This window comes from Crinia signifera, chromosome 2, assembly GCF_055691185.1.
Source record: "Crinia signifera chromosome 2, ASM5569118v1, whole genome shotgun sequence".
Taxonomy (NCBI): domain Eukaryota; kingdom Metazoa; phylum Chordata; class Amphibia; order Anura; family Myobatrachidae; genus Crinia; species Crinia signifera.
Genome location: NC_139218.1, coordinates 342,003,635 through 342,075,723, shown reverse-complemented (window position 1 = coordinate 342,075,723; position 72,089 = coordinate 342,003,635). Strand labels below are relative to the sequence as shown.

Here is a 72,089-nt window from a genome sequence, read left to right as displayed (position 1 = left end):
TCGCCAGCAGCATGCTGCTGGCGGTTCGCCAGCAAAGATAAAACCGGCCCCATCTGTATATCACCGTTTTTTTAAATCACATTTTTGCCGCGAATTTGCATATTTAATGAGGTGTGTATTCCGGCATGAAAAGTGCGAGAGTGCGATATAGGGCGATTTTCGGGATGAAAAGTGTGATTTTTTTTTTTGTCATGAAAAGGTGCGGGGCTGTCACCGGCGTCCCTGGCCATTGGATGCCGGCCTGATAGTGTTAAATTCACATTCCTAACATTGCTTAATACAGGAGAACTACAAGTGCCAGCAGACCTCCCCCGTATGCTGGGACTTGGAGAACCACAAGTCCCAGCATGCGGGGCATTAATGGGCCCGCTGGGACTTGTAGTCCACCTGTAAAAAGAATGTTAAAATAAAGCACACACACAGAAAAGTAAAACTTTATTACATACACACACACATCTCACTTTTACAACAATATACTCACCAATCCAGGATCCAGCACTGGTCTCTCTGCAGCAGAGCCGGTCAGCCCGCACTATCAGCAGGCTGAACCAGCTTTCTCCGATGCAGCTAACAGCTTCTGTCGCGTTGTCCCAGCGCAACAGAGGCTGAGAGCGTCTCCGGCTTATGTGTCTCCATGGAGACGCATAGCTCAGCCAATCAGGGCTGAGCTATGCGTCTCCATGGACACGCATCACCCAATCACGCTCTCAGCCTCTGTTGCGCTGGGACAACGCGACAGAAGCTGTTAGCTGCATCGGATAAAGCCAGTTGTCCCCGCTGTCAGTGCGGGGGTAGCCGCCTCTGCTGCAGAAGGGAGACCAGCGCTGGAACCTGGATCGGTATGTATAGTGGTGTAAAATTGAGATGTGTGTGTGTGTGTATGTAATAAAGTTTTACTTTTCTGTGTGTGCTTTATTTTAACATTCTTTTTACATGTGGACTACAAGTCCCAGCGGACCCATTAATGCCCCGCATGCTGGGACTTGTGGTTCTCCAAGTCCCAGCATGCGGGGGAGGTCTGCTGGCACTTGTAGTTATGTATTAAGCAATGTTAGGAATGTGAATTTAACACTATCAGGCCGGCGTCCAATGGCCAGGGACGCCGGTGACAGCCTGGGGGGGGGACCCCTTTATTGGGGGGGTCCCCACTCCTCCAGGTTCCCCGTCCAAGGCTGACCAGCCACGGTGCTCATGGAACGGCCGGGGGACCTTGTGTAAAAAGTGTCCCCCGGCTGTGGCATGACACTGCGGGCTGTTGGAGCCCGGTGCTGGTTTCAAAATACGGGGGACCCCCAGATTTTTTGTCCCCCTATTTTTGGAACCAGGACCGGTCCAAGAGTCCGGGGCTGGTTTCAGAAATACGGGGGACCCCTACGCTTTTTGTCCCCCGTATTTTTTTTGAGCCCGGGGCTGGTTATGTACAGGAGGGGGGACCCCACGCCGTTTGTTTTTTTTTGCACATATTTTACCAAAGAACCATACACAGATCACAATGATCTGTGCATGGTTCAGTCAAAATCGCCAGTCAGGATCAGGTCTATTTTTTTTTTTTGATGTTTAGATCATTTTTTTTTGGCGATTTCCAAATTTGCATCTCATTAAATATGCGAATTGTATATTTTTCAATGGGGAAAACATCTGGATGCGAATTCCGGAGTAAAAAAAAAAATCGCACTTTCAGAATGTGCGATTTCGCGGCAAATCACGCATTTTTTGCCGATTTTCACATCTCATTAATTATGCGAATTCGGAAAAAAGTGCGAAAACGGACGTTTTTGCGATAAAAATTGCCAAAAACACAACTTCGATCTCTATTGAATGTCACCCTCTGTTTCTCTTCCTCAGGATCCTAATTCAGTGTGTGTATGAGGACTGCTTTTATGTGTACTGAGGTCCAACCCTCATACTTCCGATTCCCTTTTTTATCCACTATTAAAGTCCTGTATATTATTATTATTATTATTATTATTATCATTTTATTTATAAGGTGCCACAAGTGTTTCACAGCATCGTACAAAGGAACAGTACAGGGAGACAAAACTTGGCATAACATTGAATAAATAACAAAAATAGAGTACAAATAAAGAGCGCCACAGTTCAATACACATTACAGGTTAACTATAAGTAGTGAGGACTCAATTAACATACAACTAGAGGCTTGAGGCCAATGATGGAGATGGGTATGCGCACGAAGATGGTCACTGAGTGTTTGAGTATAGGAGAGCTGTGAGTGAAATGTGAAGAGAAGAGGGCTTTGACAACAGGGAAGAGGGCCCTGCTCGGAGGAGCTTACAATCTATTAGGAAAGGGAGACAGACAGATTACAAGAGGTGCAAGCAAGTGGGTGGTGGCTATATCGCAGGATGTTAACAGGCAAGGGGTCGGAGAACCAGCTAGTTTATGCAGGACTAGTTTATGCAGTGGAAGGGTACGCTTTGATGAATAGGTGAGTTTTCAGTTCCCGTTTGAAGCTTCGCAAGGTCGGGGATAGTCTAATGGAGCAAGGGAGTGTGTTCCACTGAAGTGGTGCAGCACGGGCAAAGTCCTGTACTCTAGCGTGGGAAGCAGTGATCAGGGTGGAGGAGAGACGACAGGGGGTGTATACTTTGAAAAAAACTTCACAATATATCGTGAATACAGGTACACCATCCATTTCTTTACGAAGATACCATGATGTTTGCTCATACCATCACTCATGTGAGTCTGGTACGCATTCTGCAGATCTACAGTAGCTATAAGGAAATACTGTGAAAAAGCCAAATTCACCCATTGCATGTATGCCCATGTGTTTTTTTTCACATATTCATTATGGATCATTTTGAGGATTTTTGACCCACACAAGAAGCCAACATCCATAGGGGAGTATTTATATTGCCATTATACTGCGTGATGTTGTGGGTCATGCACATGGTCCTCCATGCATCTCTCGGAGCACAGTAGATAAAAGATACCCCACCATGCCCCCACTGCCGCTGCATCATGTAGTGTGTATGGGCCCTAAGAGTCTTTGCTGTCCCTATGTAGGTCCATCTTTCCAATATATCACGGGAACAGTATCTGGTTGATAGTTCTAAAGTGCCTAGGTTGAAAGTCAGTAGGTTGAGGTAGCTGAACAAGGCACCATGCACAAAGCATGGCGCACGAAGTTAGCATTATGTGAGTATGCGCTACACTACAGGTGTTGTTATTGACACAAAAACCACAAAACAAAATCATGTTGACCATTTCATGCGTCTAAGTAAGTTGTTTGTGGCCCCCTTGGACAGGGCACACCCTTCACCCATGATAGAAGTACCACTGTAGCAGCCACTGTGCTGATGTATGGGTGAGAGTGTTACGTGTAACGCCTAAACAAGAGTGATGTTAGAGTAGAGAAAGGATCTCACATTAGGTGTGCTGGTTGCTGCAATCTTGGTGACTGAGGGCCTGATTCAGCAAGGGAGCCCTGAAACGCCACCCGGCCGAACACCAGTCCCCCCCCCCCCCCCCTCCGCCGCTGAATCCCCTCGGTACCAATGTGAGCGTATGTACATGAAAACATACCCTCGCATGTAGCCGAAGGGGAGAGAAATCATTCGATGACTTCACTGACTTCTCTCCCCTTTTCGGAAATAAAAGTCGGAGGGGACGGGCGCTGACGTGATGCGATATCTTTTTTAACCTGTTTAAAAGTATTGAGGCCAAAAGCTCAATATGCTGCCTTTAATTCATTTGTCCCCTAAATGTTAGCTGTAGGTGCAATAGATAAATAACAGCACATATTGCATTTCTGTCTATATTAAAAATTGGGCATCAGAGCACGGTGGCTGCTACTTATAATAAGCAACAGTGTTCTGCTCCTCATGGTCCAAACCCCAAATGGGGCCTGCACAGAGCTGGGAGGGTTGTGGCTTTTCTATTTTAACTCCAGAAGGCAAGGGATAGCCGCACTCTGAATCAGTGAATGGATTAGCCTCTGACACACCACCAAAAATGTCAACAACTGCAATTAGAAATCCCCAAATCAGGACCAGCTGCAAAAAGAACGGGGGCATGCTGCCAAGTAGGGATGGGCAAGCTCCGGAGTTTATTTTGCATTTCTCTCTGTCTTTTAGCGGTCATTCAACCATTACAATCTGTCTATTTCTGCAGACGGTCATAAAAACATGCAGAATTAAAGTCCACCTTTGTGGATTTATTTTAGGGCTTAAATGTGCTAGAATTTATTTTGAAAGTTTAACCCCTTATTTGTGTCTATCTTGTATTACTTGTACAACTAAGTAATGAATAGATGCAGAGAGGTGCCTGTATTTGCTAATCTGACTCTTCCTGGCACATTTAGGGCATGATTCCTTATGTATAACTACTTATCATTAGTATTAGTATTACTACCTATCATTAGTATTAGTATTACTACCTGTTTTCACTATTAGTATTACTATCTATCATTCGTATTAGTATTACTACCTGTCTTTACTATTAGTATTACTATCTATCATTCGTATTAGTATTATTACTACCTATCATTTTTATTAGTAACCTGTCATTACTATTACTATCTATCAATAGTATTAGTTTTACTAACTATCATTATTATTTCTACTAGCTATCATTAGTATTAGTATTACTAGTTATCATTAGTATTAGTATTACTACCTGTTTTCACTATTAGTATTACTATCTATCATTCGTATTAGTATTACTACCTGTCTTTACTATTAGTATTACTATCTATCATTCGTATTAGTATTATTACTTCCTATCATTTTTATTAGTAACCTGTCATTACTATTACTATCTATCAATAGTATTAGTATTACTAACTATCATTATTATTTCTACTAGCTATCATTAGTATTACTACCTATCATTAGTATTATTATTACTACTTATTATTAGTATTAGTATTGCTACCTATAATTAGTATAACTAGTTCTACCTATCATTAGTATTACTAGTTATTATTAGAATTAGTATTACTACCTATCATTAGTAGTAGTATTATTGCTACCTATCATTAATGTTACTATTTCTACCTATCATTAGTATTACTATTTCTACCTATCATTAGTATTAGTATTACTACCTATTATTATTATTATTACTACATATTATTAGTATTAGTATTACTAACTTTCATTAGTATTAGTATTACTACCTATCATTAGTTTTACTATTTCTACCTATAATTAGTATTACTACATTTCATTAGTATTAGTATTATTACCTATCATTAGTATTACTACCTATCATTATTATTATTATTACTACTTATTATTAGTATTAGTATTGCTACCTATAATTAGTATTGATATTACTATCTATCATTAGCATTACTAGTTAGTATTAGTATTACTACCTATCATTAGTGTTACTATTTCTGCCTATCATTAGTATTATTGGTACTCTTTACTTAGAAGGGCGCCCACGATTTTGATCGTGGGCATCGTTAGTAAAAAATCTCGGGCATCTCGGGCATTGAATGCACTAAAAAATCGGGTGCGATCAACCGACGAGATGCCCGAGATTTCCCATAGGGAACAATGTTAAATGTCTCAATTGACCCAATTTTCCTGTTCAATGCCTCAATTGACCCGATTTTTCCATAGGAAACAATGTTAAATGGGCCACAGAGGCCAAATAGGCACCCTGAAGTGTATAATGGCCACCCGAATTGTTAACGCCACCCCACGATCAACGTCAACCCGATGCGTGGCGAGCGCAGCGAGCCCGCGAGGGGCGGCGGTACGCGTCCTACGACCTTTTCATACCCCCACTATCCACGTCGGCGTGGAGTTGAGAATAGAAAGTGTGGCGAGCGCAGCGAGCCACCGAGCCCGAAGCGTGGCGAGCGCAGCGAGCCCCGCGAGGGTACGCGGGCAGCTGTGAAGCCCGCGAGGGGACGCGGATACCTGTGAAGGTATCCGCGTCCCCTCGCGGGGCTCGCTGCGCTCGCCACGCTTCGGGCTCGGTGGCTCGCTGCGCTCGCCACACTTTCTATTCTCAACTCCACGCCGACGTGGATAGTGGGGGTATGAAAAGGTCGTAGGACGCGTACCGCTGCGCTCGCCACGATTCGGGTTGACGTTGATCGTGGGGTGGCGTTAACAATTCGGGTGGCCATTATTCACTTCAGGGTGCCTATTTGGCCTCTGTGGCCCATTTAACATTGTTTCCTATGGAAAAATTGGGTCAATTGAGGCATTGAACAGGAAAATCGGGTCAATTGAGACATTTAACATTGTTCCCTATGGGAAATCTCGGGCATCTCGTCTGTCGCATCGCACCTGATTTTTTAGTGCATTCAATGCCCGAGATGGCCGAGATGGGCGCCCTTCTAAGTAAAGAGTACCGTATTATTATTGCTACCTATCATTAGTATAAGTATTGCTACCTATCATCAGTATTACTATTTCTACCTATCAATAGTATTCGTATTGCTACCTATCATTAGAATTACTATTTCTACCTATTATTTATTTATTTATTTATTTATTTACAGTTTCTTATATAGCGCAGCAGATTCCGTTGCACTTTACAATAGTAGACAGTGATAAAACAAACTGGGTAACAACAGACAGATTTGGAAGTTAGAGGGCCCTGATGAAAGCTTACAATCTATAGGGATATAGGAGGGAAACAGGGTACTTGTGTATTATTACGGCGCCCACTTTCCCTACGTAAGTTAACTTAGTGAAATCGCATTGCATAACGTTCTATTACCATGCGATTTTACCCTTCCCGCTCCGTGTTATTCCCGCCCCCTGGCACATCTTGTCAAAAATTCACTCTGAGGTGATTTTGTGAGGTGATTAGACATGTTTTCCTGAGCTAGAGTGATTTATAGTAGTTTAAGGGAATTTTTCAGTGAATTTTGCTTCATTTCGACTGATTCCTGTGCAATGGCAGCAACGGCAGCATCAGCGCCAACGTGGGACAGCTCACCACCATTTAGACTCATATTTGCAAGACTTTATTTGGAGAAAATGATTGGCAGGAGATCATCCATTTGATAGAATCATGCATGCACTGACTTTGCTCCCAAAAGCTGATTGTATTTTTAATTAATCTTATTGTTACTATAATTGTTCTTGAATCATTGTCACTTTTATTTATTTATTTATTTTTTACATCAATACATTTTTATTGAAAATTTTCATAGAAATGGAGTACAGAAAAAAAAGGAGGGGAACAAAACCAAGGGGGGAATGGAGGTCACACAGGTTCCAGCGGTATAAACAGCAACGGAGCGAGATTATTACAATTTAAACAGCTTGGATTAGGTATCTACTGGGGTATTGATAGATGTTGGGGAGACAGTTTCTTTCTCGTTGAGACTAAACTGTAGAGGGCTTACTTGGGATGGGTTGGGGAAATACTGAGCTCCTTCGCCCTCGGTAACATATGTGTTATAATAGGCCCATTGGACTATTGGTGAGGATGTCGAGCAGGTGTAAGATGTGGATTCCGTTTCCATAATGAAGTGATAATGGGTTTTATGAATCACTTTCACGATCAGAGGGGGGCCTGCCTGTTTCCAAAGTTGTGCCAGGGCTGCGCGTGCAGCTATTAAAATATGGCCCAAAACATAAAGTTTGTGGCTAGGGACGGAAACCGGGATGACATTAAGTAGAGCCAAAGAGGGGATGGGGTGAGCTGAAGACCGAGAACGACATTGAGAAGGTCAAAAACATCTGACCAGTATTTGGTCAGTACTGGGCACGTCCAGAACATATGAAGTATGTTTCCCACCTCCCCGCATAGACGTCAGCAGAATTTAGAGCATGAGGGCCAGAATGTGTGCAACCTGTCTGGCGTTAAGTAAAGTCTATGGAGCAATTTCACATGCATTTCGGTGTGATTTAAGCATTTGGTCATAGTGTGTCACAAACTTGGGTGCACTACCACTCGGGGATTGGCTAGACCTGACACAGGGGCGCGGAGTCTAACCATGCCGGGGGTTATCTGCCAGTGACCCCTCCAAGTGGGATATGGGCTTCGGCGGCACCCGACACGTCGGTCGCGGCCCCCTGGTCAGGTTGCCTGTATGAGTGGTGGTAGCTTGTGGAATATGGAAGCGTGGGCGGCTGGCCAGGTCGAGATCAGATGAACAAGGCAGGCACCAAAGGATAAGGCAAAGGAAGTCCAAGTTCAGGCTGGGTCATACACAGGAAGGCACAGTTCACAGTACACTGGGATGAAGCTGTAGAATGGTCACTGGACAAGTTGAGATCAAACACCGGATTACACAGGTCAGGTACCAAGGATCAAGCAGGAGAATGGTCAGAGTCAGGCCGGGTCATACACAGGGAACACGGTGGCAGTACACAAGGAGTTAACGTAAGAGTGGTCAGGAACAAGCCAAGGTCAAACACAATAATCAGGAGTCTAGTAATGGACAAGACACAGGAACGCTGGAGCTGGTGTGAACCTATACTCTGGCAGCTTCTGTCTGCCAGAGACTGCCTTTTTATAGGAAGCACAATTAGCTGGATACTCACAGGTGCCTTAATCAACGAGGGCTGAGCATGGTCAGTTTACACAGAACTTCTTGCAGGAGAGATTCACCAGGTGTTGTAACTAATTAGCAGAGCTCAGATCACACAGAACTTTCCTGCAGCATGGAGTGGACCTGAAGCTGTAATCAGCATGCAGAGTTCAAACTACACAGAGCTGTCAGCAGCATGAGACAGAACCAGCAGGATTTTACAAGCAGGTAACACTGAAATACTTGAATGTTGGGACATTACCCCCCCCCCCTCTAGGGGCTCCGAACACCCCACAAGAAAATTTTCTAGGTCGCTTGCGGCGCTTCTTTTTCTTAGAAGAACACTTACCATATATACTCGAGTATAAGCCTACTTTTTCAGAACATTTTTCATGCTGAAAAAGCCCCCTCGGCTTATACTCGAGTGAGGGTCTCACTTGAGTCAATAAGTTTTCCCAGTTTTTTGTTGTAAAATTAGGTGCCTTGGCTTATATTCGGGTCGACTTATACTCAAGTATATACGGTAGATTCTTTCAAGGCCGGTGACACCTCTGGCTCTTCAAAACGGGCTCTGGCCAACAGTAGACCACCCAGAAAGGGAGCGGCATCGTGTTCAGAATCATAATCTGAGTTGGAGTCTAGTTCTGGGGTGCAGATCAAAGACTTTTTGGCTGATGATTCATTGGGACCATGAAGTGCTAAAGAGCCAACACGAATGCCCCTAACTGTTGAGTTCTTTGATTCAGATCTTGGTAAAAAAAAATTCCCAGAAGCACTAGTACTCTCAGCATGCGGTCTAGATGACCCATGGTTTTGAAGAGGCATGGACAGACTTTCAACCAAGGAAGATGAAGGAGTCATTAATCCAAATTTGTCAATCACGGCCCTGGAGAATCATATCAGATCTCGCAGTCGAGGATCATCGGCTTCAACAAGTGGATTAACCCATTCTAGTGATTTTCCTCGGAAGGATAAAATAAATTTTACAATATTAGCCAGATTAACCCCGGAGGATGGATCAAAGTTCATGGCATCTAAGTAGTAATCAGTTAAAGCCTGGTAATGGGCAATGATCCCATTAAAACAATTGACTTCAGAAGACTCTTCAGCTGGCTTCTGTGTCATAGCCAACCCTGGTGGGACCTTAGACACAACGGATGTCTCTTGAACTTGAGGCACTGCTGAAGCCTCATGGATGTCCAGTACAGTAGGCATCGGCATTCTAGAAAGTTTTCCTCTGCTGACATGTTTAGGCCCAGAGGTCATGGAAGCAATAGACTCAGGCTCGGAGACCACGGAGGCAATGGAGACAGGCCCAGAGGCCACAGAGGCCATGGAAGCACACCTGGAGACCACGGAGGCACGGGGGAAGGCCCGGAGGCCACGGAGACTGGCCCGGAGGCCACAGAGACTGGCCCGGAGACCACGAAACAGAAATCCTCATGCCCAGGGGCAAGGGCAGACGGTCCCTCATGCCCGGGGGCAAGGGCAGATGGGTCTTCATGCCCGGAGGCAAGGGTAGATAGATCTCTACCAGAAGTGACAGACCTGGAACTTCCACCTGGGGTGACGGACTCGGAACCCCCACCTGGGTTGACGGACTCGGAACCCCCACCTGGGGTGACGGACTCGGAACCCCCACCTGGGGTGACGGACTCGGAACCCCCACCTGGGTTGAGGTACTCGGAACCCCCACCTGGGTTGACGGACTCGGAACCCCCACCTGGGGTGACGGACTCGGAACCCTCACCTAGGGTGATGGACTTGGAACCCCCTTCTGGGGTGACGGACTCGGAACCCCCTTCTGGGGTGACGGACTCGGAACCCCCTTCTGGGGTGATTGACTCGGAACCCCCTAACTGGGGTGATTGACTCGGAACCCCTAACTGGGGTGAATGACTCGGAACCCCCATCTGGGGTGATATATAGGGCCCCTTCTTGAGGCAAAGTGCTCAGTGGCCCAACCTGGGAAGCCACACTCAGAGACCCTTCCTGGGGTGTGGCAACCAGAGGATCCTTTTGGGGTGCAACACTCGGAGATTCCTCTTGGGGTAGTGTACTCAGAGGCCCTTTTTGGGGTACCACTTTCAGAGACACCTCTTAGGGTGCAGTGTTCAAGAAACCCTCCTGGGGCGCAATGCTCAGAGACCCTGTTTGGGGTGTGGTACTCTGAGACCCTGCTTGGAGTCTGACAGTCTGAGACCCCTCCTGGTGCACGACACTGTGAACCCCTTTCTGCGGCTTGAAACTTTGAGAACCCTACTGGGAAATTACCCTCCGAGACCCCTTCCGAGGGAAAAGACTTTGTACCCCTTCTTGGGGCTCGCCCTTCTGAGACCCCTCTTGGAACTCGACACTGTGAGAGTCCACTTGGGGTGAAACACTTTGATGCCCCTCTTCGGACAAGACACTAGGAAGCCCTTCCTTGGGCAAGACACTAGGAAGCTCCTCCTGGAGCACAATACTCGGAAGCCCCTCCTTGGGCAAGACACTAGGAAGCTCCTCCTGGAGCACAGTACTCGGAAGCCCCTCCTTGGGCTGAACTGACAGAACCCCCATCTGGGGCTGGCTGGACAGATTTCCATCTTTGGGTTTGATACTTGGACTCCCATCTCGGGTCTTGATACTTGGATTCCCCTCCTGGGGCTTGTGACATTCTGCTACGCCCCCTCCTGGGGCTGGAAATGAAGACTGTGGACCCCTACTTGTGGCTGGAGATGGTGGACCCCCACTCAGGACCTGGACTGAAATTTTACTGGTTTTAGGTAAAAAGATTTTAGTTCTTGGACCCCAGTGATAGCCATGAAACTCTTCCTGAGTGGGCACAGAAGCAATAACCTTATTCCTGGCCTCTCGGAGGGAGCAATCCCCAATCAAATGGTCCTGGCCTCCACAATAAAAACATAAATTTAAGGACCTGCGTCGCTGGCGTTCCTCATCTGACAACTGGGGATGAGGCCGACTCAGGTACTTGTCCTTTAAGGGCACAGATGTATTTGCCAATGGGGTACCCGGAGTGGAATCTGAGGGTCTCGCAAGCACCAAACCCAGAGTAGACTCGCCGAGCAGTTTGGTGACAAGGGTGAGGACGTTAGACAGCAGCTCCTGTAACTGCTGTATTAGCAGGCGAGGCACCCTAATAGACTCTGGATCGGAAATCTCTGGTGTTGGAGAGGATGGAGCGAGGTCCATTTGCTGCTGCAGAGATTGCAAGCTTTGCATAATCAGAGCTTGGTCCTGTTCTTGCTTGTTAACCCTGGCCAGCAGGAGTTCCAGGAGTTCTTTATGAGATAGACCATTAGCAGGTTCCATATTCCAATTATGGGCCAGAGTATTCTGTCACAAACTTGGGTGCACTACCACTCGGGGATTGGCTAGACCTGACACAGGGGCGCGGAGTCTAACCGTGCCGGGGGTTTTCTGCCAGTGACCCCTCCAAGTGGGATATGGGCTTCGGCGGCACCCGACACGTCGGTCGCGGCCCCCTGGTCAGGTTCCCTGTATGAGTGGTGGTAGCTTGTGGAATATGGAAGCGTGGGCGGCTGGCCGGGTCGAGATCAGATGGACAAGGCAGGCACCAAAGGATAAGGCAAAGGAAGTCCAAGTTCAGGCTGGGTCATACAAAGGAAGGCACAGTTCACAGTACACTGGGATGAAGCTGCAGAATGGTCACTGGACAAGCTGAGATCAAACACTGGATTACACAGGTCAGGTACCAAGGATCAAGCAGGAGAATGGACAATGTGTAAAAACAGATATAGGATATGACCTTTCCTTGGCGCAATGCTGCCTCAAGTTCATACTTATCCCAAGTTATCACCAAATAACCAAAAACAATAGCAAGAAAATACAAGAATAGACTTTCCAAACTTTCTGATGCTCAACCAGTCCAGATGTTTTTCTGACCGTCAGTATTTTGTTCAGTCCTTCCGTTGATTTATCCGATGGTTCTCAAAAACAAATAAAACAGAAGAAACCACCGATTAGATACAGACTCAATGAAGGATGATTTAGATTTTGCTATTTGAAGTGAAGTAGGAGGGCATAGATGGGCGTACCCTATTCACAGCGTGACTGGCACTGTATGTGCACGTAGCGGGTACTTGTCCTGTTAGTAAATCTTCTACGGCCTCCTTCTTGACTCCCAGTGTTGTGTATACAGTAAAAAATAGAAAGTGGATAACAGTGGGGGGCGTGGCCTAGCAGCCATAACGAGCAGACGTGCTTTCAGAGAGCTCCGTCTGAACCCACGAAGATTGCATGTTTTATACCCTCCATTCCCTCACTAGAAAGCCAGACCTGCCCTACCTATCCACCGGACAGCACTAGGACACCGGTTGCAGAGCCGGGGAGGGCCTCCTGCCTTCCTGCAGGTTGCGGCCTGGTGTACCTCAAAAGCCGGGGCCTCAATTTTGGAGCTGACAACGGCAGCGCGCGGACGCCCATCATCTGACCCGCCCAGCGGCGACTAGGACATCGTCGAGGGGAGGCTGGGTCACCCGACCGGCGGGGGGACGGAGGAGCGGAGAGGGCGCTGCAAGAGAAAGACCAAGACCAGCTCACCGTCCAGAAGCAGCGGCCGCCAGTACGGGAGGCGCGCTGAGGAGCAGAACGCATCTTCTCGAGGCTCCGTCTCACCGTTCACCGGGGACACACTCCTCGCCGTTCCCCCGACTGATTGCTGCTCCCCCTCATATACCGGAGACCCCCTGAGAGACCCCGAGTGCAGTTGCGGAGCCGGGGAGGGGACTGGTGCCCTTCCTGCGGGTTGCGACTATCGGGGATCGTAGCTCCCGCCAGCCGCGCCCGCCATCTTGGGACCTGCAGCCGGAGAGCGACGCGGCGCCTCACCCGCCCTCTCACCCGCCGACGCACCCAATATACCCCGCCGGATCTCCGCACAGGTGCTTGAACGCCCGGAGACTACTGGGTCCCCCAGCGCCTACAAGAAAGATCTCCGCACAGAGACTTGGATGCCTGGTGACTCCTGGGACAGCCAGCACCCTCAGAAAGGAGCTGACCAGCCGCGACCGGATCGCCGCACACCGCGACTCCGGGAGTAAGGCCGCCGATCCACTCAACACCCAGGTGAGAGATCTGAGTTCGGCCGGGGGGCACCGGAGGGGCATAATTCTAACAAAGAGGCTCCTGGGCAGACACTATCCACCATTCTAAAGCTCCGTGGATCCCAGAAAACTCCCTCGCACAGACATAGGGCTGCAGAGCCCCTCTATCGGTGAGCTCCTCTCTCACCCAGTGATCCCCCCCGGGCCCTAAGTCAGCTGAACCGCCTATCCCTGTCCCTACCAAGCCAATCACTCTACAACCCCACCTCACCCCAAGCCATTCAATCTGGTAGCTGCCATCTCGCTGAGTGGCATCCCAGAGAGAAATTAAGTGCCACCAGGAGAATTTAACAACCACAGGGATAGATATATATAAAAAGGGGATTCAACACCAACCACTGACTTTTTCCCCTAGTGCGAAGCTGACTCCTGGCCACCTAGAGGTTTAGGTCCATTGACCTTCCTCCCACATAATACCCCCATTCTCCGACCCCTCTCGCTCTTAACTGAACCCTCTGTGCCTAGAAGATCACCCAATCAAATCTTGAACCTCCCTATCAAGCACTGGATAACCACACTTACGACCCAGACACCAAGTGAACCATGCATCTCCCATAATCCAGAGGCGCTTGGGAGGGGAGACTCCCCACTCGGAGATACTCAACGCATAGCACCAACCTCTCACTAAACTCGAAATCCTCCAGATAAGACACCCTACCTGTCCCCCCGCCACACGATCTTGTCTCTCAGACCCTGAAAGGGCCTTTCTCTCCCCCTACGGCTACACTATGTCTCAAAAAGGCCGTAAATCTTCTAACAATTCGAAATCAAACATTCTGCGAGTCTGGGAAAAATCTGGTTCCCTTGCCAAACATTCTCCATTATCTGAACAGACATCCGACTCCGAAGATACTCCAGGTGCGGACATGGCGCTCTCTGCAAAGGACATAGTCCAAATTGTCACAAAAACAATTCAAGAAGAAATGAGAACGGTCCTGGCCGAATTCAAATCGGAGCTAGCCGACCTAGGCTCCCGCACCGACGCCTTAGAACAAAAAATGGATGAGGTATGTACCTATCAAACCGTCGTAGAACAAGAAATCTCAGATATCAAATCCGAATTTGACTCCTTCAAAGAACAACTGGAGGACATCGAAAACAGGAACAGGAGAAACAACATCAGGATCCGCAATGTTCCTGAAACGGTTTCAAATGAAGACCTGCACTCTTATCTAGAAAATCTCTTCGCACAACTAATTCCTAGTGTTCCTAAACCGGAGCTGCTACTAGATCGAGCCCACCGCGCCTTGAGACCCAAACCTCAACCCTCACAGCCCCCCAGAGACATCATCTTGAGGTTCCACTATTACACCACCAAAGAGCGCATTATGACAGCAACCCGAGGATCTCCCTCGATCACCTATGCAGAATCCCAGATTCAAATCTTTCAGGATCTCTCTCCGGTCACCCTAAAGAAAAGAAGAGACCTAATCAACATTACCAAAGCCCTCAGGAACCACTCCATCAGATATAGATGGGGCTTTCCATTTCAGCTGCTAGTTGTGAAAGACGGTAACACCTATGTCATAAAGACACCTCAACAAGGCTTCGACCTGCTCCAAAAGTTTGGTATCATTGATACTATTCCAAATTCTCTCCAACCACAAACCTCACAGAATCGCTCTAACCCCTCAGCTCCCTCTCCAGAATGGACAAAAACCTGACTGTCTAAACAACGTGATTTACTACCCTGCTACCACTATCTACCTTGTTCATTCGCTATACTACGCTAAGTATCTGCAATCTCTTTAGTTACACAGTTCAAAGTGTTTAGATTATTGTTTCATAATACCCCTGATAACATAGGACGTATTATTACTTAAATTAGAGATAACTGTTTCTAGTTGCCTCAGTTTTTAAATATATGTCATGTGAATGCTCTTGTACATTGTTCCTATACTAACTTGATCTGAATAAGTTCTATTTGTTAGGTAGAAATTATTTCCTTCTCTTCTACTATTCTTAAACTCTATTTCCCTCCATCTCTAATAACCGGTCACACCACTATCTTATACTGAGATAAATATATCAAATATCTCTTGTCAGTCACCATAGCCAAGCCTAATACTTGGTCTCGCTCAGGCGGTGAATTGTGTTGCCTCTATCTCTACTCCTAAACTTTATGTACAGAATATTGACTAAGCGTTCATGGTTTCATGCAATCTCTTTAATGTCCCGGGTCTTGTTTCCATCTCCCAATGGGGGCAACACCTTGGATAACTGGTAAAGCACCTCTTTAGGTTTCTAAACTCTCTTCTACTCTGTTTTCACAATAGATGTGCCTCTAGTTCACCAGGTACTGTTAGGCAAAAACTGCTTTTAGCTAACGTAATGCTTTCAAACAATATATCACCTGATGTTATGACCTCTCTCACCTTCTATCCACTTTCGCCCCCCTTCCTGCCCCCTCCCTCTTTAACCCTTGGGTGTCCAACCTCATGCAGCCCCTCTATCGCACCTCCACCGTATGAGCATCTCCTCAAACCTCAGCTCCTGTATTGATGCTTCTCCCCACCCTCCCCATGCCCCACATGCACATGCTTCTCCTATACCCCCAGCTACTACTCGGCTGGCGTATCGCCCCCCCTCAGGGTCACTGTCACGTTGACACTGTCCCCTCAAACATTGAGTCCCTCCCGCCTTTTGGGAGACCTCGCCTATCCCCTCTTATACTTACCCTCTCACTCCAACCCATCCCTCCCTCCCCATCTCCTGTCCCGGGCGGGGCTGGGAGCGCAGGCACATATCCTCCCAATTTACTCGCTTTCCTCCAATTTGATCCCCCATGACGCTTAAAATTTTATCCCTGAATGTAAACGGCCTCAATTCACCCACAAAAAGAGCCATGGCCATCCAATTCATGAATAGACGCAATCCTGATATTATTATGCTCCAGGAAACCCACCTCAAACCACCTCATCCGTCAATATCCTCCAGAAAATTCCCACATGTCTTTTACTCCTCAATGTCCGCCAAACGCAGAGGCACTGCCATTCTAATTCACCGCGACCTCCCATTAAGCATTGAGAATACTTTCTCAGACCCCAAGGGTAGATTCATCATACTCTCAGGTACATTCAACCAATCTCCTATTATTCTCGCTTCTGTCTACGCCCCCAATACACAGCAAAGCTCCCTGTATGCCACCTTCTTCGCGCGGCTAGCACAATTCCCCCCCTGTCCCACCTTCATTGGAGGCGACTTTAATGCTACCATCCAACCTCATCTAGATAGATCTCAGTCAAATTCATCTCTACCCAATCACGCCAGGCTTTCTAAACGCCTCCTCACACACCTAGCTAGACACAACCTATACGACTCTTGGAGAGTTTTATATCCCACAGCACCGGGGTATACCCACTTTTCCCCTCCCCACAACCTCCACACACGAATCGATTATATTTTTGCAGATCCCCTCTCATCACAAAACTTGATAGATGCCAATACGATTCCAGTATCCTGGTCAGACCACCTGGCTATAGAGCTAAATGTCCGATCTACTCTCCACCCTCCTCTAAAGCAATGGCGTATTAACGACTCCCTGCTTCTCAAGCCAGATATCCTCCAAGAATTAAACCTATTTATCGCAGATTTTTATACTTTAAATAATACCCCAGACATCCCCCCCTCCATTCTTTGGGAAGCTCATAAGGCCACAATGAGGGGCAAACTAATAAGCCTAACAAGTGCACACAATAAAGCTACACGCGAACGCATTCATGAGCTAGAAAACACCCTTACTTCCCTCACACAAGACCACCAACTCCACCCAACTCATCACAAATATATGGAACTCCTAACGATAAAAGGCCAATTAAACCAACTCCTCTCATCCAAAGCCACTCAAGCACTACTATGGGCAAAGCAGAAATTCTATGAAAAATCCAACAAAGCAGATGCACTATTAGCTAACCAACTTAGGGCCAAACGTACCAAAAACAGGATTATATCCCTAAAATGTATAGATGGCACTGTCACGTATAACTCCAATACCATGGCCGCTCAATTCCGCACCTTCTATGAAAACCTCTACAACCTTGCATCCTCTGAACCCACTATTGCAACCAACTCAGAAGCCCTAGACAATTACCTCTCATCATGTCAACTCCCTAAACTGACCCCGTCCCAAATAGAAGCTTTAAATACCCCGATCACCTCCGACGAAATCCTCGCTACCATTAAAACCCTGCGACGTTCAGCAGCTCCTGGACCCGATGGGTTTTCAAACCTCTACTATAAAAAAATGGCCCAACCCCTTGCCCCAATGCTCACGCTCCTATTCAACTCGCTTCTTCAAGGCCATTCCATAGACTCAGCCACAACCAGGGCTAACATAATAGTTATCCCCAAACCCGACAGAGACCCCACAGAGATGGGAAATTATCGTCCCATTTCCCTGCTCAACTCCGATCTAAAGTTATATGCCAAAGTTCTTGCTAACCGCCTTGCTCCCCACCTCCCTACACTAGCCCACCCAGATCAAGTGGGTTTCATACCCAACCGCCAAGCACCTGACAATACTAGACGCCTTATCGATCTTATTCACGTGGCCAATAAGCGGGCAGAACCAGCCCTGGTTGTGGCCCTCGACGCCGAAAAGGCTTTCGACAGGGTGGCATGGCCTTTTATTCATTGCACCCTGACTCACATGGGATTCACCGGTCCTTTTCTAAACGGTATCTTAGCTCTTTACAACAACCCATCAGCCTCGGTACTAGTTAACGGCCTTAAATCACCCCAGTTCGAAATTAAAAACGGCACACGCCAGGGCTGTCCTCTTTCCCCCCTCCTTTTTGCCCTAATCATGGAACCCCTGGCCTCCCGTATACGCATCAATCCAAATATTTATGGCATCGACATAGGCTCCGCAAAACACAAAATAGCCCTCTACGCCGACGACGTCATACTCACCCTTACTAATCCACTCCCTTCACTGACATCTCTCTTCTCCGAAATCCATTCATACAGCTCATTCTCCAACTATAAAATTAACACATCGAAATCAGAGGCCCTTGATATCAACATTGCTCCACCCGACCTTGCCTCCCTCCAATCTAAATTTCCGCTCCGTTGGCAAACGCACAAAATCAAATACCTGGGAACCTACCTAACCAAATCATACGCAGACCTTTACGCGGCGAACGTCCCTAGAATGTTGGCATCCATCAGATCTGACCTTGCCACCTGGAGCCCACAATTTATTTCCTGGGTGGGCCGGATGGCGGCGATCAAGATGATGATCTTACCACGCCTGCTATACCTCTGGCAAACTCTCCCCATTCATATCCCTACTACAATTCTGAAACACCTCCAAAGAGACATTAGCACCTTTGTCTGGGCGGGCAGAAAACCCAGAGTCAAACTTCGCCTCTTACAAAAACATCACACGACAGGAGGTCTCGGTCTCCCCGACCTCACCAAATATTATAGAGCCGTACATATTGCCCCTGTAATACTCTGGCACGCCCCCCCTTCACAAAGAATTTGGACCCTCATTGAAGCATCCTCCATCGCACATTACTCTCTTTACTCTCTTCTATGGATCCCGTCATCGGCCCGTCCCAAGATGTCATCCCTTCTCCCAACTACCCGCCACTCACTTAAGATATGGGACCTTTCCACTAAACTATACAAACTGCGATCACACCACCCCTCACTCACTCCACTATGGAATAACCCTGCTTTCCCTCCGGGGACCAACAAAGACGAGTTTAAAACCTGGACGAGTCATAACATTATTTTTCCCATTGACATCGCCCCCACGCCACTATTCCCTGATTTCGAATCCCTCAGATCCAAATACTCGATTCCAAACTCTAGCTTCTACCAATATTTGCAAATCCGCCACTTTTACAAATCTATTCCTCAGGCCTCCCCATCCCTCAAAAGATCCCCCCTTGAATCTTTATGCAGACAACCCCAAATCACGAAAAAATTGATATCAACCATCTACCAGATCCTTAACACTTTCAATCAGCCGCAGAAAGAGAAACATGAAGTTGCATGGGAATCAGATATGGGAGAGGAACTCAGCGCAAAAATCTGGTCTGATATCAGACTAGCCATTGCAAAAAGCTCTATTTCAACACGTATAAAAGAAAACGCATACAAAATTTACTACCGTTGGTACTTGGTACCGACCAAGCTCCACTCCATTTACCCCTCTACTCCCTCTCAATGTTGGAGATCGTGTGCTCAAGAAGGCAATCATCTGCATATATGGTGGAGTTGCCCAATTATCCAGCCCTTTTGGCTAGAAACCCATGAATTAATCAAAGAGATTCTCAACATCCAGATGCCCTCCTCACCTTCTTTCTCCCTGTTGATGAGACCAATCCCACACATCCAACCTGCTTCTCAAAAGCTAATTAACCATATCCTAAATACAGCTAAATGTCTAATAGCCAAAAACTGGAAAAGCCCCCTCCCACCCTCCAAACCTATCTTGGTCAATGCTATCTGGTCCACATACAAAATTGAGAAAATCACAGCATTTTTAAACGACTCCACTCCCTCCTTCATAAAAACTTGGTCCCCGTGGACCTCCTTCTTTCAAGCCGAGGCCCCTTTGACGCATATCTGACTACTGCTTGTATATCACCCCAACCCCGCATCTAAAACTGCCTGCCATCCCGACCCCGCCCCCCCCCCCCTACCCCCCTTTCCTTCCCCCTACTCCTCTCCCTCCACTATGCATACACCCTCATAGTCCATTTGTCCTTCGCTATAGCTTCTCTATAGCTCTCTTGAGTTGATATATGGACGTCTCTTCAAAAACCAAAACGCACTCAATCTGTTTACACCATGTTAAATTTATTATTGGTTTTGTCTGCTTTGTATTTTTGACTTGAAAAAACCCAATAAAAATTTCTTTAAAAAAAAAAAAAAAAAAAGAAAGTGGATAACAGTGTGTGACTCTGTTTACTAATAAAATCTTAAGGTATATTTGTGGGAAACAGAATCCTGTAAGCGCACCTCACTCACTTGTAACAAGGGAGGGGCACACATATAAAGGTTTCTTTTTCTTAATAATAAATCCAATAAATATGTGAATGAGATGGAAATAGTAGGCGTACCACACTCACGGTTAGTATGAAGAGTTCTAAGCCCGTAGCGGGTTCTTTGCCTTTTATAGTGTCCTTTTCAGATATTTTTGGTGTTCAGGATTTCTCCATCCAAAGTGTATATAGATAGAAAAAACAAACAATGTGTAGTCTCGTCACAACTCCTTATACATCTATTTTAGACCCACAAAGTAGTGAATATTCTACCAAAAGAGTATGGTGATCTCAAGGTACATCCTAGATGCCTAATATTGCTAACTGTTAGACCTATATGTGTTAACAACCATTAACACATTCATTTCTTAGATATTACTGTGTCAAATTGATTTACTAATAGGTGTCACAGACAATTAGCAAAACATTTACTGCATATGTGGTTCTCTTTGCATTTTTTACTGCTTATCAGACTGGATACCATTGTGTTTAAATGCTGGACTGATAGATGTTACATACAATCAACATTACATTGTGTGCGCATATATATATTTTATATTTTTTGTTTTCTGTCATTAAATACCAATTCGACTAAATTGACAGATCAATAGGCGCCACAGAAATTGCATCAGATACTAGTGTGATTGTCTGTCATAGTGATAGCTTTTGCAGACAATCACCAATATATTCACTATATGCACCTAAACTTTATACTCTGTTATCCAATTATATCGGATACTGTTGTGATCATCTGTTAGATTAACAGGGGTCACATATCGCCACTCACTTATCGCCACTCACTTATCTCTGACACTCTCTCTGACACTCTCACTAAGATTTACTATTATTCTTAGCCCCTCCTTTCTTTCTCTTCCCTCCTCCGTGTAGTAGAGACTTTCTGGTGGCGAATTTCAGCCCTGCAATGCTTTAGTATCAGGGTTGATCTAACACCACATACAGAAGTGTCCTCCTTACATTTGCTAATTTTCCATCAGTGCATCAATCTCTTCTCTCACCCTCCGCCCGCTCACCTGTGTGAAGACGTTGGGCAGCAGAAAGAATTGAGTTCTATACACTGTACTTTCCTCTTCTGTTTTTTTCCCCACCCCCTTAAGGATACCTGTGATGCTATGAACACATATATTCTCGCTTTAATTGACGGCTAATCACCATCAATGGGTACTAATGTGACTGTCTGTAATATACTTATTTAATCTAATTTTGAATTTTTTTTGATTGATCTATACAGACCTGTCACACCCTCTGGACATGTCACCAGCTGTCCTATCTATAGGACTTCAATACAATTTGAATATCAATCTTATATGTATATTTAAACAAACACCACTAACTGCCACTGTTTCTGAAACCGATATATGGTCATTATCAGTGGACACGTTTTTTGCTCACAATATTTAAAAAAAAATGTTTACTTATTGATTAACTCTCCATGGCTAATTATTCATCATGAGATATTATAGAGTTATTACTATTTTAGAAAAATTGGAATTAAAAGTTAAGTTTTAACATTTACTCATTATACATCATTCCTAACAATTTAAAAGTGTTTGGCAGTGTCCAAAGCATTGCAGTAGAAGTGGTAGCTAGTCTTATATGTGAGGTAATCAGTCATACTACGAGATTTACGCCATGGGCGTTCTACTTTACATGACTGATTTCGTAGTTGTCTTGTTGTGTTGGAGTGCCACGGTTGGCATCTAAGCCTACGTGGGGTGTAATGGGTATCTGGAGCCACTTCATCAAGGGCTATCTACCTATCATTAGTAATACTATTTCTACCTATCATTAGTATTAGTATGACTACCTAACATTACTATTACTACTTATCATTAGTATTACTATTTCTACCTTTCATTAGTATTAGTATTACTACCTAACATTACTATTACTACTTATCATTAGTATTACTACCTATCGTTAGTATAAGTATTGCTACCTATAATTAGTATTACTATTTCTACCTATCATTACTATTAGTGTTACTAGTTATCATTAATATTAGTATTACTACATATCATTAGTATTACTATTTCTACCTATCATTAGTATTAGTATTACTGCGTATTATTAGTATTAGTATTATTACCTATAATAGGTATTACTACCTATAAATAGTATTAGTATTACTACCTATCACTATTATTATTATTACTACTTAGTATTAGTATTGTTACCTATAATTAGTATTACTATTACTATCTATCATTAGCATTACTAGTTAGTATTAGTATTACTATTACTACCTATCATTAGTATTACTATTTCTATCTATCATTAGTATTAATATTATTATATATCATTAGCATTACTATTTAGTATTAGTATTGCTACCTATCAATAGTATTAGTATTGCTACCTATCATTAGTATTACTATTTCTACCTATCATTAGTATTAGTATTGCTACTTAGCATTAGTATTTCTACCTGTCATTAGTATTTCTACCTATCATTAGAATTGCTATTTCTACCTATCATTAGTATTAGTATTACTACCTATCATTAGTGTTACTCTTTCTACCTATCATTAGTATTACTACCTATCATTATAATTGCTATTTCTACCTATCATTAGTATTAGTATTACTACCTATTATTAGTATTAATATTACTAGTTATAAATAATTAGTATTACTATCTAGCATTAGTATTATTACCTATAATTAGTTTTACTATTTATCATTAGCATTGGCATTACTACATATCATTAGTATTAGTATTACTACCCACTCTGTGGAATGCCCTCCCAAGCACAATAAGACTCTCCTCCAGTCTCCAAACCTATAAGCGTTCCATGAAAACTCATCTCTTCAGACAAGCGTATCAAATTCCAGAACCAGTCACGGAACCTTGCATTCTGTTGAAATCGATGCAATAAAGAACATAGTATCTATTCTTATGTATCAATGCCTATTTCCCTATAGATTGTAAGCTTGCGAGCAGGGCCCTTTTGACTGTCTGTAAATACCCTGTTTGTTGTATCACTGTCTCCTATTGTAAAGTGCAACAGAATATGCTGCGCTATATAAGAAACTGTTAATAAATAAATAATAAATAAATAAATACTACCTTTAATTATTATCACTATTTATATCTATCATTTATATTAGTGTTACTACCTATTATTGGTTCAAACACACACAGACAGGATGACCCGCACCAAATAATGTACTGGGATTGTATCCGCGTGGATGGAAAAAAAAAATTCTCAACAGAGAGGACTTTTTATATATATTGTTCCTCTCAGGTTCTGGGTGCCCTCAACTGATTTAGACTATAGATTGTATAAAGAGAAGAAAAAAGAAATCAGTTCGACTAGGATGCACTCCTCATCCACATTGCAGGACCTAATTTTTTTTTTTAACGTTTAATGGTATCTTTATTAGTAAGCAATTAAAGGTAAAAGGCCATTACTATTTATATTGGTCAACTGTATTAATTGTCTGTGACCTGATATATTTAGTCCCTGTATCAGGGATATTGATGGCGAAGTATTAAAAACAAAGTGATGAATGTAGAGTAGAAAAGAAAATAAGATTAAAATCTGTAAACTGCTGTTTTAATCTGGTTTATTCTGGTACTTCTTTGATAAGTATCAGTGATAATATACCAGCGTGTGCTTTTATAATAAGCAGTGTAGAACCGCTGGGTGTGCTGTATTTTATGCTAGTTCTACATTCATTCAAACTTGGAAAACCACAAAATTTATTAAACAAGCTATACCAGCAGAAATAAACTGCACACCGAATAAACATTTACCAAGTGTGGATTAGAAATTAGAACATAGAAATAAACATTTGGGAACAAGTGTTGCGCTTCCTACATTTCATACTGCTGCAGAGGTAACAATGCTGTCAGTGTATACTATAGATTAGGGGCCAGATTCTCTAAGCTTCAAAAGTGATAAAATGGAGAATGATAAACACCCAGCCAATCAGCTCCTGTCTGCCATGTCACAGGCTGTGTTTGAAAAATGGCAGACAGGAGCTGATTGGCTGGCTGTTTATCGCTCTGCATTTTATCACTTTTGAAGGTTAGATAATCTGGCCCTAGGTGAGAAATATTCGCCAGAATGCTAGAACATCTTACGTCTGACCCGGAAGTGATGTTCACATGACTTCTGAGACTCAGAAGCCAATGCAGGCTGTCAGAAACAGGTAAATAACCACTGGGCCACTAGCGACGATATGTTAATGATATGTTAATATTCTACATCAGAGTTTCACTAGTACTCTGCTATTACTGTGCAGGTTTTAAGGATATCTATGCTTGAATCCAGGTGCAGTGGCATATCTATAATAGGTGCAGTTTGGGCCCCGCTGAGTCTCAGGGGGGCCCACAAAGGTGCACACTGCACCCATTTTGGTTATACTTACCCTCCGGAGCAGTGGCGTTACTAGATTCATGTGGGCCCCATAGCAAAAGTTTGTAAGGGCCCTATTCATCACCTAATGCTAAAAAATTATATAACACATGATATTTTGCCAGGCAAAGTGGGCCCCTCTCAGCTCTGGGCCCCATAGCAGCTGAATCCCCTGCACCCATGGTAGTTACGCCCTTGCTCTGGAGTCCAGCGGCAGGAGCGCTGCAGAAATCACCAGAAAAATGCAAAGGTGGACGTTTGTCTGGCTCTTTGCTCATGCGCAGTGGAGTTTGAGCGCTCAGACCCTACTGCTCGGACCCTACTGTTCCCAGAGCAGCTCCAGGCAGAGAGAAGGGGGCTGCACAAGACCCCCCTGTCCAGATTAAATAAAATTTGCGGTACTTGTTTCCTAGCACGGCCACGATCTTGTGGATCATTTACCATTAAGTTAAGGTACACGATCCACACGATGGACCCGATTTCTTTTGAAATCAGGTCCATTTTGCCGGCAAAGGTACAAAATCGGGGGCATCGCGTCGGTCGGGATCATTAACATTGGTCCCGACGCGACCGATGCGATGCCCCCGATTTCCCCATAGGCTTCAATGTTAAAATATTTTTTAACATTGAAATCGTGAGGATCGCGTCGGTCTTGTGCCATTATAATGGCACAAGATGAGATGGACTTGATTAAGTCCATCTCACCTTTAAAAAAATGTGAAAAATGTGAAATGGGCCAATATGACCCATTTCACATTATAGATGTCCCCGTCGTCACCCCACGATAGACGCCAACCCGAAGCGTGGCGAGCGCAGCGGTGCGCGTCCTCCGACCTTTTCATTCCCCTACTATCCACGTTGGCGTGGAGTTGAGAATAGAATAGTGTGGCGAGCGCAGCGCGCCCCGCGAGGGGACGCGTATAACTTCACAGGTATACGCGTCCGCTCGCCACGCTTCGGGCTCGGTGGCTCGCTGCGCTCGCCACACTATTCTATTCTCAACTCCACGCCGACGTGGATAGTAGGGGCATGAAAAGGTCGGAGGACGCGCACCGCCGCCCCTCGCGGGCTCGCTGCGCTCGCCACGCTTCGGGTTGGCGTCTATCGTGGGGTGGGGTTTACGTTGTTAAATTTGGGGGTCTAGGGAATATTTTACATTGAATCCAATGTAAAATCGGGTCCCAGGGACCCGATTTACATTTCATTCAATCAAAAAATCGGGTCGAAAATCGGGTCGGTCGCGTCGATCGCATCGCATGCGACCAAATCGCATGCGATGCGATCGACCCGATTTTTCCGACACGACTACCCCGATGTAAATCGGTGTGGCCGTGCTAGGAAACAAGTACCAAATTCGCTGAGGCAATTATTAAGCTCCCTGTGCTCAATCATAGATATTATTAAAAGCTGCACTCAATTGTGGAGTTTGGGAATCTCTGGTCTAACACTGCATAACCTGCATTTCGTGGGCATGGGTCATTGGGTCGACCCAATTTAGGTTGACATGCATTGGGTTGACCAGTGAAGGTCGACATTCCTTTGATCGACACCTGAATTAGGTCGACGTGACTAAGGTCGACAGGGCCGGAAGGCCGACACAAGCACTAGGTTGACAATGGGAAGGTCGACAGTGAAAAGGTCGACCTGAGTTTTTCACCATTTTTTTTTGTCCAGAATGTCAACACAGTCGCATGGTACTATTTTATTCTCCCACCACAACGTAGTGGATGTTAGGGCAGGAAATACCACCTGTCGGCACATGCCGGCTCAAAAAAAACATGAAAAGCTCACGTTGACCTTTCCATTGTCGACCTAATGCTTGTGTCGACCTTCCAACCCTGTCAACCAATGATGACCTATTTCAGGTGTCTACCTAAGGCCTGTTGACCTTCAGTGGTCAACCCAATGCATGTCAACCTAATGACCGTATACCAATTTTGTGGGTCTTTGAAATGGGGCGGAGCCTAATACAGGAGGGGTCGGAGCTTAAATGGCAGGGTGCGGTGGCTCGTTTACATTAAAAAGAAATAGAAGTGGACCCTGTGTGACCTCCATTCCCCCCTGGTTTTGTTTCCCTCCTTTTTTTCTGTACCCCATTTCCATGAAAATTTTCAATAAAAATGTATTGATGTAAAAAATAAATAAAAAGAAATAGAAGTTCTGGGTACCCCTGTCTGCAAATGCACTAGTAGTGGATAGGATATAACAAACTTACGTGCAACAATTACACCTTATGTGTTGTGCTTTTAAAGCAGAAGAGCAGGGATTGCAAGAGTTAATTGGATGGTAATGGTTAATTTAACAAAGCCTTTTTCACAAGCTTAAATTATACAGATGTTTGTGAATGACTCAGACAAGTTTCATACTTAATTCACAAAAAGAACAGATGTCTTATCTGCACTAATCGTACTGCCAAGCATCTGCTGTACGTGGGACAGCGAACACTAAGATCAATTGTTCTGTATAGATTTTGTTTTCTATAAAGCGGTTTCGGTACTTATGTATTATCTGGGCTCCCGATTTTTTGCAATGCGATTTTTCATTGTAAAGACCTGATTTTTAATTGTATAGTCAACCATGGGTGATTTCATACCCCCACTATCCAACTACGCATGGAGTTGATTTTATATAGTGTGGCGAGCGAAGTGAGCCACCGAGCCCGAAGCATGGCAAGCAGACGTGGATAACTTTACATGTATTCTGCGTCCCCTCGCCACACTTCGGGCTCGGTGGCTCGCCACACTATATAAAATCAACTCCATGTGTAGTTGGATAGTGAGGGTATGAAGTCACCCATGGTTGACTATACAATTAAAAATTGGGTCTTTACAATGAAAAATCACATTGCATTGCATTGTATGCCACTTTATATTTGCTGTTTAAGCTTTATGCTATAATGCACACTTCATCTTGCTATGTTGTCTTAAGCCGAACCATACAAGTCAGCATTTCTTTGTAAAGGCATAAAGTCCCATGTTATTTAGACTTGTGGGGAGCTACCTAAACACAATATAGTTATGCCTTATCGCGTTCTAATTATTTCAATAGCACTTTGATTCAAATAAAAGGAACATTTTATCAATCACCACTCTAAACACCCTAGGTTTGACAGTTATGTAACTTTCATCAACTTATTATGTGTAATATATTTAACATATAAAAATAAAGATACATGACCTGTAAAATGGAAAATATAGGTCAGTTATCGTGGCTTCAGTAATTTACTTTTTCCGTGGTAATGTGTGACGTAGTAGCGTCTGTCAGAAGAGTTTTTTTTTGGTACTTATATGTTAGTTGGGCGCCCACTATAGTTAGTACGCTCATACCCCCACGATCCATGTCGGCATGGGGTTGATTTTTATATAGTGTGGCGATCGCGAAGCGTGGCGAGTGTAGCGAGCCTCGTGGAAAACTAAGCAAATAGCGAAGTGGCCGCCCAACTGACATATAAGTACCGTTTTTTTCTTTACCTAAATTTATATCCTGCAATTGTATAATCTCTAATGTCTCAGGCAGCATGTCCTCGCACACAGGGGGTTAATCACAATCCCAAAATATCTAAAACCACAATCCCCTTGCAATTTGAGGGTGGTAATCTGCCGTTTTCTTGGAGTACCCAGGCATTTCAAGGGAGGGTGTGACCAGGGCTGGTGCTAGGGTGATCGGCGCCTCCCTGCAAACTATGAATTTGCGCCCACCCATACTTTACAGACACCATGTGCCAGATGTGCACACTGAAAAAAGGGCTGTATAATGCCCATCGTAGTAGGACCTCTTGTACACCCATGCCCAGTAGCAGCAATGCCAGAGATTTTGGTACAATGTGCCAGAAAAGGAATGCATGTCCCCCCCTCCCCCACACACACACACACACACACCAAAAACAGGGGCAGTGTGTGCCGTGGGGACACACACACACAGAGGGGTGTGTGATAGTAGCAGGGGGGAGGGGGGGGGAGACACCGAGGGGGTAGGATAGAGTGACAGAACAAAAGGGGAGGGGGGACAGATTGTGACAGTGCCTTTTGGGCCCTCCCCCCTGCCCAGTGACACGAGTTGCGGCACTCAGAGCACTGACTTGCTCCAGCACTACCTGTCCCTGGTCCACGGCAGCCACAGTGCTGCCTTGTATAACTTGGTACAGGATAGCACCTTTCCTCTTTTGCACCAATTACAGCAGCTGTGGGACTTCCAGGGCTTTGTCAGACCCAGAGAGCACAGCGCCGCAGCAGCAATATGAGGCTCTGTGGGGCGTAAGGGGGCGGAGCTTGCTGTAATCTCAGGGCCGGAGGGTAGCGCTGAGGTTGCTGAAGACTGCCCAGTGCTGTCCTATGTGGTGCCTTGTATTATGCCGGTGCCTCTATCTGAGTGGCGCAGTGGCAGCAACAGTTATGTACACCAGCAGAGCAGGGATAGTGCCTCTCCAGCCTGGCCCCTCCCTGCTTTGCAGGCTCTGCTGAGTGGCTTGCGCCTGGGTGTGACATCGGCTCCGAGTGGTCAAGTCTGAATCGGACCCATAGTTTAAGTTCTAAAAGAAATACACAGTCACATTTTCTTCTCATTTTATTGAAGCTAAAATTAAATAAATAAGACTCAATGACCAATAAAGAGTTCATTCAAAAAGGACATACATCCAAAATATAAAAGATAACATCTCAAGGTATACGTATTGGCTAAACAGAAAATATCATTTCGCTCACTTTGGCTGTTGGGTTCATAACGGTTTAAAAATCATAAAGACTTAATAACCATTTTATTGCTAAAGAATGTAATGTATGTTTAAGGCAACTATGGCACAGGTACACTTAGAATACTTCTGTAAAAATAAAAATGTATAGAGTGCAAGTTTCATAGATCTCTCAAAGTGCATTTCCAATGTGACCGACTCCTTTGCTCCAGGAAGGTCAATCAGAATACACTTCAGTGAGTCAATTTAGCTTCATAATATGGTCACAATGGAAGGGATAATAGTACACAACAGATGCACGTACCCTTTAAAATAGTTACAGGAACAATTACATTTAAAATTAATATATTAAACATTAAATTAAGAAGTTTAAAAAAAAAAAAAAGACTAGAAGAAAAAAAAAATAGATTGCATACTTTTCCCCTGGCAACACTGTCTGTGCACAACACAAATAGGTTTTCTGAGAGATTTCCCATATATGGTTTCCTGAAATACATCAAATATACTGACATTATTGCAATGTAAGCCAGGACTTCGGTGTAGAATAGGCTCATTTGGAACAAAATTAGCCTAACATTGTAGAATGTGTGACCTCATCCTGCGCACTTCCATATAAGTGGGCATGGTACCTATGACTGTATACACATGCGTAATGGGGTCTTCGTCTAGACAGGACTCCTGCCTCCATTAGCAGGTGTGCACAGTCATTGGACAATTACAGTAGATGACCCGCATAGTGATTAGAGCTCTGCACAAAGGATTCCACTCGCTCCACGGATCCTTCTGAAAAGTGGATGAGAAGATGCCAATAACAGTAAATCAGCTTCTACGTACTTGAAAGTCATTAGTAAATGTAAATTTCTCCACTTGCTACATTTGTCCCAATAGCTTCCTATAAAATACATGCAAAGTACATTTCTACTTTTTCACAAGTTAAAAGTAAAAGAGTAACGTGCCATGCACTAACTCAGATAGAACTGGGGAAATCAGCTGGCAACAGAACTGGGCAAAATCATTGCTGGTATCCACGTTGCTTGTAGTGATGAGTTACAGAAAGATAAAGAACTTGGACACTAGAAACCATCCTGCACATCCTAGAAAATCCTGCACAGAGAACACACGTAGTGTTACCATTGAGAGGTTACACAAGACCCTCACAACTAATAATCTTCCCCTTAGGAATTGGCTTCAGTAACCAAGGTTAAAGTTAGGATTTTCCCAACACCTTGTGATAATTGGATATTATATATTTTTCTATGTTAATTTTCGGGAACTGTAGGGTAGATGGATGAAGAAGTGATAATGGAGAAGTAACATCTATTTGCAGCCTTGTGGGAACTGCCCACATCATTCGCAAAGGCGCATGCATATCAAAGCGACTCTGAAGTCACTTATATATGCGTGGACGCTCGGGGGGGAAGTGGGCGGCAGCCGACATCCGGTGATGTGATGGCCGGTGATTTGCTAAATGGCCTCATTTAGCAAAAATGCAAATGTGCAGGACAAAAACATCAGTCTCCGTGCGAACGCAGCCCTACTTTGAATCAAACAGAATGACCCCCATAGTGTATGTTCTTTTGTACAATTTGCCATAAAACAGTACTTTCAGGCGGCATTATAAACGCATGGCATCCCCAGTAAAACAAATGCCATTTTCTTTATTGAACATATATGTGCATATATCCACAAAAATCTATTTCGCGCAGCTGTGCTGAGAGCGAATTATGTGATCACACCAATGGAAAGACACAATAATGCATTGTAGATCTTTCCTTTTACGAACGGTCATTAATTCCATCATCTGTTGGAGTGGACGGGCCTTGGTTTATTCTAGTGATCATTGGGTTTATGTATTGCTGAGCAATCGGTCAGGGTCAGTGTTTGCCGTAGAAACACTGGCCCTGACCTGGCGATTATAGACTTATCCAGAATGCTGGATATAAATCGCCAGCAGATAGCGATGTGTGGGGCTGCGCATCGCTATGGCCCTTACACACACAGCGATGTAGGGCCATTATCTGAGTGATGTCGTTACATTAAGTAACATCGCTCAGAAAATGGCCTAAAATCGCTACTTGTGAAGGCCAAGAAGATGCATCAAGTGTTTTTAAAAGAAACGGCAGAAGTCCAGCTTTAAGCCTTTGAGGTCCGCACCAAAAAAAAGTTTATTATAAAACCGATTTCTCAGCCGTTTGGTAGAGGCCTAAATCTAAAAAAAAAAACTGCAGGGTCTCATTTAAATCAAACTATTGATTGTTCTTGGTTGTTAATATTATCCTCAGTGAATAAGAATTTTTTTTTCCCTTTGCTTTTTTTCTGGTGCGGACCTCAAAGGGTTAATGATATAGAGCAGGCATGTCCAAACGGTGGCCTTCCAGCTGTGAAACTAGTCCCATCATGCCTTGCACCAGTTTTGCTATAAGGGAATGCTAAAACGATGGCAAGGCATGCTGGGATGTGTACAGTAGTTTCAAAACAGCTGGATGGGGCAAAGTTTGGACATGCCGGATATAGAGCATAAACATTAGATGATAATATAGTCAATGATGGTAGTTATAGTGCATATTGTTTATTTTATCATTTAATGTGTACGCATATTTAGGGTGGTGTCATATGGGTGCTTTGACATTCTGCACTGTTGAAGTGGAACTAGAACTACTGAAATATATTGTATACAAGCATTACTTGAACATGGTCATAGTTGAACATGGACACTGACTTGATTTTATAAAAATTGTCCTTTTATCTACTAATAAGTATTACAGACATTTTATTGATTATACTATAAGAATAGAGCATTTCCTTTAAACAGACCAGTGTTCTGTTTTCTGTGCATATTATTTTTCTTGGTAATTGTGTACTAGCACGGCTCCCATCGCATCGCAGATCATAAGGCATTCGATGGGATGCGATGTTATGCGATGTTATACAATTTTAAATTGTATACCATCACATTGTATGGCATTGTGTCGCATATACAATGGTATGCGATTTAAAATTGTATAAGCACCCTAATGGGTTTTTCCCTGTTAAAAGTGGCCCCTATAAGATAATTAAACGTGATGGGTGCTTAGTATGTTAAAAGCACCCCCAACGGCACCCCACTATCAACGCCAACCTGAAGCGTGGCGAGCACAGCGAGGCCGCGTGGGGCTGCGGTACGCATCCTACGACCTTTTCATACCCCCACTATGCACGTCGGCGTGGAGTTTATTTTATATAGTGTGGCAAGCGCAGCGAACCACTGAGCCCGAAGCGTGGCGAGCGCAGCGTGCCCCGCGAGGGGACGCGGAATACATGTAATGTAATACTCGTCCCCACTGGGTAGTGGGGCTATGAAAAGGTCCTAGGACGCTTCGGGTTGGCGTTCATAGTGGGGGTGGATTTAACATTGTAAGCCCCCATTAGGGTGCTTATACAATTAAACATTGTATAGGGCATGCGATGCGATTATATGTCGTGCGACCTAATATCGTGGGCGCAGTGATAATACACAAGTACCTTTTTCTTTTCTGGGTGAGATGTATCAAATCTTCTAAACAGGAGGAGTTGCCCATAGAGCTAACATTTATTGAGTACAAGAGTTCGCAAAATATTTTGTTCTGTACAATAATAAAGGATTACAGGACCCCAGGAAGTTACAGCAGAATAGCTGACACACGTGTGGTCAGCAGATCTCGCATGCATGACAGCACTGCAGACGCACAAAATCCATCACTTCATTTTTTTTACAGAGGTGCAGAGCTTTGTGGTGGCTGCTCAGATCCCTAAGCCATGATGCGAGGAGTCTGAAGTAACAGACAATTCATCTGATTTTTCAGACTACTTGGAGTCAGAGAAGTCACTAACATGGAGTGACGACCCCATGCAGAGATATTTGCAACCCAGTTTGGGGTCAGGACCCCCAGTTTGGGAACCGCTGATCTAGTACATTCTACAATATGACAGGTAGAATCAATTTATTATAGGAAACATCTATATACATAGGTTTGATACATCTACCCCTTTTTTGTGAGAAATTGTTACCACAGTCCAGTTGATATGAAAGAAGTCTAAAAATACTTCTTTCTAAATACAAAATGTAATTTATAATTAGGTTTTAATTTTAATTAAGGTAACAATTTTTTTTTTTTTTTTAGTTCCAGCTGGAGTTGAGCCTTAGAGGACATACACGCAGGAAGGGGTGTGGTCATTGCCACAACATGCCACGCATCTAACCTTTTTCCTATAGACACTCCTTTCCATTTGCAACTGCCTCTGATACCTGTGGCATTGAATGGGCACCAACACGTCTCATGATTTGCAGGACAATTGGGAGATTTTAATAGGACTTTAGCCGGGTACACACTAAATGATGTGTACCCAACGACCTCGTTATCAGTGCCGGCCGCGACAGTGCTGGTCGTGACAGGTTAACGCCCCCCCCACACACACACACACACGTGAAATCCCGCTCACGTGCACAACTACGAATACGTTTGTAGTTGTGCACACGGGGAAATCCATTCGTAATCACCATCAAATGGATTTCCCCCCTGTTCGCAAGTGACTTACGCAGCGCTGCAAAGGGTGTAGGGTGAAGGCCGCGGACGTCCCATAAAACACTGGGTTACTTCCCCCCCAAACAGTCACAGGGTGTCAATCACCTTGCATATGGTCAGAGACGGCTAGCTTTTGCTTGCTCAGTTTGTACAGATGGCATACTGTGCACATGCGCGATCGTCCTATAATCTCTAGGACTGAAAATTCACAGCCGAGCGTGCAAGTCTAAATAGTCCGCCACATTGTGTGTACACACTGGACAATATTCAAATTTTTGTTGTTCCAACCCGTCGGAATCAGCAAATGAGTTTTAAATTTCATCCAGTGTGAACCCAGATTTACATAAGCTTTAAAAAGGTCCAGTTATATAGTTTCAGAAGAATAAGATGTAAACTTTTGTTTATAGTATAATTATTAGTCATTCGGCAAACTAAACACACACATCAGCCTATCAATTCACTAAAATCCAGACCCGAGACATCTGTGCCTCATTGATGTAATCTCTTACAGTCCCCAAAAATGATACAAAAAATAAAAATAAATAATAGGATTAAGGGTATGCCATCCAATATACTTCCCATGCAGAACTCAATGGTGAAACACCATGGGAATTGATGACATTCCAGCTACAAATACTTAAAAGATGATCACTTTGCGTGTGTTTGTTGTCTTTCTAAATAAAATTATGAAATCTAAACTCTTTATAAAATTATAGCAGAAATAATCAGCTTAGCTCAGTCATGTGACCGGTCTTCTGTCCAGCTACAGTATGTCTGGGAGTTCTCAGTGCAATCTGCAAAAGTGCAAAGGAGATAAAATGGCACCAGAAAACCTACTCGGTTCAAGAGAAATGGCGCAATACTGCCAGAAAATAGCTGGATTAGCCTAGAGTCCTCCTTCAAAGGTGTTCCTTCCTTTGTATGACCAATGTCATCTCACCGATCTCTTCATGATCACCGAGAGGTAGACATTAACTATAAAGAGAAGTACCCAGTCAAATAGAGTATAACAAATAAAACAGTCACCTTGGTAAGAGAAGGGAAAGTTAATGGGATTTCTTTTTTAAAATATTAATACCCCAATGTCTAAATCAGTGATCATAGGTCTGTTATATTAGCTCTTCAGAATGCTTTCAAATGGAGAAAGAAACTCACTGTGGTTAACTCCGTTTCCCAACTGATGAAACCCAACTAAAATAAGATGTTTGCTGTAGGATAGACTCAGCATTAGGTTTCTGGAGGCCACAGCGGTATTTAAATGGATCTTTATTTAGTTCGATTGGACAAATTGCACTGCACTGCTACAGCAGTTCCTGGAATTTCTTCAGCACCAGACAACTCATTAGGAGTCGTTTTAGTTCATCAAATCTCTAGCAACCCACCCTGCCCTGGACTACTAGAGGCCCGATCTTGGCTAACAACAACAGGGGACCCCTCTGTTGCCCCCGGTCCTTCTTCTCCATGGCCCTCTACAACTACTCCATCACCATCGCCTTGAACGCCACCTTCTTTTGCTACATTTTGTTCAGCATGACTGCGCTGGTGCTTGCTCAGGTGATCGCTGCGTGTGAATCTTTTAGCGCAGAGAGGGCATGTGAATTTCTTCTCACGTGTGTGGGTGCGCACATGGCGCTCGAGCTCATCACTACGCGTGAAACGTTTACCGCAGAATAGCCAGTTGCAGACAAAGGGCCTTTCTCCTGTGTGCCAACGAAGATGAGCTTTGAGGTGTGATGCTTTACCATACACCTTACCACAGCCTGGAATGTGGCAGCTGTGCACTGGCTTCCTCTTCAGGCTTGCTGCAGATGCACCTAACCTCTCCAGCTCCTGGCAGTTTGGGCAGTCGCATGTAGGACGGCCATTATTTCCATAGGATGATGCTCTTTGAGGCTTTAGAGGCCCTGGTGCCTCCAGCAAGGGGTTAGCATTCAGAAGCTTTGGCTTGTACATGTCTTGACCCAAGGAGTGTTGAGAGGTTGACAGCAAATGGGCAGAGGGAGATGGGCTTGATGACGGTGATATGGATGGAAACCCCACAGAGGGGTAGGTTGCTGGTGTCAGAGTGGTGTATTCAGTGCTATAGTGGTTGCTCATAACGCCCTGACTTGTTACAGGTGGCATAGATGCAGTCAGGCCTTCTGCTTGTGATTGGTTGCCGAGCCAGTTACCGTTTGGATGCATGTCCCACCATGATCCTCCTGTGCCAGGGGGCGAACCGGAGATTGATGGGTGGTGGATTCCGGTTTTGTACCATGAACTATAAGGATGTCCTACATCTAGAGAAGTATAGACTCCTGGAACACAATCGGCTGATGAGAGACTCTTGGGTTCTTGGCATCCTGAAGAAGTGGGGAAAGAATGAGTGAAGGAACCATAGTCACTCCCATAACTTGTAGGAGCCGGTGGTGTTCCACACGGTGTCAATAAATTTCCTCCCAAATACGTGGAGGAGTATCCATCCCCCATCAATTTAGTGGCACTGAAATCATTGTTTGGGTTGTATGTCTTTTTTGATCCAGATTTTAAGGAGGATGGAGAATCCCTAATAGGACTTGATCCGCCAAACTTGTTGCAGGCAGCAGTTAGCATTGCTAAAGGACTGGAAACATACCGGGCTTCTTCCTAAAAAAAGAAGACATAATTAATATTAACCTAGCAATGCTATGAGAAATGAACAAATACAAAGACTGAAGAATGCTAGAATATATCCATAAAATTACCAGAATAAAGGAGTACCTGTCTAGTCCATATCAGACAGTAACTTCAGTAATTGATCACATAAAGACACAGCACAGCCTACCACAACTGCACTTTTATTACAGTCACAGGGAGAACTGTAGATATTTGACAGTAAGTTAAATGCATTTATGTGACTAGGCTGTGCCCATCCATACGCTAGGTTTAATAGCCATCATTATCTGTGTGCACAGATACATATCCGCAAAAAAAGTTGACAATTTATACCCCTTTCACACCAGAAAATGCAGGCACCCTCCCGGAAATATGGCCCAGGGATCATGCAGGGCCATTCCCGGGTTGGCCCCTTTCACACCAAAAAAGTCCCTGTATTTTCTGGTGTGTGAAGGGGGCGGGAAGGCCATCAGGAGGTGGAGAGTATTCACCCCGGTTGCTGGTTCTCGGTGCAGGCCGGGGATCCACACAGGCGGCAGGCAGGGATGACAGGTCAGAGGGCGGGTGCAGATGAAGCAGCTCTCCGGCTGCAGTTAGGGTACCGGAGAGCTGCGTCATCTACATATGCCGCCTGTCCTGTCATCTGCGCCCGCCGCCTGTGTGGATCCCCGCCTGACAGCACACACCGAGGACCGGCAACCCAGGTAAGTACCCCAACCCCTTTCACACCGGCCAGGACCCCGATTTGAACTCTGGAACAACCCTGCCCCATAGAAGGGTTGAAATCCTGGGAAATTTAGGGTGATGTGAAAGGGGTATCAGCCTGCATGTTCATGCTAGGCTTAGCTTACATGCATAGATATGAAGCACGTGCACCACTTTTTGTACAAGGGGCCCCTGCAAAACAGATTTGCATTGATCTCCACATATTCCCCAAGGAGCTTAAACAAAAAAATAAATAAAACCTTAAAAAAAAAAAAGTATAGATTTCAGAATTGCAATTTGCATTATAAAACTATAACCTTGCACAGCAGCTGGATAATTGCAGTTGCCCATTCTCTTAGGTCAGGGCTGGGCAACACCGGCGCTCCACATGTTGATGAACTACACATCCCAGCATGCCTTGCATCAGTTTCAGCATGGCCACATAGCAAAAATAATGCAAAGTATCCTGGGATGTGTAGTTCACTAACATCTGGAGGGCCGGTGTTGCCCAGCCCTGTCTTAGGTCGACATGGTCAAACGGTCAACTCAACCAAAAGGTCAACATGAGTTTTTCATGATTTTTAACAGACTTTTACATTTTTTACCATCCCAGTGGACATATTCTGTATGATATATTTTTTATTGCCTAGTCATTTGAAACTGTACTCTCTGGGGTATATACAATGCCCTTTGGCGAGTTGTGAAGGCGAGCAGTGCTGATAGCTCACTGCTCACGAGTCAGTATTCAACTGACCCCCCTGCACTCATTGTTTCCACCTCACTGGGTTTTTCCGCTGCATTATAAGCGAACCTCGCATTTCGGGGGAATCCTCACTGTCCTCTGACTGCGAGGATTCCCCATGAAAATAGAATAGGGTGAGCGGCCTGTGAGGGAGTTAGATGGAGAGGATGGCTTGTTTTCGGCGATCCTCGCCAAAAACAAGCCAACCTCATCACAGAAACCCCCTCACCAGCACCACTGAATACCGCCGACTGTTTCATACACATTGTAAGTGTTTTAAATTAAATTTGGTGCAAAAGGTTTGAGAGAAGGGTGAGAACTTTGGTAGGTTATGTGGTGAAATGTAATAGGGTGAGAGAATCAGAAAGTGAGAGATTTGGTAAGAAATCTCCATTTTTTTTTTAAAGCAGCAATCATTTACACTACAAAACCAGTTTGATTCTGCAGTCGCTGGCAATATGGTCGCTGAGCGACCATATTGCCAGCGATTGGAGTGTGCACCAGCGATAAAATGCCGGGTGCGCGCTCCCGTTTTCAGCCCCTGAATGGTTGCTGGTCGGAGGAGCATTATCCTCCGACCAGTGACTTCCACTGCCTCTTCTCCCGGCAGTGTGGCATTTTTATCTGCGACCATCTCTGGTCGCAGATGAAAACGGGACACTGAGCAATATGATTGCTGAGCAATATATTGCTAGTAATAGATTGCCAGCGACATATTGCCCCGTGTGTACGCACCTTCACACTATTACATTTAACTTATGGTTGGTTTCCAAAACTGGAACTTTATATTTACTGCCAGTGGTGGCAAGTCATATACTATATTATAGGAGGCAAACGTGTTTGGGGCTAATGGCATGCAGTCAACACCTACATTTTGCAAAAGTTACAAATCCTGTTTAAAAAAAGTCTAAATAAAATAGACTGCTCCATCACCACACAGCAAGCTTTTATATAATCACTTATTGTACAGAGGTGTGAAATTCCCTTCAGTAGGCGATCCTGTAAGAACATCTAACTGTCCTATTCGGTTGCATGCATTACAAGGTGTTTACAAGTAGAAGAATACCAACCTATATATAGGTTTTCCACAAATAACATTTGCAAAGAAAATTCTGGGGTTTATTGACCTCAAAGTGCTGGCTAATATTTGCTAAGCCAGCGTCTGAGGCTGCTTATTATCCACAGAATTTGAAGCATGTCCCTTCTGAGTTTATACAATTTATTTTTAATATTTTATGATCCCACCCAAATGGATCTCCACCTTAGTCTCAAAAGTGTGAATTTAAAAATATCCCCTACAAATAAACGGAGCACAGGAGCAGTTTAACCGTCAATGGTCAATTATTTGCAGCTTTTTTAGAAAATTTTATTCAATAAAATTATTTCTTAGTCACTGCGAGTGATTTATTATGATATACATAAAAAGGCAGGCAAACGGGGATGCCACAACTGGGAATGAACTACAAGTCACAGCATGCCTGTCCTTCTGCTGCTGGAAGTCAGTCATAGGTCCTTCAATGCTGGAATGCTATGTGGATCCTTACTGTGCTCTTACGAGATCCCTCCACGGATCAGACATTCAGCTGGATTTCGAGGGAGGCAGAAAACTGACCAGTCTCCTATCCCCTTAGAAGCACTGCTTTCATTACAAACCTCCTAAAATACTGTACGGTTCATTTATGGCTTAATAAATCTTGAATTATGGGACATTAGTACACTTTCATGTTTCACTTTTGCACACTAAAAACACTGCAAAGTATGGTCCTAATTCAGACTTGATCGCACGGCAAATTTGTTTTCAAAATGGGCAACACCATGTGCGCTGCAGGCGGGGTAGATGTAACATGTGCAGAGAGAGTTAGATTTGGGTGGGTTGTGCTCAAGCTGAAACCTAAATTGCAGTGTAATAATAAACCAGACAGTATTTACCCTGCACAGAAACAAAGTAACTAACCCAAATCTAAAGGTCTGTATACACGGGGTGACCCCGCCCCAATGCTGAATGATGGGCTTAAGCCCGATTGCCCAGCACTCATCGCGGTACACACTGCGTTGTGTGATGAGCAATCTGTTCAGCATGTGGGTTGACCTATTGTCTATAGGCAAAGCCTCGCCATCTAGCAGGATCTCCCTCGTCCTAGGATGTACATACGGAGCAATCAGTGCTCTAGTACAGGGCAAGGCCACCCTGAATGCTAGATACCGCCCTTACACCCCCACCCCCCAGAGTCTGCTGGACTCGCCTGCATTGTCTGGACCACTCCTACAAAATGCCACATCGCTGCCCCAACCAACACTACAGATGCGATATCATCAGTTTCAGGGCTTCACACGTGTTCTCCAGGGTGTGCATATGCGCAGAAACTGCCAAGCTGCAAAAGTATTCAGGAACTTTGGAAAATGATGTAATGAATTCACTGGGGTTAATCCAATTAGCTGCAAGTATCTGATTGCCACGGTCTACAAACTCGGATCACTCCTATCACATGAAATTGTGCAGTTTTTTTTTTTTTATGCACACCATTTGGAGGCTGTGAAAAAGATACATAAAATCTCTATTCTAAAGTAAATGTGCCGGAAATAGCTTCAAAACTCAGCCCATACTGATAAATTAGGCACATGGAAGCTAGATGTGCTTAATTGGGCCAATAATAAAAATCTTGGGGGTTAAAACATACTAAGTACTGCCCCCCCCCCCCCCCCCCCAAAAAAAAAAGCCAACTCATTAGATTATGCACCCCAAAAAGTTTTTAAATTATTTCACTGAATATTACCAGCGGCGGCTCCTACCGCAGTGTAGGAGGGGAGATACCACTGGCCGCGATGCTGCCCCCACTACCCCACCACTCCCCCGGGACTGGTGCATGCACAGTATTATCCTTGGTACTGCGCATGCCCCCAGTTTTTATACGTTTCACTTAAGGTCCATACACACTGGGCAATTTTGCCCAGTGTGTATGGACAATTATTATGATTTTTCTCCATTCTCCCCATTTTTGGCAACCTTATGAGCGATAGCAGGATGCTATGGAAAGCGCTCTACCCTGTCACTCATCTGCTGGTAATATCAGCAAATGAGCGGCGGGGCCATTGATGAGGTGGAACTGCGCATCAGCGCTCACCGCTGCATCGTACACACTGGGCGCTTTTGAGCTGAAAGCAGCTCACACAAAGAAACAGTCAGCTCAAAGTCAGCCAGTGTGTGGGACTTTAGGCAGAGCACAGCGGTGGATTTTACCATTGGTAAAAACCACCACTGAACAATACTTTAGAATTGTTTCATTTTTTTATATTTAATTATTGCCTCAAAGTACCCCCTTTTTTCCTTCCATTCATTCGTAATGAATAAAATTCATAAGCTTGTTCATTATTTAACTTTTTTTTTTAACTGCAAAAATCAGCCACTGGACACCTTTTGCCCACTAACAGCCTTCTATATGATTCTTTTAACAAAGTTATCACTTTTTTTGGAGGTCCATGAAATCTCCCCACTTTTTCACACTCTTTTCCCAGACAGCATTTAGTAGAGATTTCGGACACCCTTCTCGAGAGTACCGCAAATTGGCATTTCGGATTGGATTAGCTCATTCTGGTGCGTGCAAATTTTATGAAAACCTTGCATTACCAAAATCACACCTAATTGGACTGACCCCATTAACGGTAGAGGGCATCTTCTGAAAAGTAACACAGCTGGTTATCAGTTCGGCTACACTTTGTTAAATTTGGTTTGAGCTGGGTAAAATTCCCTGCATCGCTAACACTTGAATCATACAGATATGTTCTAAAATTAAAATATTTTGTAACATTATAAAAATATATATTATCATGACAATATACGTGACTAACTGAGGATTCTTGTTCATGCAAGAAATAAGTAGCATTGCATTACAACTGTGCAAGTGACTTGTACAGACAGAACTAGATCATTTAAAATGGGAGATGCCAAATAACTTGCAGCAAGTTAAAGCTGTGCCTTAAATGCTATATTCATTGCCATCTACATAAAAAAGGGGAGGCTGTATTAAAGCTTAGAGAAAGATTAATCATTAGCCAATGAGCCCCTAACTGCCATGTTACAGCCTGTGGTTGAAAAGGTTAGGAGCTGGTTGGTTAGTGCATTCTGTCTACTAGATCGCTCTCCATACTTTGATACAATAACGAAGGCATAAAGCGCAGGTTTATCCATGCACTACATTCTATCATTCACAAATAAATATTCTAATAAAGGTTCTTCCACACATAAACGTGATCAAATATACTCCATCAGCAATACTGCAGAGAGTGCAAAATACTGCAAGTTAAACAACAATGGGTCATATGTATTAAGCCTGGTAAAGTGATAAAGTGGAAGGTGATGATGCACAAGCCAATCAACTCCTAACTGTCATTTTTCAAACAGCTGATTGGCTGGTGTATTATCTTCCACTTTATCAGGCTTAATACATCTGCTCCAGAAGTGGCTGGTGTATTATCTTCCACTTTATCAGGCTTAATACATCTGCTCCAGAAGCAAATTAGAGTTTTATTGATGCCAAGACCATATATTTATCTAAATTTCTATTTATTATTTCATCCATAAGTTCAGAACACGATCTATATATGATGCCTATTTTCCTAGGAAGGATGAAGACATCAAAGGGGGCTATTTATAAATGTCTGGAAAGATAATATTGTGAGATAAAAGTACATGCCAATGAGTTTCTGTTTTATATTGTTGTGTTTGAAAATGACAGTTAAGAGCTAATTGGTTGGTATTTTCTCTCACAATTTTATCTTTCTCCCAACTTTGAATACTACCCCTGTAAAACGGGCTTTCTTTGCATGAACAAATTGCCCCTGTTTTAAACTGTGAAAGTTATTTCTATAGCCACTCAAGATGGACTTGCTAGACCAAAGTGTGGTAAGTAAGCAATATGTAACATTGCAACTGTATTTTAGAAGTGGTTTTAGCTAAATGTATTAATGCCGTGTTCTCACTGCCAGCGAGAAATACATGGCTTTTTCCCGGCATTAAAATGCCGGGGACTACAGGGACAGACCCCTGTTCTCACTGCAAGGCAAATTCCGGGTGAAGAAGTTCTACCCGGTAATTTCCCTTTTTACCCGTGTTTGAGATCCGGGTATGCAGACACAGGTTGACTCGTTCACACTGCAGAAAAACCCGTGTTAAAAGGCAAATTCCCAGGTCGACATGATAGACCCGGGAATTTGCCGGCTGTGAGAACGGGGTAGAAGTTGATCTTGCACCTTGAAGGAGATCCTGAAGGTCTCCAGAAGGAGATCCTGTGGCCTGTACAGAGGCTTTTGAACATGACCGATATCCACAGACATCAACTTTACCCAGAGATGGAAATCTCCTCAGACTACAGCTAAAGATACTTAAAATTATTGGAGTATCACCCATTTCTGTACTAGGCTGAACCTCATATAATGTCACATTGGACCATTGCTTCCAATGCATTGAAGTGTATTACACACTGTATCTATAACACCACATGTCCCGTAAAAGACATGTTGAGTTATAGGATACACCCACATATCAAAAACCAACAGACCTAACAAAGAAAGAAAAAGAAAGTCATACAAAGTAAATAAAATGCCTTAGCATTGTGGCCAGATCATCACAGCAGAAATTCTGGCAGCATCACAGTTATTGTGGCATTCTGAAATTAGAAATGAAAGTGGTTAATTCAGCACCGCTCATCTCTGGGAACATTTGGGTTAAACTGGATTCTTCCTTGTGCTTCCCTTTGAAAATGCTCCTAACCACAGTTAGGAATATATATTCCCCTTGGAGGATTTGGGGAAAAAAAAAAATAAACTTTGTTGTTTCCGGACCCAAACTCCCATTTTGGTTAAATCCGCAAACTGAGTCCTCATTTCTGGTTGAGAGGAGAGACAGGATTCTCAGAGAGTGATTACTTTGATACTTTAACCCTGCTGAAGCTGAAATCCCATCAAGACCTTCATTGCAAATGCCTAACCTCCTGATTCCTATGTCTGTGCTATATAAAGTATATAGCCTATAGTGACAGAAAAATACTAGTGCTCCAGCATAAACAAGGTACAAGAAAGTAAGTATTAAGTACCGTATCATGGTGACAATAACCTACCCATTAATAGTGCTCTTCTAAAGCATTACAACACTTACAGAAAGTAACACACACACACACACACACACCGCAGTTTAAAACTATTGCTCCAACTGTAAATAACATCCCATATGCGGTATATACAGTATTCCCAGGTTCCCCGTCAGATAAGCGCCTCATATACAGTATTCCCAGGTGCCCTGTCAGATAAAGCATCTCATATACAGTATTCCTAGGTATCCATCCCATATACAGAATTCCCAGGTGCCCCATCAGATAAGTGCCCATATACCGTATTCCCAGGTATTCATCCCATATACGGTATTCCCAGGTATTCACCCCATATACAGTATTCCCAGGTATCCATCCCATAAACACTATTCCCAGGTGCCCCGTCAGATAAGCGCCTCATATACAGTATTCCCAGGTGCCCCGTCAGATAAGCGCCTCATATACAGTATTCCCAGGTGCCCCGTCAGATAAGCGCCTCATATACAGTATTCCCAGGTGCCCTGTCAGATAGATAAAGCACCTCATATACAGTATTCCCAGGTATCCATCCCATATACGGTATTCCCAAGTATCCATCCCATATACAGTAATCTCAGCTACCCCGTCAGATAAGCACCCCACATACAGTACAGGTTAAGTATCCCGTATCCGAATATCCCTTATCCGAATTATTCCGAAAACCATACATTCCAGAAAGTGAAAAAAAATAAAAAATTTGTTAAAAACTCACTGGGGACATTTGTAACAGCATTACTGAGGACATGATATGTAACTGGCACTATATATGTACAAGAACATGATTGCTTGGCATTCAAATTCAATATCTGAGATAGTACACAAACTTTTTTCATGTTCTTGAAACCTTGTTTTTTGAACAAATAAAATATATTTGTGTGCATTTCATGTGGTTGATGTGTTTATACAACATAAATGCAAGATACTTCAAAATACATCATTGAAATATTAAAACATTCTGAAATACGGAATAATCCGTTATCCAAAATTCTCCTGGTCCCGAGCATTTTGGATACGGGATACTCAACCTGTATTCCCAGGTATCCATCCCATATACAGTATTCCCAGGTATCCATCCCATATACGGTATTCCCAAGTATCCATCCCATATACAGTATTCTCAGGTGCCCCGTCAGATAAGCACCCCACATACAGTATTCACAGGTATCCATCCCATATACAGTATGCCCAGGTGCCCTATATAAAGTATTTCCAGGTACCCCACACTTGAATAATAAGGACTGTGTATGATGAGATTAAAATAAATTCATATTTAATAAACATACATATAAAATTGCACATGAAGCATGCTGAATTATAACAAATTAATAGTTAAAGAATAATAGTACATAGATATAAAATTGTTAAACATAAAAGTGGTGAATTTGTGTGTATATAGTCACCAGTGCCTTCTGATCCTAACTTGTCCAATGTAAATTGGGAGTCCAATTGTGGGGATGGTCAGTAGGAAGAGTTAAGTTGGTACCAACATATTTGTAGATTCCTCAAGTTGAGGGCAAGGTGGCGTTCCTCTAGTGGGATGGCAGGAGCTGTATGGTGGCAGCAGGCTGGATATGCCAGTCTCACTGGCGACACCTTGAAAGAGCTGCTTACACAGCGAAACGCGTTGGTGATTAGGTGCCATCTGATTGAGTCACCCACAATCCTTGCCTCAGCTGACCATCCAGGAGTCCCACTTTACTTACCTTTGAGACTGTGCATTCGGGAACCTATCCTCACCAATAGGGCATCCAGTGAGACCGGCATATCCAGCCTGCTGCCACCATACAGCTCCTACCATCCCACTAGAGCAGTGGTTCCCAACCCTGGTCCTCAAGTACCCCCAACAGTGCACGTTTTCCAGGTCTCCACACAGAATCACAGGTGACATAGTTAGCTCCACCTGTGGATCTTTTAAAAAGTGTCTGAATAATGAGTGCACCTGCGGGGGACCTGGAAAACGTGCACTGTTGGGAGTACTTGAGGACCAGGGTTGGGAACAACTGCACTAGAGGAACGCCACCTTGCCCTCAACTTGAGGAATCTACAAATATGTTGGTACCAACTAACTCTTCCTACTGACCATCCCCACAATTGGACTCCCATATTTACATTGGACAAGTCAGGATTAGAAGGCACTGGTCACTATAAACACACAAATGCACCGCTTTTATTTTTAACAATTATTTATATTTTATATGTATGTACTATTATTCTTTAACTATAAATTTGTTCTAATTCATTCATTTTATATGTACTGTATGTTTATTAAATATGAATTTATTTTAATCTCATCATACACAGTCCTTATTATTCAAGCGCAGCATACCCCTCCCTTTTCCTTCCTGTTCTACTTTATTGTGTTCAAAACGGGCTTGACACCCCTTTTAATTTGCTGCTGCTCATGTAAAACCACTCTTTTCCACCTAGCGCCCCACCGATATCTTGATATCAAACCTTATGTTTCCAGGTACCGTCAGATAAGTGCCCCATATACAGTATTCCCAGGTGTCCATCCAATATACAGTATTCCCAGGTGTCCCATCAGATGAGCGCCCCATATACAGTATTCCCAGAGGGTGCCGGACGCGGACCCGACAGTCGGGATCCCAACTGTCAAAACGCAGACAGACGGGTGCCCGATGGCCACCTGCTATTTTCCCTCATGGGGGTCCACGACCCCCATAGAGGGAGAATAGAATAGGTGGCGAGCGTGGCGAGCCTGCAGGGGGCTTTGTTGCACTCACCATGCTGTCTGAGTCCGGGCAGTCGGGATCCCGACGTCGGGCTAATGACTGTCGGGATCCCGACTGTCGGAACCCTATACCACACCCATTTCCAGGTGCCCCGTCAGATAGGAACCCCATATACAGTATTCCCTGGTATCCATCCAATATACAGTATTCCCAGGTGCCCCATATAAAGTATTCCCAAGTGCCACATCAGATAAGCGCCCCATATACAGTATTCCCAGGTATCCATCCCATTAACACTATTCCCAGGTGCCCCATCAGATAAGCGCCTCATATACAGTATTCCCAGGTGCCCTGTGAGATGACCGCCTCATTCCAGGTGCCCTGTCAGATAAAGCACCTCATATACAGTATTCCCAGGTATCCATCCCATACAGTATTCCCAAGTATCCATCCCATATACAGTATTCCCAGGTGCCCCATCAGATAGGCACCCCATATACAGAATTCCCAGGTATCCATCCCATACAGTATTCCCAAGTATCCATCCCATATACAGTATTCCCAGGTGCCCCATCAGATAGGCACCCCATATACAGAATTCCCAGGTATCCATCCAAAATACAGTATTCCCAGGTGCCCCATCAGATGGGGCATATACAGTATTCCCAGGTGCCCTGTCAGATAGGCACCCCATATACAGAATTCCCAGGTATCCATCCCATACAGTATTCCCAAGTATCCATCCCATATACAGTATTCCCAGGTGCCCCATCAGATAGGCACACCATATACAGAATTCCCAGGTATCCATCCAAAATACAGTATTCCCAGGTGCCCCATCAGATGGGGCATATACAGTATTCCCAGGTGCCCTGTCAGATAGGCACCCCATATACAGTATTCCCAGGTATCCATCCAATATACAGTATTCCCAGGTGCCCCATATAAAGTATTCCCAAGTGCCACGTCAGATAAGCACCCCATATACAGTATTCCCCAAGATCTATCCAATATACAGTATTCCCAGGTCCCCCATTTACAGTATTCCCCGGTATCTATCCAATATACAGTATTCCCAGGTGCCCCATATACAGTATTCCCTGGTATCTATCCAATATACAGTATTCCCAGGTGCCCCATATACAGTATTCCCTGGTATCTATCCAATATACAGTATTCCCAGGTGCCCCATCAGATAAGCGTCCACATACAGTATTCCCAGGTATCCATCCCACATACAGTATTCCCAGGTATCCATCCCACATACAGTATTCCCAGGTATCCATCCCATATAAAGTATTCCAAGGTGCCCCATATACAGTTTTCCCAGCTATCATCCAAAATACAGTATTCAAAGATGCCCCATCAGATAAGCACCCCAGTATTTCCAGGTATCCAACCCATATACAGTATGCCCAGGTACCCCGTCAGATAAGCGGCCCATAAACAGTATTCCCAGGTTTCCATCCCAAATACATAATTCTCAGGTGCACCATATAATGTGGAACCAGATAGGACGCTTGGCACTTTATGTACACGTAACGTTAAATGCAACCTACACCTGTCGTGTTGCGTTTCCTCGATCAGACAATCGCACGACTTCATGCAGCACATCCCAGTCACCTGCTATTAGTCACTCACATACAGTACTAGGCGGCCGCTATCCCCAGTGCTGCTCAGATCTGTACCGTGCACCGGCCACATGCTGCTGAATGATGGTTACACTTCCCGGAGTTCATCCCGACATATCACCCTTGTACACTCCCGCCTCATGCCCCGTCCAGCGGCTGCTGCCAGTTACCTCTAGCATGGGTGATGCCATCCCCTTCTCCCCGTACTGGACGTATCTCCGCTCCCGGGCTCTGAGTGCTGGAATGAGTTTTAGTGCAGGACCGAGAGCTGCTGATCCACCCACTGCCCCAGGGAGAACTCGCCTGCCCCTCTCCTGTGCACTTGTGTTTATTACATGCCCCTCCCCCATGAAACCAGTACGGGGGTAGGGTGTGTTACTACTTACTACAACGTTATTATCCTATGTGCATCCAGGGGATATATTACAGGTATGTGCATTCAGCACGGACACACTGTAGGAATGCTGGCTAGTCAACCATCAGTGCTGAAATAATGTTATACAGTATGATGTGTAAATAGAGGCACTGTTGCATAGACCTTTAATAGTGTGTCACAAATTGGATGAGCACTAATATGGGATTCGGTATAAAATCCTGACGGTCAAAATCCCAATGGTCAAAATACAGACAGCTATTGACCGACATTTAAAATCCCGACAAGGTCAAAATACCGACATTTAAAATCCCGACAAGGTCAAAATACCGACATATAGAATGTAAACAGGTGAAAAAGTCAACATGACTTTCGGTCGACAGGTCGCGAGGTCGACATGGGTTTTTTCACAGTTATTTCAAGCTCGGAGCTTGAAAACGGTTAATTAAAACCGAAACGTTGCCCCAGAACCCGCTGTCTGAGTATCTGTTTCTCTGCTTAAAAGTCCTGTGAGTGCTGCTGACATTTTCTTTGCTCTCTCTCTCTGTATTCCCAGTAGCTTGGCACAGCCTCCTATGTCAGTTATAGCTGGGTGCCCGCACTATATGAAGATAGATAGTCCCAGCGTGTGTGCGGCACTCCAATATACTCATCTCAGTAGGTTAAAACGAACAGTTTATTTGCAACGTTTCAATGTCAGTGCGACATCGTCATCAGGCAGGTTTTTTTTTTTTTACCTGATGACGATGTCGCACTGACATTGAAACGTTGCAAATAAACTGTTCATTTTAACCTACTGAGATGAGTATATTGGAGTGCCGCACACACGCTGGGACTATCTATCTTCATATAGTGCGGGCACCCAGCTATAACTGACATTGGAGGCTGTGCCAAGCTACTGGGAATATAGAAGTACCAACACACTCACCATTCCTACGAATGGGGTGCAAACAGCACCCACAGTTCCCAGGTTGGGGTGCAGTGGCCTGTGACCACACACTCTAGTAAATACAAATACTCACTAGCCCAGCACTCACTACAACAATTTGTTTTTAGACAGTATTGTTGGCATTTAGTTAGAAAGGGCACAAACTAGCTTTGTGAATATGTTCAGAGGATTTCCAATTTGCGAGCAGCTCAGCAAACAAACACTCATCTCCCTTAGCGCCTGTTTATATATATTCCCTGTCATCTAGGTGGCAGGGCATATATATATTTTTTCTTTTTTTCAATTTGCAAAAGAACTTGATTTTACCATCAGTTTTCAGTATATAAGCAATGATTCCATCATGTGCACTTAACCCTGTGTATCTGAAACACAACATGTGAAACTTGCAGTAAAGGCAGTCCCAATGATTTATTTACCTAATCGACATTGATGTATCTCTCATTCCAGCATTATACATGCAGGAATAATGGTTACTGCTTCACCTCTTCATCAAGGTGAAGCAGCAAGTTACAGTGTTGAGATGTATTGATAGATCGGATGCTGAAGAATCCCTCGCCAAAACCATTGTGTCTCACCCGGCTCATGAGTAGGGATGGTCTTCGGTGTGTGTTCGTCATCGATGGTTGCTCTTGATCACCATAATGCCAACAGTCATTGATGTTAGCTTACTATGCAATGGCTGACCATTCATGGTTTTAACTATTGATGGTCATCCATTGTCTTTGACTGATTGGACAGTGGGCCAATCATAACCTGGGGATGGGGCTTCATGGGTGTTGGGGTGGATCTGTCCTGGCACATTGGGGTAAACAAACTATTTGGTATTACTATTACTATTCCGGGAGCGTTACGTTGTGTCCCTGAAAGGTGGCAATGAGCATGTAAGCCCATGGGCAACAAGCTTGTAACTCCTGGCAACAAGCATGTAGGTAAGCGGCATTTATGTGGAATAATATGTAATAGGCATTACAATGTGGCATAATATGTAATGGCCATTACAGTGTGTGGCATAATATTTAATAAACATTATGGTGTGTTATAAGTTTTAATAGTCATTATGATGTGTGGCATAATTTTTTATCAGCTTTATGGTGTGTGGTATAATATTAAATGGGCATTACGGTGTGTGGTATAATACATTATGGACATTACAGTGTTTGGTATGATGTATAAGGAGCATTACAGTGTGTGGTATAATGTGTAAGGGGCATTGCGGTGCGTGGCATAATGTGTAAGGGCTAGGGCATTGTGGTGTGTGGCATAATGTGTAAGGGGCATTACTTTAAGGTGGAAATTTGACAGATAATGTCAGGGCATAAATCAGGAATGAAAATATAGTTCTATGTATTGTTTGAGTGATGGGGCCCCAAGCCGGTTTCTTGCCTAGGGCCCTAAGAGGTCTAAATTTGGTTCTGCGCTTGCTAGATCGCCCATACACACATAGCAATGACTGCTGAGCAATCAGTACTAACTCGGTGTTCTTGATGCACATGTAGGCAATGTATCTAGATTGTGACTACATGTGCTCAAGATCCGAGCCGGGAATGGTGCGCGGGAAAGCCCATCGCCATCGCTATGGACTGTAAACACGGAGCAATCCTTGCTTAATATGTCTGTCTAGATTGCTTAGAAAACAGCCCCAAATCACCCCATGTGTATGCCCCCTTAATTTTTATTTTAAATCATCTCTGATATGCAGATATCCTATATCCCATTCTATAAAACCTAATGTGCAAGAATTTCTATGAAGGCTCCTTGTATAATTCATTTTTCTGTTTCCATTTTATGTGGATTATTAGATTTCATTGCTGCTAGAGCTTTGTTTGAAATATCTCAGTATAAAATAAATCTAAATTTATGTTGAATGTTCTGTATCTCGCTTTATGTGAAGAGACCAAGCAATGAACGCATTGAGACTTCTCCACCCATAACACACAGTTCAGGAAATTAAAATGAAAGTTATTTTATTATTGTAATCTCATATAACACACAGTGGTTACATGATGATACTCTGGGCAGACAGTGCAGTTATTCGGTGCTCGGGATCTACCATCAAATTTGATTAGAGTAAAAACTGTTGATTTCTATAGCATGAAGATTATTGACCATTTATTTTAATAAACAGCAACCTGTGGGACTAGAGTAACCAGCCATGTTTCTGCACGGATCACTAGCTCCCATTCACTATTACAGGACTTTCATCGGGCCGCTCCCACCCTATGGAATGACCTTCCACGCACAAAAAGACTCTCCACTAGCCTCCAAACTTTGAAGCGTTCCCTGAAAACTCACCTCTTCAGGCAAGCCTATCATATTTAAGTTCTACATGCATAACCCTCTCAGTGGCAAACGCAGGATTTTCAGAAGGGGGTTTCCAGAGGGGCGGAGCAAAGCGCGGAAATGGACACTTAGGTGACCCAGTATATGCCGGGTCAGTTAAAGTATTATAGATAGACCAAATGTATATAAATAATAATAATAATAAAAACAAATATATATATATATATATACATACATACATACATACATACAGGGGCATCAACAGCAGTGCAGGCCCCTGGGCATAGCAATGTATTGGGGCCCCTATCGATCCTCCAGTGGTAGGGGTGGGGGAAGCTTTGATGTCCCACAGGTGGTAGGGGGTATTATATCAACTGCTCAGCATGTAGGGCCTGGATCAGTAATTTCCACTAATTACCCCTTTACTGCACAGATGGTGGGAGATGAAGGCTGAATGAAGGGGCCCTGATACATAACTTCCAGGGTGGTAGAGGATGTTTAATATGCAGAGGAGGGATGTATAGTGGTGTGGGCTTATTATTCATAATTTTCTGGTGGGAGGACAGCTTGCTTGACTGCAGATATCTCCAGTTCCCGGAAATAGATTTCTTAGATTGTAATGGAATTAAAAACTAGAGAATCCCATCTACCAAATAGTATTGGGGACTAGGGGATGAGAGTTCAGGAGGCAGAGCAATCTGCCAATGAGCATATAAAACTACATACCAGGTGTGTGGAGCTGGAGCGGTAACCAGCTGCTGGAAGGCTGATATCTCTGGTTCTGGGAACAGTAGAGACAAGCTTTTAGTGTCCGTCAAAGAAGCAGAGTCCCACCTTTTGGAATATACCCTCAGAAAAACTCTAAGTTAGACAGAACCTGAAATATCTGACTGGGAAGAGCAATTAACAGGCTTGGATGGGGACCACTGCTTTGAAGTCAGTTATCTCTGGTTCCCAAGGGCCGATTTTCAAAATTCTTGTACCCATGGAAAGAGGGGACCCTCAGCTTTCAGCCTAGGGCCCTTAGACTTCTGGGGGGTTTCTGGGTACTCGGAACCCCCCCCCCCTGCGTGCGCTACTGCCTCTGAGGCACTTGTGTATTACATACTTGCTGACTTTTGCAAACTCCTCTCCGGGAGAAGCCTATTTTCTGGTCCTTGGATGGGGGAGAGGCTAAAATGACGCGAAATGACACAAATTGCGTCATTTTAGCCCCGCCCCCTCCCCGCGGACCCGCAAAATTTTTTCATTTTATACTGCGGGGAAGGGGGGAGCAGGGGCTGTGGGAAAAATGCAGGAGACTTGCCCCCCTTCCCGGGGGGCCGGAAGGGTTTCCCGATTTGCCGGACCCTCCCGCATGGTGTATTATATAGCTTTTCTTCTGGACTTGTCTGTTGTTACCCAGTTTGTTTTCTCACTGTCTACTATTGTAAAGCGCAACGGAATCTGCTGCGCTATATAAGAAACTGTAAATAAATAAATAAATGTTCAGTTCTGCATTACACAGCGACATGCGCTTATATATTTTACAGATGACAACAGCAAATCTACTAGTAAATGTAATAAGGTCATTCTGTGGACCCCAACTTAGCGTGTTTGTCCAGCATGGGAGTTATCCCTAAGAAACAGCAGGAGGCTAAATAGGTAAGAAAGGTTCTTTGATGTCTGAAAAAAAAACTAATAAAGGAGAGAACAAGAGAAGGATAATTGAACTCAGCAGTAGATTTCCAGGTGAGAATCTGCCCCATGGCATTCTGGACAATATAATGTGAATTTAAGGTCTACTGTAGCTGTAATGAGCAGCAGTATATAATGGTAAGAATGTGCATGCACAGAGAAATATGGCTGCACATCTATGATGTACAGAGTGTACGCTCATTTCACGAAAACAAGCTGCAGTGATGCACTCAACATTTTACATAATACAGTTATTTGTATTCTAAAGGCCCACACACATGGATCGACAGGAAACCAGGTAGAGCGATCTGCTTATGCACAGATTGCTCAGCACACATGCGATGCACCACCGATGTGTGCTAAGCGATCTGTGCGGGGCAGTGTTCTCTTGTGAGCATGCAGTTAAGATCGAGACAGGCGATAGCAATGCACGGGACCGCGCATCGCCATCGCTGGGGAGGTATGCACACAGGGCGATGTGTGCCTAATTTCTAAGCTGTCTGATCAGATCGCTTAGAAAAAGCCCTGAAATCGTCCGGTGTGTACAAGCCTCAGTTGTATCATTGTATTGGTTTTAAGTCATATATCATACAGGAATTATTTCCAGCAAGTGGCACCTATTGGTGCTCAGAGAAAAATTAGTGATAATTAGCTTTTAACCATTAGTATGAAACCATAGACATTCCAAACCTCAGACCTCAAGGAAAACTGGGGGGTAAATAAATAAGAAGTAGAATCTGATTGGTTAGTTACTATGGGCAACATCCCATCTTTAATAGAACTCCCATCTTATTAAATGTACCCCTTGAGGACCCCATACACTATGCAATTCACCTGCAATTTGGGCTCTTTTCATGCAATTGCGATGATCTATCGCAGCCAAAGTCCAATCTGTTCACTGGACCAGAGAGTAGCTACCAGAAACAAGAGACTGCAGCCTTACCATGAGGTGGGAGAATGTGAGATTAGAGCATGCATTACTGGTTCTTTTATGTTTGTGAATTTATTTATTATGGTATGTTTAATCTTTTCCTGATCACTTATTTATATTATTTAAATGTTGATGCAGCTTATACTAAGGACCATTTATAGTGTAATGCTGTGTAGGCATGTTGAGATTTGTGTGAGATGACCAGTGTCATTACTTAGTTCTTCTACTGCTTACCCAGACTCCCACACTCCCTCATTGCTGGTTGCTAACCATCAATGGTCAATAGCTACCTCTATGTTGTGCAGCAAGTTATCTGATCTAGCAGGTTTGGTATGATAATCGTCAGTAGCGTAACTAGAATAGTAGCTTCCCCCTCCATAAAAAATTCTGCGGCCCCCCCTCGCCGCCGCTGCGAACAAACAGCCCCCTCTTCACCACCGCCAAACACCCCCCCCCCCAAAATGCGCTGTTCTGCTTTGATCCGTCAGGGCCCGGGAGTGGAGGACAGGGGAGCGGTGGGCAGTGTGTAAGGGTGAGCGGCATGCAGGGTGGAAGGGGGAGAAGTGGCTATGGTAAGTAGGAGCGGCGGCCACGGTGTGTAAGGGGGAGAGGCAGGCAGGGTGGAAGGGGTATCGACAAGCAGGGGACGTGAGGGGAAGCAGAATACATGTAAAGTAATCCGCGTCCCCTCGCCACGCTTCGGGCAGGGTGGCTCGCTGCGCTCGCAATACTATATAAAATCAACTCCATGCGTAGTTGGATAGTGGGGGTATGAAATCACCCATGGGTGACTATACAATTAAAAATCGGGTCTTTACAATGAAAAATCGCATCGCAACGCGTGCCTTAAGTAGTGGCATGTGATAAAAAAATCAGGCGCCCAGATAATACACAAGTACCGTTTAATCTACTGTATGTGGGCAGTCAGTTTACTTTAAATGTGAAACAGTTATTAAGCCTACTTCCAAAAGATCTAGAGCCTGAATCAGATATTTACACAATGCCAAGGTTCATGCAGCTGAGCATTTATGGGAAGGCATTTATCAGTTCTCTATAGATGAAGTCTGCAAACAGTAATCAGCAGCAAAATTAGAGTGCTATGGATTGTTGGAGAGAGGAGTATCTTGCCTAGGCCTCATGAGGTACTGTATAATTCTACCTCTGAGAAGAGGCCACCAACAGTCATCAGTATCATCATCACCAGTGTGTATTTTATACCAGGGGATAAGCAGCTGCAAAGAAATGTCTCCTGACAGGTGAAAATATACATCTGTGTTCCCTAGTAACATTTACGGCAGCGTGCTCTTAGTGTAATTACTCCGTACTTGTAAAAATACCTCTGCCCTGTTCTGTATCTCTGTATCTCTAAATGTTGTTAGGAATTGTAAGTATATGCAATAAATCTGTTATGTGGGCATGCCATTGCCCAGTACAGAGATGCAAATTTTCCACTAAATAATACCTGTATGCTGAACTCAACACGATTCCCCCAGAGTGACTGCAATTGGAGACAGTGCCGCATAAATCACTCGCCCTTCTAGTCATTGTAGACCCCTGCCCACACTGGGAGACAGATGCACTAAGCTTCAAAAGTGATAAAATGGAGAGTGATAAACAACCAACCAATCAGCTCCTGCCTGACATATTTCAAACACAGTCTTTGACATGGCTGATTGGCTGGCTGTTTATCACTCTCCATTTTATCACTTTTGAAGCTTAGTGCATCTGGCCCTCTGAGTTCTGACACAGTGATGTGGGAGGTGGGCAGGGGTTAAAGTAGGGGTGTGCATCGGCCACTTTTCGTCTTTTGGGTTCTGATTACCTTCAGGTTTTTGGGTTCTACTGGGTTTTGCCAAAACACCCCCTCAGCATTTTGGGTTTTGGGTTCTGATTTTTTTTTTTGCTCCTACGCTATTAATAACCTCAATAACATTCATTGCCACTCATTTCCAGTCTATTCTGAACACCTCACAATATTGTTTTTAGGCCAAAAGGTTGCACTGAGGTAGCTGGATAACTATGCTAAGCCACACAAGTGTGCAGCACAAAGACGTGGCTCATCTAGGAGTGGCACTGCAGCGGCAGACAGGGTGGCAGTTTGAAAAACTAGGCACCAAAAAGCATTAGTTTAACACCCAATAAGCCCCCAATTATCACTTTATGGACGGGATGTTCTAACATCAGCTGCCCGTTTTCGACCCCCTCCACTGGCTACCTTATCATTTCTAATTGCATATGCTCTAACATATGCAATTAGTAAAGCAAAGGACAGATCTTGCGGGCATGCTGGTAGGGATCCGTGATGAAGAGACGTCCATAGGCTTTCACAGGGTATCGCCAGCAAAAGCTGATGATTCCCTCCACAGCGCTGTCCCAACGTGCAGGCTTTAGAGCATGAAAAAATTAGTTAAAAACCCCGATAATGGGCGCGCGCACCCTGCATCTGCACATGCGCTGAAATGATCGGCGAACGAAGGGTCCGATGCGAACGAACCAGAATTAGGTTGTAAATGGTACAGTGGGGTGATTCAGACCAAGAAGCATGCAGACATTGTACCATTGGACTTCTGTGATACCCATGTTTGCTCAGAATGTCCCTGACACCAGCGTGCTCCTAACATCGAAAGTTGCAGCTGCTGCCTCTTAGAAATCATCTCGAACTAGGCCCAATATGTGCCTGATGGAAAGTATCAGAAGCTAAGGGGGTAATTCAGACATGCTCATAGCGGGCTGAATTTGGTCCACCGGCGATGGAGGGTGTCTGCGTACGCACATGCACGAATATTCGCACGTGCAAACCCCCTGAGAGAACACCCTTGGCGAGTTTCACACTTGCCGGGGTGTTCGTTCCATAGTGGGAGGAATGAGGGCGGGCAGGAGGCGGATGCAAGGGAATGTCATTTTTATGGCATGTCCATAAAAATGCTTGGCGTATCCCTGCACACGCAGGCGCTTCGAAGCCAGCTTGGGGCGGGTTGCTGACATATCCCTGACGTCAGTGCAGCTTCAAATTCGGCCATTTCCGGCCAGGATAAAAGTCATTTTAGATTGACTTTATCTGCGAAGGGGGAAAAAAAATCATTTGAAGGTGAGCGATCATCGAATGATTTTCCACCTGTGCAGCAGAATGCAAGTGGATGTGTAAACCTACACATTCACTCACATGCAAATGCAGGGATTCACTCAGCAAATCTCCCCGTGTGTAGGCCCCTTTACTCTTTTTGCATTTCGCAAATGAAGCCAAGTAAAGGAATTCGGGATTGAAAAATGCCCAATCCCAGGATTCCCGGGATTGGCTTCCCTAATAAAAAAAAATTGCCGGGAGCCATGTGGTGCAGCCGGGAGGGTGGGCAGTGAAGCTAGACAGGTGGGCAGGCGGGTGACAGAGCCTTTTGATGCAGCCAGGGTGGGCGGGCTGACGGAGCCTGGAGGGCAGCACGCCCAAGACGAGGCGGGAGGTGTGGCCTGTGCAGCGTGACCTCTGACATCATCACACTGTGCAGAGCTACACTGCTGGGGACGGGAGAAGATGGGCAGCCTCTGAGCACCTGCTCAGAGGCTGCCCGGCATTAGACTGTGCATGCGCAGTCCAGTGGCGTAACTAAAGGGCCGCAGCCCCCGCGGTGGCGGGGAGGCGCCGGGGGTCTGCGGGCGATGTTGTTTCTTCGCCAGCTCCCCACTGCTTGTGGGTGCAGCGGGGAGCAGGCAGGGGGGTCCGTGCGGCGCGGGGGTACCTGTGGTCAGGGACTCGGGAGAGCCTGGAGGTCCCTGCGGCGCTGATTATGAGTTGCCGGGGTGCCTGCAGCAAAGTGGTGCAGCCAGGGTGGGCGGGCTGATGGAGCCTGGAGGGCAGCACGGCCAAGACGAGGCGGGAGGTGTGGCCTGTGCAGCGTGACCTCTGACATCATCACACTGTGCAGAGCTACACTGCTGGGGACAGAAGAAGCTGGGCAGCCTCTGAGCACCTGCTCAGAGGCTGCCCGGCATTAGACTGTGCATGCGCAGTCCAGTGGCGTAACTAAAGGGCCGCAGCCCCCGCGGTGGCGGGGAGGGGCCGGGGGTCTGCGGGCGATGTTGTTTCTTCGCCAGCTCCCCACTGCTTGTGGGTGCAGCGGGGAGCTGGCAGGGGGGTCCGTGCGGCGCGGGGGTACCTGTGGTCAGGGACTCGGGAGAGCCTGGAGGTCCCTGCGGCGCTGATTATGAGTTGCCGGGGTGCCTGCAGCAAAGTGGAAATACTGCGCTACCGCCGTGCGGCGGCGCGGGAAGCACTTTCTAACTTTGAAAACACTGGCCGCGGCCGCACACTGATTGGCTGAGATTCAGCCAATCAGCAGCACGGCGGTAGCGCAGTACTTCCACTTCGCTGCAGGGACCCCGGAAACTCATAATCAGCGCCGCAGGGACCTCCAGGCTCTCCCGAGTCCCTGACCACAGGTACCCCCGCGCCGCACGGACCCCCCTGCCAGCTCCGGGGGGGGGGGGTTCTTGTCTTTTAACGGGGGGGGGGGGCGACGATATTGTTCCGGCGGGGGGGAGCAAAATTTTCTGTTACGCCACTGGCGCAGTCTAATCCCGAAATCCCGGAATTGGAAACTCCAATCCCGGGATTGATAGCCCAGCGTTTTAGGGGCCAAATCCTGCCGATCCCGGGATTGGCCACCCTAATCTATAATATATATTTGTCTTTCTTGCATGGGATACGATACAGTAAGAAAAGATGGACTGTGATTTGCCTTAGTACCTTGTTTGTTTGCTGTTGCCCTGCATCAAGCTCGTAGCTATGGTTACTTAGCAGCAGTTCTGAGGACAGTGATTAATGAGGCAGCGTGACAGGTAGTGGACACACAAGCACAAGGTGTGCTCCTGTTGTCATGCTGGGGTCTTGCATTGTTCCGGCTTCTTCCTGTAATTCAGCCCTGCAGCAAAACAGATTTTCACAGGTGTGAGGAACAGCCTGGGGTCCTGCAGGTTAAACCCTGGTGAACTATCAAGAAATGATTCTTCAGTGTTTTACTGATTGTTGGGACATCGCTACCAAATGACATTTATATTGTTTATTTGGACTGACTGATTGCAATGCAGACTTCTGCACAGTCCCTGTACATACAAGGGTTCCAAATGAAGAGCGTGTCGCTAACGAAATGGAAAGTGGTTGATATGATAACGAGTATCTAATTTGTATCTAAAATCAAAGATGGAACATTTGTAAAAAAAATCAAATAAAAAAAGTGTGTATGTGCAAAGTTATAGAAATCACAAGGTCCGTAATATCTGAGGCATACAGTATATACCATGTATACATCACATACACTGACACTGTTTACATACATTAAGCACTTATCAACTTCAGAGCATGAAGCAGTTGGTGACCGGTGTTATCATCATCATCATCAGCATGTTCTACACCAGTCCACAGTCAACTGTACTCATTCAAAAAATCAAATAAGTGAGTCACATTAACTGCCAATGAGTCTCAGCCAATGATGTTTAGCAGGGTTTGGGGTAAGAGTTGGTGAATCAGAATTTCGGACTATGATGCCTCCCCACCTATGGAGCCGCCAGTGCCCATAATTGATACCACATATACATGCAACCTCTTTTCTGGGCAAACGCAGAACCATTTCTCTAGGCGTCTACTCAAGCACGAGCCCAATTCAACAAGAACCTCAGTGTGTTTGTTAAGTTAGGATTAATAGCATTTAAGTGGAAATATCAAACTCTTTAGAAATGTCTTCCTTCTCTAATTAAAGATGGGTAGACATGAGATGACTTTTTAAATTATGTGGACGGTTCTGATGGGTTCTGAATGACAAATCATGTAAATCATCAAGTGTGAATGTTCTACCACAATGCCGCGTGTTATAGACAGAGTACATAACTCAATGTACTGGTTAGATATAGTTATTAGATATACAAATTCCACATCCTCTGCTAATGGCATCACCTTTGATTTCCAGCCTGCGTAAAACATTTTGTTACTATGGAATTCACAACAGCTAATGTCAGGATTTCATTGGGGTTCTAGTTATTCATAAGTCTGTATACCCTTCTGATTCTAATGTATTCTGTTCCCGTACTTTCAAATTCCTCCATTGCTCTGATGCTTGGTCTATGGTGTAGACCAAGCCTGGCCAACCGGTGGTTCTCCAGCTGTGGTGGAACTACAAATCCCAGCATACCCTGCCACAGCTTTGCTATAAAGGAATGCTAAAATGATTGCACAGCGTGCTGGGATTCGTGGTTTCACAACATCTAGAGAGCCACAAGTTGGCCAGGCCTGGTGGTGTTGACTATGGTGTAAATGTATTGCAGCCTGCTGTGTAGTCATTATATCAACATTCAGAGTTTTGTAATGAACTTTATATTGATAGTGAAAATGTCGACATTCACAAGCCAATATTTACTAAAATGAGAGTTCTATTCCACATGGGATGTTGCTATTGTCAACCAATCAGAATTTAATTCTCATTTATTTAGCACCTTCTAGAAGATAATAGATAGTATCTGATTGGTTGCCCATAGCAACATCCCATGTGAAATAGAACTCCCATCGTAGTCAATTTTGGCCACAATGTCGACATTACAGGGTTCGGTTTAGGCTGCAGTTGGGTTAATGTTAAACTATCATTACGGTTTGGATAGGGTAGAAATAGCTATGTCAACATTTATGACCATGGGCATGTCAACATTGACTCTCTGGGCTGCATTTATCAAGTAATATTTGCGGCTAAATCTGCGGGTTAGCCGCAAATATTAAGTATCCCCCTAATGTATCAAAGGGGACCGCAGCAGGAATCTCCAATCCCTGCTCCGATCCCCCTTCACCACCGCTGGCCACATCCCCCTGGGGATGGCTATCGCCATTCTGATATGGCGATAGCCCATTGTAGCCTATGGGATACACACCACACTGCCCCAGCGGCAGTGCGGTCAGCGGGGGTCAGTGCATAACCGCGCATGCGCAGACCCACCGGTTTCTGGCTCTGTGCATCGCAGGGATGGGCTCTTTTTGGAGCCCTGTCCCTGAGCCTAGCAGGTGATACATTCGGGTGATATGATTGCATTTTACAATGTGATCCTGGGTGGTAATATTCCACCCAGATTGCATTGTAAATGCGATCAATGATAAATGGGCCCCTCTATCCACTCTGATGTCTTTACATTTTTCCCAATTATTCCTGTCACAAACAGGTACAACTTTTTGTCTCTGTGATATCCATTTAACACCAAGATCCCAGGCCAGACCTGGGAATTTAAACTTTCAAATAAATAATAAAAGTTAAATTTATATATAATGCTTGACCTCTTCCATAATTCTGTAAAGACATATGACAAGTTCAACCTATGAGGCAATGTGTTGTTGTATGGGCTGTCCAAACATACTGTGATATGGGCAAATTGGCCCCAAATTATAGCATGGACATGAGATTTGAGAATGATACTATAATGTGATCGTTTTTGGACAAGTTTATCAATCCAGATGGCAATTAACAACTAAACTTGTGTATGCAGTCACCTCACAACCTCAGCAACAGGGCTTCTTATGATCTGGTCACTTATGTGCCAAAAGACTGGATAGGTCTTCTATGGCTACCCACATTAGTGGGCAAAATACAAATGGGTCCTGTCATCTCTCACTTCTAAAAACTCACACTTTAGTAAATTTACCCCATATAATGGAATGGTACAATATCGATGGTCTAATGGCTACTATGGTATTTTAGGGGCAATTCAACGTTCTGCCAACATACAGAATTAAAGAATTCCAACATGTTAGATTCCCAACTCATTAATTCCGATCAAAAAGTGTCTATATCAGCGAATTGGGGATTTTTAACATCATGAAGTTCCCCAACGGAATCAATTTAAGGATTGGATCAGCTAAACGGAATCGGAGCCGTATGTGGCCTACACACGTAGCGATTTAGGGCCATTTTCTAAGCAATCTCACTAGATTGCTTAGAAAATGCTGCCCCTACATCGCTCCATGTGTAGGGGCCATATCGATAGCGATGGGCGGCCTTGCATGTCGCTATCGCCCGTAAATTAATATCCAGCATGCTGGATATTATATGGTCAAGGCCAGTGTTCTCGCTGGTGAACACTGGCCCTGACTAATTGCTCAGCATACAGAGCTGACACATCGCTGAGCGTTCTGAGCGATGTAGTATCACATCTCCCCGTGTGTAGGCCCCTTTAGATGTATGGTCCACTTTACTCAGGAAAGTGGTTTTATATATAAAATAAACAATTCCTCTATGATTTTTGTTCGTCAATAAGAGCTTATTGGTTTGTGCTCACTAGAGATTTGCACCTGCTTACCTGCTGGCATTCTGTGTACGCTTTGTTTCCTTACACCAAAACCAAACTAATAAAAAACAAATTCTAATTTAGTGCGTGATTCACAAACCTCATTTCATGCCTACACAGACAATGCCCGATTGGTCACACAGCTTATCATTTATTTATCTCTGAGGTGTGTCCCTGCACTGCCCCAAATTACACAGGGGGAGGGAGACACAAAGAGGCAATATTGTCCTGAGGGGAAGCGCAGAAAGGAAAAGGACACACAAAAGATTATGCAATGGGAAAGAGAAGAGAAGATTAGCTTTGTAGTCAAGTCAGTCAACTATGCTTCTCAAGCTTGGAATTAAACAATCATGAACAGTACAGGCAGAGAGGTGCACAATCTCTGATGCTACTGTACATTAGAAGCAACTACCAAGCCTTAAAGACCTCATGTAATGGGAGCATGAGCTGAATATTTAAGCAAGTGGAAGTTGTTCCCATCCCATCTCTTTTCAAAGGAAGGGACCATTTTTTGGGGATGTTCCTGCATCCTGTCCGGCCCCGGGCATTGTCTTGTGGCAGGGGGCGCAGTTAGGAGTCCCCCCCCTGTCACCTGTCAGCATCTATTCCCATACTAGAGAGGCTGGGGGCTAACCAGCAGCTTACATAGCCACTGGTCAGGCCCCCTCAGTGGCTAAGCCACACCCCCTATAATTTTGGGCACGCGCAAGAGTCCCTCTTCACCTGTCAACAAAGTTGGGGGTATGGATATACCTTTTTAAATCTGCAGGCAAATAATTAAAATGATACATACATAGTGTTAGGAGCTGCACGGGCAGCGCCTCCGCTCGCCCGGCAGTCTCCTCTAAAGTTCTCCTGGCGGTTGGACTTCCGGATCCGGCAGCCGAATGAGAGGAGGCTGATCACTGCAGCTCCGCTCTCAGCGCCGGCCCAGACACCGATTACACGGCAATTAAGCCGCACAGACGCCACCACTTACCCTCTACTCCCCCCTGGACAACTCCGACCGCATACACCCGCAAATTGCCGCGATGCCCGCTACCAAAAGCCGCGCTCAGCGCGAAGAAGAAAAAAAAGCAAGGGAATCCAAGATGGCGCCCGCTATATCAGAGGGAGCGCCCGGACCCTCACTGACCCCTGCTGACATCCCTGCATACAGAGACCACTCCAGTCCTGATGCAGATACCCCTGCAGACCCCATCCTGGCTGAATCACCACAAGGAGACTTACAGGTACCCCCTGCACCATCACACCTAGGCTCCTATGGGGACATAGTGCAGGCAATCAGGGCAGCTATAGGCCCTTTACTCAAAGAACAGACTGCAGACATAAAGCAGCAGATAGCACAATTGGACCAGAGAACCCTAACAATGGAGCACAGGGTGGGTGAGAATTTTATGGCAATAGAAGAAATACGAAAGGAATCTCACAGACACACCAAGGAGCTGCACCAAGTTCACAACAAGCTCCAGGACCTGGAAAACAGGTCCAGAAGAAATAATCTCAGAATTATTGGGCTTCCTGAGGCAGTCAAGGGACAATGTTTATACGATTTCATTAAAATCACTCTCCCCACAATACTGCATATCCAAGACCGATGTGCAGATATGGTCCTGGAGAGAGCACACAGATTGGGCCCACAGCGACCGCAGGAGGGAGCGAGACCAAGGGCGGTAATCTTCAAGCTGCTAAACTACCTGCACAAAGAGCTGATATGGAGTGCCTCCCGCAGACACAGGAATATCGAATGGGAGGGAAACAAAATCCTCCTATTTCAAGATTTCTCTGCTGAAGTGGCCAAGGCCAGAAAGGATTTTTCCCCTCTGTGCACCAGACTAATCAAACTTGAGAGGAAGTTTGCGCTCGTATACCCAGCCAAGCTCCGCATCTTTACAGGATCCTCATACAAGGAATTCTCTACTCCCTCGGATGCAGAACAGTACCTTGAGGAAGAATCTCACGCTCACTCATCCCCACGCTCCATGTCCGAATGCGACTGAACTGATAATTGTGACCTCAACCGAAGAACTCACGCATTTCCACCTGAGAATGATCCTCTCAAACCACCCCTTCACTGACTATCCCGGAATGTGAACAATTCCGAACTCATGCCGAGAGTCTGACTACACCGAATGAAAACTACAGGGTAACCTACGTTGAACTTCCCCGCACAAGCCAATTTGACTTTACCCCAAGAAAACCCCAGACCCTCGCCAAAGATGACCCATGCTTGCTTTCCCCCGCTCCCCCCCCTACGCCCTGATGCCCTAGCATCCACACTCAGCGATCAGTGAAGGAGGAACCTCCTCATCCAACCCACCTACTTCCCCACCTCCCCACATCAACCCCCCAAGACCTTCATCTGAAAACCGCTCCCGCTGAAAGGGGTACGGGGAATCACCCCCTTAATCCCAGCAACCCCCCCTCCCCCCCCAAACCACCCTCCCCCCCCCCCCCCTCCCTGGCGTCACAGAACTATACCAACGAAAGGGCCAGGCGCCCCCGGAGCGTGCCGTGCTCTACATTGAATGCACCCAAGTGCACCACCTAGTTTATTCCTCTACGGAAGTTTGTTTGAATGTATGATTATCATCACGTTGATGATAATATTTTTTCCCCATCTTTGTTTCTTTTCTACATCCCCAATCTGCTATTCCTTACCCCCCCTACCCCCCCCCAGCACGCAAAATCGATTGTGCTCTCTACCATTCTACAGTATGTGAGTATAACATTATGTATACCTGTGTTAGATTTTTGAAATGTCAGTAAAAGTAGCATCTTGGAATGTAGGTGGGATTAACTCCCCCTGCAAACGCAAGAAGATTTTATTGTATTTAAATAAATTGCATATTGATATAGCATGTATCCAGGAAACCCATCTAACAGCCTTAGAAACCCGCAAGCTGTCTATCCTAGGATGGACGGTACAAGCAGCTGCCCCCTACACCTCTAAAGCAAGAGGCCTGGTGATCTTAGCTAAAAACTCAAACCCAGTTAAAGCAGATAATGTGACAGCCGACCCAGAGGGCCGCTTCCTACTGTGTCATCTGACGATTTCTGACAAGACCTATGTATGTGTAAATATCTATGCCCCAAATACATACTCGAAAGTGTTCATGGATAAACTTATATCACTGATTTCTCCCCACCTCCACCTCCCAATCCTACTGTGCGGTGACTTAAACCTACTAGCACATCCCGCTTTAGATAGACAAACACAGCCAAAAATCAAAAGACGCCAACCTAAATTTGGTGTTTTGGCCTTAGCATCAAAACTCCAACTCCTAGACATCTGGCGCACACTTCATCCCACTGACTCCGAATTCACCTGCTTATCTGCTGCCACGGGAGGTCTCTCCCGAATTGATTATATACTAACCTCATCTACCCTCCTTCCCAAAATTGAAGAAACCAAAATAGAACCCATCACACTTTCGGACCACGCAGTTACGTGGATAAAAATAACCCTCACCACTGAACCATCTACGTTTATTTCGTGGAGATGCCCCGCCTTCCTATCCTCCTCCTTAGCGCTGAGGGAGAGGGTACTGAAGGCGTGGGACAACTATCATAAAGATAATGCAGAAACCCATCTTACCAACCCAATATTATACTGGCAAGCCTCTAAAGCAGTCCTCAGAGGAGCCATAATATCCTTCTCCACAAACCAAAAACGAAGATTAACTGCAGATTACATCACAGCTCAAAATAATCTCACAAGGGATTATCAAACATACAAGTCCCACCCCTCCCCACAAACTCGCACCACCTATAATACAACAAGGGCCCACTTTGACAAATTACTTGCCAAGCTAGAAGCTCGCTACACATTTAAAAAAGAATACAAATTCCACAAATTTGGCAATAAGTCTAGCAGAATCCTATCCAACCTACTCCAAGGCCAACGACCCCCCGCCACAATCCACCCCCTCCTCAAACCTGACGGCACCCGCACTACCACTAACCGCCAAATAGCCGAGGTCCTAAACAACTTCTATTCCTCTCTATATTCACTCCCAAGCTCAAACGACTCCCACAAACGCCAATTTTGGGAAAATATCTCCCTGCCCCAACTAAATGACACAACAAAAGCCACCATAATCTCAGATATAACACTGGAAGAGGTGACAAGGGCCATTTCCCATCTAAAATCAGGGAAAGCACCAGGTCCAGACGGCTTCACTGCCGACTATTATAAGCTCCTCCTACCCCACATAGCACCATGCATGACATCTATGTTTAACGCTATACTCCACTCTAATACAGCCCCCAAATTCTTTAACGCAGCCAACATCCGAGTCCTTCCCAAACCAGGCAGGAACCCATCTGACCCCGCCTCATACAGACCCATATCATTACTAAACCTAGACTATAAAATACTTACTAAAATTCTCTCAGACAGATTAAAGTTGGTGGTACCAGATCTAGTTCATCCTGACCAGACGGGTTTTGTGGCAGGGAGACACCCAGTAACAAACATAAGAAAAGTCCTAACGGTGATCACCCAGAACCAGGGGACCATGTCGGGGGCCCCAAAAGCCATTCTGTCACTCGATGCGGAGAAGGCCTTCGACATGGTCCACTGGGACCACTTGTACAACACTCTAAATAAATTTGGCTTCCCGGATGCGTTTGTATCCTGGCTACAGACCCTTTATGAAGATTCATCTTCAAGAATTATCTGCAATGGCAATATTTCAGAACCCTTTAAAGTCCTCAGGGGCACGAGACAGGGTTGTCCCATGTCACCACTTCTGTTTGCTCTAGCCCTAGAACCACTGGCCGTGGCCCTCCGTGCATCCCCTCACTATACAGGCATCACAGTAGGACAAAACGACATACGAGTGTCACTGTTTGCAGACGACATGCTACTCTTCTTGTCAAATCCCCAACACTCCATCCCCACAACCTTACAACTTATTACACAATTCGGAGCCTTCTCAGGGTATAAGATAAATATAGGGAAATCAGAACTCCTGATCATATCAGGACAACCCCCAATATTTTCAAACAACCCAGAACTTGACTCAATCCGACTACAACCCTCACACATCAAATACTTAGGCATCCAAATTCCAAATAAAATAGAAAACCTGTACAAACTAAACTTCTCACCGGCACTAGTAAAAATCACAAACTCTCTGGAAGGTTGGAAGGACCTCCCCTTATCTTTGCTGGGACGCACGGAGGTAGTCAAATCAGTATTATTCCCTAAACTTACCTATATCATGCAGCTCCTCCCTATTAGCATCTCCAAAGCAGACACCATCCGCATCACCAAGAAATTTAGCACATTCATATGGCATGCAAAAAAACCGAGAATATCCATGCAAAAACTACAGCAACCAAAACATCTCGGAGGTCTGGGTTTCCCAAACCTATCCCTATATTCAAAATCGCTATTAAACAGATATGCCTTAGACTGGCTCCTGGACCTGGACCATTATACGATCCCAGATCTAGACAAAACTATTCTAGCCCCCTTCTCCCCATCGGCCCTATTACACACCCCCAAAAAACTTATACCCGACACAATATATACACATATTTTCTTCAGAGACACATACGAAGCGTGGCACTACCTTTGTAAAATAGAGAAAAAAAACCCACTCAATTCCCCATGGCTGACAATTTGGGGTAATCCAATGTTTACCCCAGCGGTGAGGTCTGCTGCGTTCAACCGCATCAAAGCAAAGGGACTCAGTCTCACCTCACAGGTATACGACCCAGGGGGAAGGATATATTCCTTCTCCCAACTTCGGGAGATTCACGGATTACCCCACAATTCTCTCTTCCCAATTATGCAACTCACACATTACGTGAAATCCCTACCAAATAACACTTTCACTCAATCCCCGCTGGACCCACTCCAAAAGATCATATCAAAATTCAAATTAAAACAATTTAAAACTAAGCTGATCTATGCAGAATTACTCGCCCCCCACACGGAATCTCTCTGGTCCCAAATTACACTCAAATGGAACCGAGACCTCCCCGACATGTTAGACCAGGATACTCTGTTCAAGTATCACGGAACCATAATGAGCACGTTGAAGTCCTCCACATTACAGGAAACCCACCTTAAGACACTAAACAGAGCTTATATCTCTCAGGGACAGAGAAGTCATTACGTGGAGGACGAGACAGGAAGATGCCCCAAATGTACTGCCAACTCGGCTACCCTCTTCCACAATATGTGGACCTGTGGGCACACCAAAAAATTCTGGAACAAAATCATAAACTATATCAAGACCTATTTCGATATCACCCCCCTACTACACCCCATCCCATTACTGTTTGCTAACTTTGATGTTTGGTGTATGACTGGACCCCAAACACGCCACATACCCTTCCTTATCATCCTGGTCACAGCAGCGAAGAAGCTACTTCTCAAAAACTGGATATCCCCCAAGATACCCTCCTTGAAAAATCTACTAATGATGCTGACCAAGATGATGCACTTTGATAAATATGATTCCTCCCTCCCCTCCAGCACCATATCAGGCTTCACCAAAAGATGGGAGCACTTCGAAAATATCACAGAGACATCCCCCCCATAACATAACAGAACACAAATCACAACTGTATTTAAGTAATTTTGAACCACTGTATAAATCTTACTAGGCAGATAGCAAATGCTGGCAATTGCTGACGCTTTACCACAAAACCAGCGTGCACATCCAGGTTACCCCCCCCCCCACCTCTCTCTTTTTCCCCTATCTGTCCCATCTCTTTCTCGACTTCTTTCCCCCTATTTGTGTTTACAGTAATATAAGGTATTGTTTAATTGAATGATTGTGGAATTTCGGCTCTGTTCACGGAGCAGACAAATGCCCTCTGGGGATACCAGCGATGCCCCCTCCGGGAATTATTCTCAAAGTCATTACAGATGTTACGTATTATAAGTCATTGCTATGCTATTGTATGTTGAAGTTCCACCGAATAATTATTTTCTTCTCTGTTCTGTAAAACTTGAAAACCAAATAAAATATGTTTGAAAAAAAAGTTCTCCTGGCGGTTGCCGGGTTACCTCGACGCCGTCGCGTCATCAGCCGGGAGCTTCCGGCGGACGATGACGGGCGTCAGGCTGCCGGCGTACAACCCCTTCCTCCCCTGCCGCAGCGGTTGCCAAGGCGACGGGGGACGCCTGGCGGCCGCAGGGAGGAAGGGGTGTGCATGACGCCGCACGCAGCATCAGGGTAGTGCTTGGCGCGCTATTTAAACTGGATTGCCGGGGCACTCAGACGCCGGCTATAGCTCTAGATTTGGCGTCCAGAGTGTTTCCGGTTCCAGGCTCCTGTTCTACACTTGGCTCCTGTTTCCAGTACCTGTTCCTGGCTTCCTCCAGGATCCTTGCCTGTGTCTGCCTGCTGATCTCTTGGTTTTCAGATAAGTTGGGAGATTCCCACTCCTTGTCTCCCTACTTGTCATTTAATTATTGTGTCAGCATATTGTGTATTGTTACACCCGTCAGCAGTTCTTATTGTGTCAGCATATTGTGTATTGTTACACCCGTCAGCAGTTCTTATTGTGTCAGCATATTGTGTATTGTTACACCCGTCAGCAGTTCTTATTGTGTCAGCATATTGTGTATTGTTACACCCGTCAGCAGTTCTTATTGTGTCAGCATATTGTGTATTGTTACACCCGTCAGCAGTTCTTATTGTGTCAGCATACTGTGTATTGTTACACCTGTTAAGCATTTGGGTACACCTCGTGTATTGTGATACCGGTCAGCTTGGCTACGGTACATTGTCTTACCCATTGCCAACAGCATTAGCACAGCGGGTTCCAGCCTAGACTGCTATTGACTGGCACCCCCCTCCGTAGGGCAGGGTGGTTCTCGCCTCCTTGTTTGTTAGGTAGATTTCCCCTTGTTTACCTCTGGCCTTGGCGGCTGCGTTGTCACTAGTAAGACCAGGTGGCATCGGGGTGGGAGCCTGACTAACGGGCTCCCACGAACGCGGCTATTATTGGTGAAGGTTAGCTTAGCACGCATCCGCCAACTCCAAGGAGTGACAACGGAGTTAGGGTAGGCGAGATCTCCCAGTTCCTAACACATAGATGGGATTCCCCCAGATCTTGCGAGAGTTGGCAAAAAACAAGACGAGACACGCATACTACTGCGGATATACAGATCAGAAGGAGGCTTGAACCGGGAAACCGCCCGTGTGCGCGGACTGGAAGCTAGCCACATAAAAGGAAGAACTATGGGAGAAGCTGCATACATCTCCTGAGGAAGCCGCTGACGTGAGAAGGCGGAGAAACACGTAGAGGGCGACAGGGACATCTGGTGGTGACTGGAGACAAGCCTGAGGGTCGCTACAACTCCCAGGCATCAGAGCCGGATCCCCACGTGTCAGCCACCTAATTCCCAATGTGAGTTATAAACCACTAAAACATGTGCACATGAGTGGGGGACATTCAGATTTTAACAGTTGTGAAAGCAATTAAGAATATACTAACCGGTTCACTAATGGACTAACACGATAGATACAAGATATCATCAATACTAACAAAGTTTGAGAAAGAGCATTTTTTGTTATATGTGTGTCTCTCTTGTATGTCACAGTGGCCACCCAGCATTAATTGTATTATAAAAAGTTTTATGCATACATATTTTTTATGTTTTCATAAATTGTGTACTATTTTGCAAAGCGCAGCCCCACTGCTTTTTTTCTTTTTTGAAATAATTAAAATATTGTTTAATAAAATATGTGTAATTTGCATGATAAAATGCCACAGAAAAGGACTCTGTAGCCTATTCTTTTAACCGCATCATGAAGGGAACAGATATTCAATGAAATAGCCTTATCTCCGCACAGTAAATCATGGGTTGAC

The 72,089-nt window shown here is 44.8% G+C and overlaps 1 protein-coding gene across 1 annotated transcript; it reads right to left on the bottom strand.

Annotated features, from left to right (window-relative positions):
* Positions 1–33,809: 33,809 nt before the first annotated feature.
* SP7 (Sp7 transcription factor) lies at positions 33,810–49,026 on the bottom strand. Its single transcript, XM_083171272.1, has 2 exons — positions 48,899–49,026; positions 33,810–36,826 (listed from the first exon to the last, which is right to left on the bottom strand). Exons 1-2 carry the CDS (start codon positions 48,917–48,919, stop codon positions 35,564–35,566), a joined length of 1,284 nt encoding a protein of 427 aa, XP_083027398.1. The 5' UTR covers positions 48,920–49,026; the 3' UTR covers positions 33,810–35,563.
* Between the last annotated feature and the right edge of the window lie 23,063 nt (positions 49,027–72,089).

Excerpts from the sequence above, each read along its gene's own strand:
- SP7 (XM_083171272.1), bottom strand. The coding sequence starts at position 48,919 with ATGGCATCACCCATGCTAGAG. Across the intron at positions 36,827-48,898 it reads TGGCATCACCCATGCTAGAG|GAAGAAGCCCGGTATGTTTC; the intron begins GTAACTGGCAGC and ends TTCTTTTTTTAG.